The 72,089-nt window shown below is 36.3% G+C and overlaps 3 protein-coding genes across 3 annotated transcripts; 1 reads left to right on the forward strand and 2 right to left on the reverse strand.

Annotated features, from left to right (window-relative positions):
• Positions 1-9,003: 9,003 nt before the first annotated feature.
• Positions 9,004-13,527, reverse strand: LOC107807345 (uncharacterized). Its single transcript, XM_016631702.2, has 7 exons — positions 13,175-13,527; positions 12,325-12,501; positions 12,098-12,247; positions 11,404-11,505; positions 11,241-11,311; positions 11,076-11,143; positions 9,004-9,593 (listed from the first exon to the last, which is right to left on the reverse strand). Exons 1-7 carry the CDS (start codon positions 13,388-13,390, stop codon positions 9,352-9,354), a joined length of 1,026 nt encoding a protein of 341 aa, XP_016487188.1. The 5' UTR covers positions 13,391-13,527; the 3' UTR covers positions 9,004-9,351.
• Positions 13,528-18,906: 5,379 nt separating this feature from the next.
• Positions 18,907-30,470, reverse strand: LOC107787120 (BEL1-like homeodomain protein 9). Its single transcript, XM_075222755.1, has 5 exons — positions 29,544-30,470; positions 26,734-27,110; positions 26,380-26,440; positions 20,481-21,087; positions 18,907-19,160 (listed from the first exon to the last, which is right to left on the reverse strand). The coding sequence occupies exons 1-4, from the start codon at positions 30,117-30,119 to the stop codon at positions 20,596-20,598; spliced, it is 1,506 nt and encodes a 501-aa protein (XP_075078856.1). The 5' UTR covers positions 30,120-30,470; the 3' UTR covers positions 18,907-19,160; positions 20,481-20,595.
• Positions 30,471-41,191: 10,721 nt separating this feature from the next.
• LOC142165053 (uncharacterized) lies at positions 41,192-43,192 on the forward strand. The gene is made up of 5 exons (XM_075223694.1): positions 41,192-41,297; positions 41,640-41,676; positions 41,761-42,505; positions 42,643-42,861; positions 43,187-43,192. The coding sequence occupies exons 1-5, from the start codon at positions 41,192-41,194 to the stop codon at positions 43,190-43,192; spliced, it is 1,113 nt and encodes a 370-aa protein (XP_075079795.1).
• Positions 43,193-72,089: the final 28,897 nt, after the last annotated feature.

Raw genomic sequence — 72,089 nt, forward strand, 5'->3', positions numbered from 1 at the left:
AATAATTTAAAAGAAGAAAAGCAAAGGGATCGAACCCCTGACTAAAAGGTAGAAGGTGCACCTCCTTACTAGTACACTAAATTGTTCACTTGAGCTTGGGTTCACCCATGTTAATTTAAATATTTGAGCTGAAATTTAACACTACTATACATGATTTAGGGAGAGGAGGACGGTTTCACATGAACCCACCCCTCCCATGTGCATCCGCCCTTGTATGAAACTAGTGAATTTATGATAAATCCTTATAATATATATTGGGACGCATATATTGAGATTTCATTGTAGTGACATAAACAATGAAAATTTATATAGCCAACTCGTTGGCATTGCTTGTAGCATCTTGAATTCAAGAGGGAAGACATGTGGGGTCTCTTTGGAGGAATATTGTGAAAGAGAATGGGATGCATCCTATCTGATGAATTTTATCAGTTCTAACCCATTAGCATATTCGTCTATGGACGGTGTACAAGCCACATTATTACAGTCCTTAGCTTAGTAGGGATATGAACAATGACTAATTAGGGGCTCTTTTGCTGCATCATCTTTTAATTTCTTGCAGTAAGTTATGTTGAGAGTAAGGATATGAAGTGTAAGTGTCAAGCTATGCATGTCATGTCGTTCCATCTGATATTTGGTGGTCGTAAATTTGATGAGGAAAGTAAAAGGAAAACAGAAGAAGGCTTGAGACGGTGATTTTTATCATTATACAATTAGACCTCTCTATCACGGTCATTTTTAGTGGTGTGTTAAGATTTTTATCAAGGGATTCAAAAAAAATAAAAATGCGAAGAAGTCAAGGTTCCTCTTCCGCCCCCTAGCTCCCCCGCTGCTCATCCTCTATAACAATATTTACTATAATAGCCAAGTTTTCTTTATACAAATTTTTATATTATGTTATAATATATGTCCTCTATAATAGTATTATGTTGTAGCGGTCACAAAATATCGGAATAAACGAGATTGTTATAAAGAAGTTTTAACTGTGTGAAAAGAGCGAGGGTTGTATGAAAAGAGCGAGAAATATCGGAATAGTCCTCTATAGGAATGTTGAAATGATGAACGGTTTAAAGATCTGGAAACTAGACTCAGAGAACTTTTATTCTATATATACTGAGTATATTTTATAAAATATCATATATAATGGACGAGATTTTAATAGGAAAAGGATGGACAAGTATGTAAGAGTTATTTTTTTCATTTTCGGTGCGAGACTCTTGAAGGCTCTTTGTTATTTTCAATATTAAAAAACTATATAACCATGGTTTCGTCCATAAATACGATGCTGTACCAGGCATCTCATTAAAAATTTATCACCTCCTCGCATCTTCCACCCTGTGTTACTGTACCTTACCAAAAAATGAAAAGACATTAGCACAAATTAAAAGTTCCGTATGGTATACATCACATCAAAATCAACGTATACCTTATTCTTTTTATCAACATTTTCAACTTAATTTTTGTGTTTCTTAAGTTATAGGACATAGCTGTATCAATCATGTCAACAAAAATAGAACTTGGGAAAGTAAAAAGGATAATGAGATGCCCCTTTAGGAAAAATAAGATGTTTTACAAATATTGAATAACCAAAGAGTTAGGTGGATGATTGCATGTAGTTGATGGAATATATACCACAGCGGAATCAATAACAGAATCTTATTCACGTGTAATCTAAACAACTAGCACGTATGGAGATTTTAGGATTACCTCTTGAAGCGTAAACACAACAAATCTAGGTCGTTCTCCAGTTCATCAATTGAAAACACACTAGCAGATTTCCACAGTCTTCTACTGTGTTACCCAAACAATAACCGAAAAAGAGAGAATTTTGGGTGGGCAAAATTCTAGTAGAAACCGCAGTCAGAATCATGTAAAAAACGTCCAGCCCTTATATCCATATATATAGCTGCGTTTTTTAGGTCAAAACCGTTTTCAAAACCTGTTAGGTTTCCTTCTCCCACTAAGGGACGGTTTCCACGTTTTCTTTCCCACTAAGTAACAGTTTCCACTATTTTCTATTATTTAGGCACAGTAGGGACCACAGAATTTAATTAACAAGGCTTCCTATTATGATATTAATTTCGAAATTCTGAAACTAATTTCCATCATAATAAATTACGAATTATTCCACTAAAAATTCGTAATTGCACTCCTTAGTTCAATTTCGAAATTCTTCCATAAAACCTTATTTAACTCCCCATGTTAAGATTCAGATACTAATCAATCAAATTAAATTACTGACTATTTAATTTATTGATTACTTCCTTTAGACTTACACTTAACTTATTTCATGTGTCGGATACAAAATTCACCGGCCGGGTTTACACATGAAAACTTATAAGCTTTCATAAAGGAGTATCATCAATCTCAAAATTGAGACATGGATTCCATCAACTAATTATTACTTCGCCAATGTATATCATTGTTATCCAATTTACCAGGCTTATTGACTCGCGAAAGAATCTCGCCTTTTAATAAATTAAAACAACAAGTGACATACACAGCTAATAATAATTATATCAGGATTAAGAGTATAAGTACATTAAATGGACTAGAGAAATTATTTTATAAAGTCAGTATAAAATACTCATCTCTACTTGATCCGTTCAATACATACAAAATGTACTAGCACAAGAAGTTGGAATTAAACCATTCCCATAATCAAGATAAATTATATTTAATCTTGTGCTACAATCATTCCGATGATTTGTCCAATTCCATCATTAGATTGTGAACATTAACTTTTATGTCTTACAAGAACCGATGATTTAATCTTCCGTGTATAAGCTAAACTCTATACACTAAATCATCTACTATGTAAGCAATGGACACACAAACCAACACATGATCTATTTAAAATGAAACTTTATTGAATTTGAACAAGTAAATAAATAATTATTCATGAAAAATACTATAACAATACGCATGGCTTATAGTATATTCTAACAGTAGTAAGATCGCACTGAAATGCCACTATAAAGGAAATGAAAAAGATAAAAAGCTAGGGATGCTAGTATGTCACCATCAGTAGTCAGCATCTGAATATTGCTTAATTAATGATGATTAATTGTTTCTTTCTAAAATGAATAAAAACAGCAAAGTTACGTTCATTTCGTTGTTTGGAGCACTGAGTTACATATGGTAACACTGCTGCTTTCTAGGCAGCCAGAATAGAAAGGCTCGACATCCAGCAACTAAACCAAGAATTCAATTTCACCATATCCATATATGCTTAGCCTACTCTTTTCAGTGTTTTCTCTTTCTTTTTTTTTATACCTTTCATAATTTTATAGAGGAATTCCATATATTTCCCCATCTAGGATTTACATATACCACTGTCAAGAGGAAAGTTCTTATTATTTAGGTCAATTTACATATATTTCCCCATCTAGTAGTTTTCGTTAGGGCTGTATTTTGTCCCGGGCCCGGGCCTTAGTGGGCCTAACGGGCCGGGCCTCGCGGTCCCGGGCTTCGTGGTCCCGGGCTCTGGCGGTCCCGGGCCTGGCGGTCCCGGTCTTCGTGGGCCTAATGGGTGGAACCGGCCCGTGACGGGCCTAAGCCCACATGGTCCTGTGCTTAACGGGCCGGGCTCGTGGGCTTCGCGGGCCTAGCGGGTTTTTTTTTTTTTTTTAAAGACAATTTCTTGTAGTATCATGGCTATATTAATATGTAGTATATATGTATATCTAATTATTAAAGTGCTTGACGAAAAAGAAAATAACAAAACAATAGTAAAACACTAAATTGTCATGCATAAATATCACTTCTTGATATTATATTGTATCTTATGTATATATATTCTCTTATATATTTTCTTTTAGTATATATATTGTATCTTATGTATATATTGTAGCTTATAAATATATTTTCTTGTAGTATATATATTGTATATTATGTATATATTGTAGCATAATATATTTTCTTGTAGTATATTATATTGTATCTTATGTATATATATTCTCTTATATATTTTCTTGTAGTATATATATTGTATATTATGTATATATTGTAGCATAATATATTTTCTTGTAGTATATATATTGTATCTTATGTATATATATTCTCTTATATATTTTCTTGTAGTATATATATTGTATATTATGTATATATTGTAGCTTATAAATATATTTTCTTGTAGTATATATATTGTATATTATGTATATATTGTAGCATAATATATTTGCTTGTAGTATATTATATTGTATCTTATGTATATATATTCTCTTATATATTTGCTTGTAGTATATTATATTGTATCTTATGTATATATATTCTCTTATATATTTTCTTGTAGTATATATATTGTATCTTATGTATATATTGTAGCTTATAAATATATTTTCTTGTAGTATATATATTGTATATTATGTATATATTGTAGCATAATATATTTTCTTGTAGTATATTATATTGTATCTTATGTATATATATTCTCTTATATATTTTCTTGTAGTATATATATTGTATATTATGTATATATTGTAGCATAATATATTTTCTTGTAGTATATTATATTGTATCTTATGTATATATATTCTCTTATATATTTTCTTGTAGTATATATATTGTATCTTATGTATATATTGTATCTTATAAATATATTTTCTTGTAGTATATATATTGTATATTATGTATATATTGTAGCATATAAATAATTCTAAGTATAGACAAAGAAATATTGCGAAAAGAAGCTCATGGGTAGAAGCAATAAATTTTATTACCAAAAAATGACATATCTTTCTTAGTCATCCTTCCCCCAATGGAATGAGCACAACAAGGTACTAATACCACCATTAGAAGGAAAAAACTAAGGAAGATGTGCCAAAATACAAGTTACATATTATTCTATGTATTATCTCTAACAAATCTCATAAATCCTTCAAGGTTCGGAGGAGGTTGCGTTGGTGGTGGTGGAAAAGAAGCTTGTTCATCACCACTTCCGGGCGAAGCCGAATCCTCCGTAAGTTCCGCTATCATTTCTTCATAAGCTTCATCTATCGCCGGTTGTGCTTCTGCAATTCCAAAGTTTCTTCTTTCCGAGCGGATCCAATCTCTAAACAATACTGATTTTTCCAAGCTATCCCTCATAGACGCTCTATGATCACCTATTTGCAGTCTTGCTTGACTGAAAGCGCTCTCTGATGCAACAGTTGAAGCTTGAATTGATAAAATATCCCGAGCCATCCTTGCAAGAACAGGAAAATGTTTTTCCCTTGCCTTCCACCATTCCAAAAGATCAAAAGAGCCGTCTGGATTCTCCTTTTCAAGTCCCTGAGACAAATAAACTTGAAGCTCATTTAGATGTGAAGTTTCATCATAATTTTCACCTTGAGACCCCTGAACTCCGTCCAAGATTTAAGAGCTTTTAAGCCCGCAACTCTTTTAGAGGATTGTGAGCTAGACGAAGTAGGGGTTGGAATAGTTGGCCTAGCATGCTCTAAGGCAAGTTGATAAGCATTATAAACTGTTTGAGCGTTAATCTTAATTGAAGCTTTTGCATCTGCAAGTGTCGCAATTTCCTCATTTGAAAGATCTAAAGCCTTATAAATATTTGAATACCAAAAATGAGGACCTCCCAATTTCATTGTAGGATTTAGCATTGCAGCAAGACCATAAATAGGAGGGATAGGAAAAAAATATTTTTTAAACTTTTGTTTCATTTCATTTATAGCAAGTTCATAAATATCCCCACCCTCACTAAATTCAACAAACAAATCAGATAGTGCTGCAATATAAACTAAACAGTTTGAAATAGTAGGATAATATTGCCCAGAAAATGCATTTGTTGCAATTTGAAAATGTTCTAAAAAATCTAAAAGAATTTTAACATTAGTCCAATCTTGAGTGGTAAGCATTTCATCATCATCTTCACCACCTACCCGAGAATTAAACGTTGCATTAATTGGGTTTCTATATTCATATGCTACTACTAAACTTTCGTACATACAATTCCATCTAGTCGGGCAAGGTTTAGGAACCTTTCTTTCTCTAAGGCCATATTCATCACATTTTTTAAAATACTCTCTAAGTCTACTTCTACGGTTTGAATAAAAAAGCCAATTAAGAGCCATTCTAACCTTTTCAATTTCTATGTTTAATATTCGCATACCATCACCGACAATTAAATGATAAATATGACAAATACATCTAACATGGAAAATATTAGTAAATGCAGGATTTAGTGTTGTTGTAAGCATGCCTATAGCACTGGTGTTACTAGAAGCATTATCCATTGAAATTGCCATTATTTTATCGCTAAAGCAAAAATATCTACAAATATCTGCAACAGTGTTAGCTATAAATTTACCTGTGTGACGCGAATTAATTATTCTATATGCAATTATGCGTTTTTGCATTATCCATTCTTCATCTATCCAATGACTTGTAACAGTTAGGTAATCACAATCATTACCACTTCTACCAATATCAGTAGTAATAGAAATCCGATTAGGTATATGAGTAAATAAATAACGCAAATATTGTTCATATTCATGTTTGAATTTATAAATATCACTCTTAACTGTTGCGCGAGGCCAACCTTTATAAGTAGGATTAAACACTCTTCTAATATAATGAACCCAATTAGGATTAGAAGCAAAAGTATAAGGTAAGCACATAACAGTAATCATCTTTGCTAATTCTTCACGATCTCTATTTGGATCGTAATATAAAATACCTCCAGTGACAGTGTTAATTCCTGGTTGAACTAGATTTGAACCTGTACTAGGGTTAATCGCAGAATCTACACTTGTCCCCTCTAGATGCGCTTTCATTTGAAAAAATCTAGCCTTATCTCTAGGGTGTGTTTTTATGTGCCTAGTCAAACTACCTGTGCCGCTACGGTCTCCTACATATTTATGCGACATTAATTTCCCACAAGTTTTACACTTAGCCTTATTTTTTTCTCTTACTTGAGTAAAAAAATTCCAAACTAATGATGTTTCTAAGCGTTTAGCAGGTTCTCTATTAAAAGTAGGAGTTTCTACAGGTGGGTCGACCGGTGCATCACTTGGGTTATTAAGAGGACTAGTAGGTGTATCATCTAAATCCGGTGCTTGAGTTTCATCATCATCCTCATTTTCCTCATTATTTTCTAAGATGGTTTCATTAGGATAAAGAGCATTCATAATTTCATCATCTAATCTATCACCTGGTGCAACATTATGATAAAATTCACTATCGGTAAATTGAAAACAAGGGTGATCACTATCAAGAATTACGGAAGGAGGAGGACGTCTAGGTTGGCGACTACTTTCAACTTGCTTATCTTTTCTAGGTCGGGGAGCCGGGGGAAGGGTAGTTGGTTGGCCACTACTTTCACCGGTTTTATCTTTTCCTTTACCAAACATTTTTTTCAAAGTAAATGCCATATTAATTATAATTATGCAAACTAAACCACACAAAAATATATTATAAAAACGTAAGAGTTGAAACGAGTTTACCGGATTGCCGAACAACTTCTTGAAAATTGAAAATCGTTGAACACTTGAAAACTTCAATTCAACAACTTCACAATTTTTCACGAAATTTCAACAATAAATTAAGTAATTGTAGTAGAGAGATTGAGAGAGATTGAGAGATATTGAGAGATATTGATGAATTGGTGAATAAAAATGAAAGAATGAGGGGGTATTTATAGTTGAGAAATGGGGAAAAGTGTAATTATATAAAGTTTGGGGTTAAAATAAAGTTTGGGGGCCAAATGGCCATTTTTTTAACTTAAAAAACGGTCATATTTTCAGCCCAAACGGCTAGATTTTAAATATGGCCGTTTGATTTTTTTTTTTTTTTTTTTTTTTTTAAAATAGCCGTTGGGCCCGCCAGGCCCGCCAGGACCGGCCCAGGCCCGCCTGCCGGTCCCGGGCCAAACGGTCCCGGGCTCGTGGGCTCAACCATGGAGACCAGCCCGTGACGGGCTCAGAGGCCCACCAAGACCGGCCCACCCAGGACCGGCCCACCAGGCCCACCAGGCCCGTTAGGACCGCGGGCCCGGTCCGGTCCGGTTCAGGCCCGGCCCACCGAGCAGCATTAGTTTTCGTTTGGGATTATAGCGTGCCATCTCTTCTAATTGGCTGTTGATGCAACTTGCCCAATGTCACATATGATAGACTCGATTGAATACGAAGATTCTTTATTCTCTGAGAATATCTTATGGTTTATTCCACCTAAACTCCAACACCCTAAACGTTGCTTAAATGCACTTGGGTCAATTCAATATTGGCAGATGAAGCAATGGTTGATTTCTATTACAAATTTGGAATAACCTTAGTATGTTCTATACACAATGGACTAAAATAATAAATACTCGCACATCTGTTCTAAATGAAAGTCATTGTTTCATAATTTTGGAGGGCTATTTGTGCAACACATATTCAGAGAACATATGGCTGTTACTTTATCTAAATATGGTTGTAGTAAGAGCCATTTAGTAGGGTGCATAAGAATAGTACTGAATATTAGTAATACTAAGATTAGTTATGCTGATATTATTTTTTATCGGTCGTTGGATTTGATGTATTAATGTTTTGAAAGGGCAATTCTATCTTTATGCATGCTTATCCATGTATTAAAAATCATGGTATTGCTAGTATCATGGTTATGTATAAGAATAGTACTGAATATGATGTATAACTAATACGAAAAACACTACCAAATAAATCTTTTTTGTAACGGCTGTGTGTGTGTCTCTTCTTCAGCCAAAAAAAGAAAGATGCATCTATATTCTCACAGCAACAGGTGTAAATGCTTCTAAAAACACAGATATAATTGGAAAGTTTTTAAAATGTAAATTGAGAACAGGTATATCACAAAAGAAATTGTTGGTGATATTTTTTCGACAATTTAATAAACAAATGGCGACGTGCAACAAGCAACCAAGTGAATAAAAGAACCAACTTTGAGTCCTCTCATATTACAATTGCCAAGCAATACCGTGACATACACCACTGTCCTTAACGCTACCTTAAAGGGATTCAGAGGTTTGCCAAAAGGAAGCACTAGATAAAATGGAGAGGAAAAAAATGAAAATAAAAAAAGGTTCCCACAAACAAAACTGTATGGGTGATACAATCATCTAAGATGACAAAGAAAAGGTAAAATCCTACGAATTAACCATCCTAAATATCTAGAGATACAATGTATGTGGGACACTTGGTGATTTTCAATGGCTATACAACAAAAGGCAAGTCTAACAGCAGCAACCACAAAATTTGCTACCGTGTGAATGTTTTCTCTTTTAATTAATATTAATACTAATTACCTTATCAATTCTTCCTAACTAGTAACTCAAACAAAACTGAACCTTGTGTGGCTTTTTTTTATCAGAAAACTGGAAGAGTGCAGAACTGAAAAACGTCAAGAATCAAACGGTCCTTGAGATAGAAGCTTCTTCAGTGTCTCGTACGTCATGAACACAATTCCCACACTGGGAACTACTTTGTAGTACTCGGGCATTATCCCTCTGTACAAACCACGTAAGCCTTCAGTTTTGATTATGTGCTTAAATATCCCCATTATGCCAGTGTTGTACACACGTGCACGTCCTCCTGCTCCTTCCAACTGCTTTCTTCGCCTCACAAGATCCAAAGGGAAAGTTGCTGCACATTAACAAGTTACGAAAGAGCGATTAAGAACTGCAATTTCATTCAAGTATCCTAAGTAGTTTCACTTATAACCAAGTCGTTCCCCACATTCCTCCAACAATTCATATTAAGCATTAGCCTCGCACCGGAATACCTGGAGTGTAAGTTCAGCGCTGAGCAGAGGGAAGTGGGCGTGGATGTGAGGCTTGAATCACAGGTCATCCAAAGTAGAGACTGCTTCAAGTACCTTGAGTCGGTTATCCAGGGGGGAGGGGAGATCGACGAGGATGTTACGCACCGTATCGGGGTAGGATGGATGAAGTGGAGGTTAGCATCTGGAATATTGTGTGACAAAAGAGTGTCACTGACACTCAAAGGTAAGTTCTATAAAGCGGTGGTTAGGCCGGCCATGATGTATGGGGCTGAGCGTTGGCCGGTTAAGAAATCACATCCAGAAGATGAAGGTAGTAGAAATGAGGATGTTGAGGTGGATGTGCGGGCATAGTAGGATGGATAAGATTAGGAATGATGATATTCGAGAGAAGGTGTGCGTGGCTCCCATTGATGACAAGATGCGGGAAGCAAGGCTCAGGTGGTTCGGGCACGTTCAGAGGAGAAGCCCAGATGCTCCGGTAAGGAGGTGTGAGCGGCTGGTTGTGGAGGGCTCGAGAAGAGGTAGAGGGCGGCCTAAGAAGTATTGGGGGGAGGTGATTAGGCAGGATATGGCGATGCTTCAGATTTCCGAGGACATGACACTTGATAGGAATATGTGGAGATCGAGTATTAAGGTTGTAGGCTAGGAGGTAGCTGAGTATTGTCTTATGTCATAACTTTGGGGGACTAGTTTGGTAAGGATACTATTTTGATTTTGCTTGGTATCATTCCTCCTGATTTCATGTTGTTCTTATTTTTCATGCATCTTCATTGAGTAATTTAGAGAACCTTTCTTTTTCAACTTATATTGTCTATTTTAGCTTTGCATCTTTCTTCTGAATTTTATGGTGTTTCTATTTTTTCTATGATTGCTGTTGTGATACTAATATTGTCTCCTTTTTGTCCTTTTGTCTTTTTGTTTTTTTGAGCCGAAGGTCTTTCGGAAACAGCCTCTCTACTCCTTCGGGGTAGGGGTAAGGTCTGCGTACACACTACCCTCCCCAGACCCCACTAGTGGGATTACACTGAGTTGTTGTTGTTGTTGTTGTAGCCTCGCACCGGAAACAGCCTATCTGCCTTCTTAAAGGTAGGGGTAAGGTCTGCGTAGACACTACTCTCCCCAGACCCACTTGTGGGATTACACAGGGTTTTTTGTTGTTGTTGTTGTTGTTGGCCTCGAACCCGCTAAATCCAAGCAGAGGCAAGATGGACAGCTATACTAGAGGTCTTCACTAAATGGTCACAAATATCCACATGGTTTTCAGCCGAAAAATGGAACGTAGCTAGAATCCCCAAAAAATGATTGCACTAAATAAGCTAAAGTTATTGATACAAAGTACTCACCAGTGGAAGATGCAATTCCTGAAAGACTTCCACAAGCAAGGCTGACTGCAACAGTAGGATCATCGGGCCTGAGAGGAAACAGAAAATCAATGACAAGATACGTTTAGTCAAGAATGACAGAATGACTACCAATAGGGTAGGCTATCAAAACATTGTGGTACTTACCTTTGAGTCTGCCAGTGAGATCTCAAAGCCTCATAGACGGAAAAGCTTATTGCTATGCTAGGTCCAACACCCTGCAACAAGCAAACACCTAATTAGCATCGTAAATATTTTGAAGCCAGGGTTCGATCAATATAGATGAAAGGTAGAAGAGAAAAGCAGAGACCAGTAATGTAGCACCAAGCCCTTTGTACAACCCAAAAACGCCTTCATCTCTGCAAATGGTACGAAGAGCGTGCCAGATGCCCTGATAGTATGCCGCATTCCTCTGCAAACCAGTTAAATGGAAGGCTGAATACATATTTCACCACAATCTAGGAAACTACCGTACCATATATATATATATATATATATATATATATATATATAATGCTTCTCTTTGAGACTATTGAATAAATAAAAAGCCACAATCTAGTCAATTAGAGTGGAAGCTACTCGTTTTTTATGTTGCCCACACACATAGAGACAAGCAATGGCGGAGCCACCTTATGCTAAAGGGTGTCAATTACACCCCTTTGCTGGAAAATTATACAGTTTAGCTAGGTCAAAAATTTATTTTATGTATATATACTATATGTTGAATTCCCTTACTTTCTTCGTGTTTATTTTATTTTAATATCTTGACACCTTTTAGTAAAAGCCCTGGCTACGCTACTAAAGACAAGTACAAAGCATGACATTTGAATCGATATTGTCCCTAAACCATCTAAATTGTAATCTAAAGACGACAACAACATGATGCTCCACTAATCAAACAATACAAGAAACCAAGATATGATTAGAGAGGATAAAACTAGTATACCCTGCTCTACTGTTCAATGGATCGACAAGACCTAGAAAGCACTGCTACATAGTTATACCTGTGCAGCTAATCTTGTCCTGACAAGATCCAACGGGTAGGTGGCAGCAGCTGCTGTTATTCCAGCCAATCCACCACCAACAAAGTGCACAAAAATATCGGCACCTGCATTTCCTCCTTTACCATCCAGGCCAGGAATTGTTTTCAATAGCTGCCAAACATAATAATTTCAGAAGAGATGGCAAATATTTCCTGCCGAACTTTATATAGGCACAGTTATATACTCACACTCTTGTAGCGTTCATAAGAGTAGAAATTGACTGAGGAATACGGTAGCCTGTGAGCAATAGTAACCAAGTTCCCCTTCCAAAAAGCCCTGAATCCTTCTTCGTTGACTATTCGCAATGCCTCACGACATATACTGGGCTTGCTTAATACTGCTATATCTGAATGCATACCTTGAACCTAAGAATTGAAAACATTCAAACAATGAATTGAAAGGGATATCAAAACACAAGAACTGTTGAAACATCGATGTAATTTGTTTTTCCAATAAATCAAAGCTCTAAAGTTTTACTATTACTTTATTTTAGTTAATCTTAAGCAGTTCAAGCCAACAATAAGTCCCGAAACGAACCAAAACAAGCAACTGCAAACAAGAATTTTAGATATTGCAGAGCACATATTTAAGAAAATATCAGAAAACAGAAGCATTCAACTAAATAAAATTAGTTAAATGCACACGTAGATTTTCTCATCCCTCACAAAACTATATTTCAACTCACACATTAACCAAATTATACTACCAATATCAAGCCATTCAATTCAAACCTATATAGGTCCAATTTCCATTTCCTAAGAAATGGAATAGTTTGACCTTTTCTACCCCATATATCACCAATTATTTATCCCTCTGTCCAAATCAGCCAATAAAGTCTTTCCTCCTTTGATTCATTCTGCTTACTCCATTTTACATGTACCCTAATTTTTTTTGCCTTTTAAAATCTTAAACTAAGGATGAAATGGACCCGAATTCAAAATATAGAAGACTCATATAGCCCTAGTTGACAACTTAGACGAAACAGAAAGGAAAATACATATCAAAGAAATCGGGTGTCTTTGGAAAAAGAAAAATTACCTGAAAAAGAATGGTGAGGCGGGCGAGGGGAGCAGTACAGGTTTTGCTGAAAGCACCAGCAATGCCACCAGCAAGAAGCTGAGGCACAGTACCAATCTGAGGTTGAGGCTGTGGCTGCTGTTGTTGTTGTGTGTGATAATGGTGATGTTGTTGTGACTTTTGGGGTTGTTGTAAAAACTTTCTTGCACCACCCTCAACTCCTACTCTGGCTTCCATTCTTGATCTAATAGCAAAAAGATTGATTCTTTATGTTAAAGTTTCAATTTTTTTCTTGAATCATCTGATATTTGGTTAAACCCTAGGGAAAACCCTAAGGAAGAAGACTGGTTTGAAAGTGCTAGTCTTTGTTTTATGAGAAACTTTGTTGTTTTTGTGGAGTAATACTTTTCCTATTTCTTTTATGGGAATATTCTTTTCTTGATCTCTCTATGCTCTCTTCTGTTTACTGCGTCTGCTTAGCTTGGGCTTTTCTTTCTGATGGACTTTAAAGACGGCTGCTTAAACTAGGCCCATTGGAAATTGGAACTTTGTAAATAAAATAGAGCATGGAGGGAGAGGGGGGGTGAATAATTGTAGAAATGACACCAGGTAGGTGAAAATAGCACGGACTAGCCAGTTTTCGGACTGGTAATTAAAAAATAATCAACGTTCGCAAAGTCATTGAAAAATAATCACTCTTTTGCTGCAACGTGAAAAGTTCCAGCATAATATATTGGAGATTGGTGCACCCATGTATGAACTTCCAACATATTATGCTGGAACTTCAACATACGAAAAGTTCCAGCATAATATACTAGAGATTGGAGCATCTATGTATGAACTTTCAGTATATTATGTCGGAATATTTTCCGAATTTTGAACAGTGTTTTCGTTCAGATTTATCTTTACATAAAAAGGGGCTAAATTTCGATTATTATTGAAATTGTGGCTATTTTTTAGTTACCGCTTTTAGATCTGGCTATTTTTAAATTTCACCCACCAAGTTGTGATATTTAAGAATTAGCCAATACTTCCTGAATTTCAATTTTTTAAATTTTCAGAATAAAAATATCCTGAATTGTTATAAAGTTAAGATTTTTAACTTAAAATTTTAGGGAAAAAATTAAGTATTGACTAAGTTCTAAATGACATCCCTAAAAATGGCTATCTGTGCACTTGCCCCATTTGAATTTCAAGCCTTTCTGGGCCAGCCTAATGTGCCATTTTGCTCAAGTACTTCCCATTGTACAGTATAAACATCCAGAACAGAAGGGAGAAATTCAAAAATAGTCAAATTTACAAGTGGTCATTCAAAAATAGCCACACTTTCAAAAGTAATCGAAATTTAGCCACTTTTCATGTAAAAATAAATCTGAACGAACTGTTCAAAATCCAGAAAAATACTCCAGCATAATATACTAGAGTTCCAGTATAATATACCGGTCCAGCATAATATACTGAAGTTTGGAGCAACGGTGCTCCAGTCTCTAGTATATTATACTGGAGCCAGCAAAATATACCGGTCCAGCATAATATGCTGGAAGTTCATACACAGGTGCACCGAACTCCAGTATATTATACTGGATCGGTCTCTGTTACAGCAAAATAATGACTATTTTTTATTGAATTGGTAAATGTTGGCTATTTTTGAATGTTCCGTCCAAAAATTAGATAGACCGTGCTATTTTACCGAACACAAAGGTGGTAGAGTCCAAAGAAGACAAGAAGGGCCAACCTGAGAGCCCAAGGGAGCTGCTGAGCTTATTTATGGGCTTAGCACCGGTCCATGCCAAGTTAAAATTTGAGATCTTTACCCGAGTGGTCAGTCGGATCCACTATTATTTTTTTACCCCGTAGATATATTATAAATAAATTATATATATTATATATTTAATAATTATTTTTAGTTTAAGCGATTATACGGATAACTATTTTGATTTCTTCTTAAAAAATTATATGTTGATTATTGTTGTAAATTTAAATGGAGCATCATTCTTTTTAAAAAGAAATATATAATTATCTGGTATCTCATACTCATTAGTTTAAATAGTCTAGATACACGTCATATAAAGCTCATAAAAGTAAAAACCGCTCTCGCGTCCCTACTAAAGATTTTATTTTTTATTTTCTTGAGCTTGAACTCGAGACCTCGGTTAATATATGTTCCTTAGTGGTTTGTAATGACACCTCAAATGGTTAGTTTTACACTTTCTAATTCTCTTTATGATATTTGCTCTCTTTAACCGACTCAATGTTGGGATTTACTCCAAATGTTTCTCAAATCTTCACTTTAATTATCAAATCTAACAATATGATCTTTTAGCGCAGCTATTTACCCTAAAAAAATGCAAAATTAACCTAAATTGCAACTCACTCAATTACTTATATATATATATATATATCAGCATATAATCTATGTATACCAGTTATTAAAATTAAACAATTGAAATGGCCGGCAATTTCTGTAAAGATCCCCTAATAGCCATACTCAAAACGTTAAATTTAAATTTTTTACGTTTAATAAGAATAACAGAACAATATAGTGTAGTTATTTATGACTTAATGATCAATTTTGCGGATTATGGTTAATATTTAAGTAATTTATTGTATTTCGTTTCATTTTCATGAACTGTTGCTTTTATATTTAAACTATTAAACTACTATTTGATTCTTTTAGATTTTATTTAACCATGATAAATGAACAAGTTTATTAAAAAAAATAGAAATATTCTAGAGAGAGAATGAGCAACATCTCACTGCAACAACATTCAGGAAATCCACATCAAATTTCTCCCAAACCCCCTGAAAAAATTACACCAACAATCACTACTACTCACTCTTACAAAAATAAACTGATTCGAGCTGAAGTCTCTACTGCTTCGAGACTGATTCGAGCTGAAGTCTCTACTGCTGGCTCGCCTTATTGATAATGTCGTTGATAAGTGGTACCTGGATCTGCACACGGAAAACATGTGCAAGGAAGGGCATGAGTACACTACAATTGTATCCAATAAGTGTCAAGCCTAACCTCGGTCGAGTAGTGACGAGGCCAGGTCAGGGCCCTACTGGTATATTTATAATAAAATATAACAGAATGAACTATCGTAGTAAAAATAAATACTGAAATTTAACAAGAATGTAAGCATAGAAGAACAACATATCAGAATACAGAGATAACAACAGGGGATCTCCCAGGATACCGTCCCGTAGTCCCAAATGTAATGCGCAGGGGGATCTCCCGGAATACCATTCCGTAGTCCCAAAGTAAATATGCAGTGCTGAGGCATCTCCCGGAATACCGTTCCGTAGTCCTAAGTAAATATGCAAGGGGATCTATCGGAATACCGTTCTGTACTCCCAAAGTAAATATGCAACTCAAACAACAGAAATAACAATTACAGTAAGAAAACCTACAGTTTAGACTAAGTACAAGTCAATGAAAAATCAGGAAATTCACTAACCATGCACATGGTTCAGGTAAGCAATTAAGACACATAGACATGATGTTCTAGACTAAACAGGATAATTACATATGCTAGTGTAGCTCAATTAAAGGAAAACAAATATTTTACTTAATAAAAATGGAGTTTTGCAACAAATAGCCCGTGTAGGCACTCGTCACGTACACGACGCTCATACATCAAAAACAGTACCAAATCGTAAGGGGAGTTTCCCCACACAAGGTTAGACAAGCCACTTACCTCGAACCAAGCTCAAATCAATCCGTAACAATGCTCTTTCCACGAATATTCGGCTCCAGATGGCCCAAATCTAGCCAAATCAATTACATAACGTAAATATAGCTACAAGAAACTAATCTAGCTAATGAATTCAAGGCTAAAGCAAGAAATTATAAAAACGCCCAAAACTCCTCCATGGGCCCACATCTCGGAATCGGGTAAAAGTCACAAAATACGAACACTCATTCATTCACGAGTCTAACCATACCAAATTTACTCAAATCCGATAGCAAAATCTCGATCAAACCCCCAAAAATCGGCATAAGAACTTTCCTCAAATTTTTTAAATTTTCACCCCAAGTCCGAAATTAAATGACAAAATCAATGATAGATTAGTAAGATATAACCAAAATCGAGTTAGGAATCGTTACCCAATTGATATCTCTGAAAATCTCCCAAAACCTCGTCCAAATCTGAGCTCCTAAACTCAAGTACTGATAAAAACAGTCAAACCCTCGTTTTTGAAATGTTTAATAATGCCCATGTCAACTTTCTTCGCGAATGCGGTCAAAGCCTCACATTCGCGAAGTACAAGTTTCTTCAGTCCAAAAAAGTACTCATCGCGAACGTGATGCACTGGTCGCGAACGCGAAGCTCAACTAGCTTGACCCTACGTGAATGTGGGACACTCATCGTGAACGCGTAGGCTATTATACTTGGAGCCCATCTGACCGTTGACTCTACGCGAACGCGAGGTCCTTGTCGCGAATGCGTAGCCTTGGTGCTCCATACCTTCGCGAGCGCAGGAAAAACGTCGCTAACGTGAAGAACAACTCAGCTGGCCTCTCAGATGACCTACTCGAACGCGAGACTTCCCTCGCGAATGCGATGAAGGAATTGTCTGCAACAACACACTAGAAAATCTGCCAATTGCCAAAGTCCAAAAATGATCCATTAAGCACCCGAAACTCACCCGAGGCCCCGGAGACCTCAACCAAACATACCAACCAATCCTAAAACACCATACGAACTTAGTCGAGCCCACAAATCACATCAAACAACGCTAAAATCATGAATCACCCTCCAATTCAAACTTAAAGAACTTGAAATTTTAAATTTTCACAACCGATGTCGAAACCTATCAAACCACGTCCGATTGACCCCAAATTTTGCAAACAAGTCATAATAAACATTACGAACATGCTCCAACTTTCGGAATCAGATTCCGACCACGATATCAAAAATTTCACTATCGGTCCAAATCTCAAAAAATTCGACTTCCGCCATTTTAAGCCTAAATAAGCTACAGACCTCCAAAATACAATCCGGACATGCCCCTAAGCCCAAAATCACCCAGCGGAGCTAACAAAATCGACAGAACTCTATTCCGAAATCGTCTTCATATAGTTCGGACAACGATCCAATTTCTAAGACTTAAGCATCTGTTTATGGACTAAGTGTCCCAAAACACTCCAAGAACCAAAACGAAACCTCCTGACAAGTCACATAAGTAGAAAAAGATATGAGGAAAGCAGTTAATAGGGGATCAAGGCTATAACTCTCAAAATGATCGGCCGGATCGTTAATGAAAAAAGTATCGGGATAACTTATACCTGATAGGCTTGTTTGGTATAAGGTATAAGGGATAAGTAATCCCGATATTAAATTTGAGATGGGTTAACCCATGTTTGATTGTGATAAAATCGTAGTATAACTACTCCCGGGATTAGTTATCCCAGAATTGTAGTGTTTTTTATCTCTATGTAAGAGTGGGATAAGTAATCTTAGGATAACTAATTCCGGAAAAATTAATCATGGGATAACTTATTTCCCAACCAAACGAACCCTTAGAGGGTGGAATAGTATTCCCATAATAAATTCTCTAGCATAAAGCGGTATAATTGACATTCTCATAATTAATACAACTTACAAAATAATCAATAAAAAATAATACCAGTATAACTAAAACAATATTTTAATCAATGACAACATTAAAACTTTTTAATGATTGATCGCAACAAAACAAACACAAATCTTGAAATGGAGAGATCTAAATACGTGACAATTGAATCAGAACCCATAAATCATGAAGATCATACTGCTAGTTAAAACTGAGATTGATACACCGAATTCGAAAAGCATCAAAAAGCACTGCTTTACAACACAAAAATTTGATCACATTTTGATTATTTCATTGTAAATTACATCATCTAATATTTACCTTACCAAATGAATTTCATAAACCGATCAGAACAGAATATTTCCAAGTTTATCTTCAAAATTCTGGCCGTTGTAACGCTTTAAGCTACTATTTACTTTTTACTGCCCTGAATAAAGAAAAAGCAGAACAAGAAACAAAAATTATTATAGTGCAACTTGCACAGAAATAAATCATTGTATAAAGCATGTCAAGTCTCAGCCATAAAATAATATAATAGTGGCTATCTATGACAAAAAAGTTTAATCAGATAAATATCAAAAACAAAAGAACTGCTGCATCTACTTTCAGGATAATAGAATTTTGAATTATATAATGAGAAAAGGCCCACCACTAGGAAAAAGGTTTAAACTACTGCAACATATATCAAAGATTCCCTAATTTCTCTAGGATGAAGACTACATGTACAGAACTTAGTTAAAAAAACATGTAGAAACTAGCCTGAAATGATTGCTCCTTAGAAAGCATCCAAAAAAAAAAAAAAAAGACATGCATCTAAACGAACAAAGACCGGCCATGCATAAAGCAGCTTCCTTCATTTAACCAAGAAGAAATATAAAAAGAACAGTTTAAAACTATATCTGGAGGGAAAAAAATCGTAACTTGTATACACTAATAAAAAGACAAAGAAAATTTTGCGCACAAAATATTCCGTGTTCATGCAGGACCTAGGAAAAGACTTCACTTGATATAGGCAACTTACCGTGATGTATCAATATATAGCTAATTTTATAACTCGAATTTGTAATTTATAGGTTACACGAAAATAACTTTACTGTTGCTCCAAAACTCCCTTTTATAACTTGTACACACTAATTAAACAACGAAACGCATATAGTATAGTCCATGCATAAAGCAGCGTCCATCATGGAACCAATAACAACAATAACAAACGCATATAGTATAGTCCCGTAGGTGGGGTCTGAATCCAAGAAAGATAACAAAAACAATACAGTAGAATAACATTATATCTAAAGGAGGAAAAAACCAAGAAGAGAAATTTAACTAATATACTAACAATGTGAAGAGTTTTATATATTTTAACTTGTTGTATAAGTAACTTGTCTTGTACTATCAGGTTCCTAATCCATCTTGTTTTAGTGTAGAATTTTTATTATATTGACGACATATAGAAGTTAAACAAGCATAATTTCTTCTCCTTAATAACTTTCTGCTGAAAACAAAGAAAAGATTAAATCTAAGTGTCTTCTTCTTTTTTCCATTTATCATTTTTTTAAAATATAATTTCATTTCTTCCCCCGATTTCAAGTAAAACCATGAACAAGTCACGAATGACAATGCATGAACACGTTTAAATAACCTGAAACAGATGAAAAGACTGAACTATAAAGAAATATTTAATCACAATTATAAACAATAGGCATCAGAAATTGTGATCCTACTTAATGTGTCTAGGGTTGAAATATACCTCCAAAGGACCAACCCTAGATGGTCATGCGATTCTGAAGAGTATATCAAACTGAAGCCTCTGTGTTTAATTGATAAACTGAAGGCTTATGAAATGATGAAGTCCAAAATCTTCTTCAACCGGCAAAATCATGCAAAAACTGCCCACCAACAATATTTCTTCCAAACTGTCCGTTTTGTTCTTCAAATCCACCAACCATAAACCTGTCACTATTTGCATCAATACCAAAACGTCGAGCTGCATTAATCGGAAAGGGATCCGATAAACCAATCCCAGTATTCTGATGAAGGCCCAAGGTTAAGGACACGCCACCGGTTCCAGTTGATAAATTGCCATAAGATAAACTTATTGAATCCGCGTTTCCCATTGGAAAATCATTTCGGGTTCGTTTTGATGGAGTGTCTTGTAATCTTGGTACAGAAGTAGATGGAGTTTCACATGCTGCATGTGAATTACTCGTAGGAAAATGTTCAATGGAGTTGTTGTTGCTGTTTTGTCCCTCCCTTTGAGAAGATTTATTATGAGCTTCCTTGGTTTCAAGCATGTGTATCTCCTCCACCATAGGTTTCCAGAGTCTTACTCTTGCATTGATGAACCAATTAGAAACCTGATTCATGACAACTTGTATTGGGTATAGCGTAGCAATTAACGACCTGATAAAAACGGTAACTAACATGCTATAATCAATAAGTTAGACTGCACTGATGGTGTAAATATTTTTTAGGTGTATACAAGAATTCAAAGTGAATATGTTAGAACTGTTGAATGGCAGAAATCCCATATCGGTGAAATACCAATTTTGGTTGGTACTTCACCCTATAAAAGGAGGCCTAATATTTAGGATTTAAACACACATCTCATTTGCCTTTTTATTTTCTTAAGACATTTGTCTTCTCTCTTTAGTATTATTTCACTTGTATTTTTGGAGTGGAATAAAATATTGGTTGTGTCCGAGGAGTAGGCAAAATTGGCTGAACCTCGTAAATTCTGGTGTTTCTTTTATTATTGCTTTATTGTCTTATTTATTATTTGGTGGCTGTCATAATTTTTGGTATAGTAGTTGTGACTTATTCACACTATATACATTTGGCTTCCGCAACAATTGGTATCAGAGCCAATGTATTGTCTAAGTATGCTTTGTGGTTGCAGCTTAGTCTGATCTTCCACACCAGAAAGGAAATAATCTTGATTTTTGTCGTCAGCTATTAAATAATATTTGTGTCAAAGATGGGAGACAATAAACAAGAAGAATTTACATCAAGTGTCAACAATACGTCATCATTGACATCTTCGCTTATGACAAGAATTGTGTCACATGCGAAATTTGCGGTAGAAATTTTTGACGGATCAGGACATTTTGGGATGTGGCAAGGCGAGGTTCTAGATGTCCTTTTTCAACACGGGCTAGATCTTGCCATTGAAGAAAAAAGACCAGATGTTATTGGAGAATAAGATTTGAGAATTATCAACCGTGTTGCTTGCGGTACCATTCGATCTTACCTTGCTAGAGAGCAGAAATATCCATACACAAAGGAAACTTCTACAAGTAAATTATGGAAAACACTGGAGGATAAATTTTTGAAGAAAAATAGTCAAAATAAATTGTACATGAAGAGACTGTTTCGCTTCACCTATGTTCCTGGTACCACAATGAACGAACATATCACCAGTTTCAATAAGTTGGTCACAGATTTGCAAAATATGGATGCAACTTTTGATGATGGTGACTTGGCCTTGATGTTATTGGGGTCACTTCTTGATGAGTACGAGCACCTTGAAACTACTCTACTCCATGGGAGTGACGAAATTTCTCTCAGAGAAGTTTGTTCGGCTTTGTATAGCTATGAACAAAGAAAGGGAGAAAAACAAAAGGGCGGAGAAGGAGATACTCTACTCCATGGGAGTGACGAAATTTCTCTCAGAGAAGTTTGTTCGGCTTTGTATAGCTATGAACAAAGAAAGGGAGAAAAACAAAAGGGCGGAGAAGGAGAAGCACTGGTTGTGAGGGGTCGTCCTCAAAATCAAATGAGGACAAAGAAGGGAAGATCCAAGTCAAGATCTAAACCCAGCAAAGATGAATGTGCCTTTTGTCTAGAAAAGGGGCACTGGAAGAAAGACTGTCCGAAGTTGAATAAGGTCAAACATAACAATGGAAAGGCTATTATGGATTCAAATGTAGCTGATTGTGATGATTCAGATTTCTCATTAGTTACAACAGAGTCATCAACATCATCAGACATATGGTTGATGGACTCGGCTTGTAGCTATCATATATGTCCCAACAGGGACTGGTTCGTGGAATTTCAAGAAGGAGAATATGGAGTCATCCACACAGCGGATAACAGCCCTCTTACCTCATATGACATTGGTTCAATATGATCAAGAAACCATGATGGAATGATCAGAACATTAACAGATGTTCGATATGTACCGGATTTGAAGAAGAATCTCATCTCTGTGGGAGCCCTAGAATCAAAAGGGTTCAAAATCATTGCAGAAAATGGAGTGATGAGTATGCTCTGGTGCACTAGTGGTAATGAAGGCCAATCGGAAGAACAATAACATATACCATTACCGCGGTAGTATAATTATTGGGACAACGATAGTAACATCCAGTGACGAAAAAGAGGCAGAAGCAACCAGGCTATGGCACATGCGCTTGGGACATGCTGGAGGAAAATCCTTGAAAACTTTATCAGATCAAGGATTGTTAAAAGGAGTAAAGACTTGCAACTTGGAGTTTTGCGAGCATTGTCAAAGGGAAACAGACAAGGGTTAAATTTGGTACAGCGATCCATAATACGAAAGGCATTTTGGATTATGTACACTCTGATGTTTGGGGTCCTTCCAAAACACCTTCATTGGGTGGGAAGCATTATTTTGTAATCTTTGTAGATGATTTTTCCCGAAGAGTGTGGATGTATACAATGAAAAGCAAAGATGAAGTGTTGGGAATTTTTCTCAAATAGAAGACGATGGTGGAGAATCAAACAGGCAGGAGGATCAAGTGTATTCGCACAGACAATGGAGGTGAATACAAAAATGACCATTTCAATAAGGTCTGTGAAAATGATGGCATCGTCTGACACTTCACTGTTAGACATACACCACAACAGAATGGAGTGGCAGAACGTATGAACCGGACCTTGCTGGAGAAGGTACGGTGTATGTTGTCCAATGCTGGCTTGGGCAAAGAATTTTGGGCTGAGGCAATTACATATGCATGCCACCTCATTAATCGTCTACCATCTGCTGCTATTGATGGCAAGACACCATTTGAAAAATGGTATGGAAAGCATGCTGTAGATTATAACTCTTTGCACATGTTTGGCTCAACTGCATATTATCATGTGACATAGTCAAAATTGGATCCAAGGGCAAAGAAGGCTATTTTTATGGGAATTACTTCTGGAGTCAAAGGATATCGCTTATGGTGTCTTATGACAAAGAAAGTAATATTCAGTAGGGATGTTACCTTTGATGAATCAGCTATGGTAAATAAGGTAATAGAAGATACCAAACAAAATGAAGATGCTTCTAAGCAGGTGGAGTTTGAGGGAAAATTTATTTTTCCTACACAAGAAGCAGAGGAGGAAACAAATGAAGATTATCCTCTGGAAGGAGAGCCAGTAGAGGAGATTCCAACTCAGGAACCTCAACAACAACTTGAATCAATAGCAACTAGCGAAAAGGACAATAATGAAACTTGTTCGTCTCATGGAGACGGTTGCTTGTGTAACCTCAATTGTAGCTGATGATGTTCCTACCACTTATAAAGATGCAGTCCAAAGTTCAGTAGAAGATAAGTGGAGGATTGCCATGAATGATGACATACAGTCCCTTTATCAGAATCATACATGGAGATTGGCCAATCTCCCGAAGGGAAAGAAAGCAATTGGGTGCAAATGGGTACTTGCAAAGAAGGAAGGATTTCCTAACCAAGTAGATGTTCGCTACAAAGCAAGATTGATGGCCAAAGGATATGATCAAAAGCAGGGAATTGATTACAATGAAGTGTTTTCTCCAGTTGTAAAACATTCCTCCATTAGAATTATGTTGGCTTTGGTAGCACAGTTGGATTTGGAACTAGTTCAGATAGATGTAAAGACTGCGTTTTTACATAGAATCTTGGAGGAGGAAATCTACATGACTCAGCCAGAAGGATTCAAAGTTGTTGGAACATCTGGTATGGTGTGCAAACTTGAAAAATCGTTGTACGGATTGAAACAATCTTCTAGACAATGGTACAAGCGGTTTGACGAGTTTATGTTACGGCAAGGGTACAAGAGAAGCAAATACGATCATTGTGTATATTTACGCAAGCTTAAAGATGGTTCCTTTTATATCTTCTCCAATATGTTGATGATATGTTGATAGCTTCCAAGAATTTGGAAGAAATTGATAAGTTGAAAATTCAACTAAAGAAGGAGTTCGAGATGAAGGATTTGGGTGAGGCAAAGAAAATTCTTGGCATGGAGATAATAAGAGATAGACGTTCAAAGAAACTTTATTTATCTCAGAAAGAATATTTGAAAAGAGTACTACAACGTTTTGGCATAGATGAAAAGACTAAGTCAGTTAGTACTCCACTTGCTCCCCATTTTAAGCTAAGTAATACTATGTCGCCAAAGGATGAAGCTGAACGAGAGTATATGTCAAAGGTACCATACGCAAATGTTGTTAGTAGCTTGATGTATGCAATGGTCTGTACGAGACCTGACATTTCACAAGTTGTTGGAGTTATTAGCAAATATATGCATAATCCAGGAAAGGAACATTGGCAAGCTGTGAAGTGGATTCTACGGTATATTCATAATAGTGTAGATGTTGGGTTAGTTTTTGAGCAGGAAGGCAATCAGTCTGTAGTTGGATATTGTGACTCAGATTTTGCGGGTGATCTGGACAAACGAAGATCAACTACTGGTTATGTGTTTACTTTTGCAAAAGCACCAGTTAGTTGGAAGTCTACTTTGCAGTCAACAGTTGCAGAGTACATGGCTATTACAGAGGTTGTGAAGGAGGCAATTTGGCTTCAAGAGTTGCTAAAGGAGCTTGGTGTTGAACAAAAAAATATCACAATTTTTTGTGATAGTCAAAGTGCTATTCAATTAGCGAAGAACCAAGTTTATCATGCAAGGACGAAGCACATTGATGATCGGTATCATTTCGTACGAGAAATCATAAAAGAAGGTGGAGTCACGGTGAAGAAAATTCATACTACAGAGAATCCTGCTGATATGCTGACAAAAGTGGTAATTGCGGTCAAGTTTCAACATTGTTTGGATTTGATCAACATTGTTGAACACTGAAGATTGAAGACGAAGACACAACTAAAATTTTGTTATTGAGAGAAAATTGAAGATGTGAAATTTTGCCAAGGTGGAGATTTGTTGAATGGCAGAAATCCCACATCGGTGAAGTACCAATTTTGGTTGGTACTTCACCCTATAAAAGGAGGCCTAATGTTTAGAATTTAAACACACCTCTCATTTGCCTTTTTATTTTCTTAAGGCATTTGTATCTTCCATCTTTAGTATTATTTCACTTGTATTTTTGGAGTGGAATAAAATATTGGTTGTGTCCGAGGAGTAGGCAAAATTGGCTGAACCTTGTAAATTCTGGTGTTTCTTTTATTATTGTTTTATTGTCTTATATATTATTTGGTGGCTGTTATAATTTTTGATATAGTAGTTGTGACTTATTCACACTATATACATTTGGCTTTCGCAACAGGAACCAACACTAAATATATGAAATATGTCCATATATTTTAGCTTCTGCTCTCCCATTATGTTATAATTCACTCACAATCCTAGCTACGCCTTTTGCAAATCTTTATTATATTCCCTTTCCTATATTAATTCCTTCACGATCACAGAAACACTCGAGATATACAAACCTGATTCCTTGAGAGGCCAGTCTGTTTGGCTAACATTACTTTGTCAGTGTCCGTGGGGTAACTGCAGCAATAACAATCTCAATATAATGAGTCGAAAGTTATGAGAGACAGATATCGATATGATTGCATCCGTTAAGATGTATGAATAATCTACAGAGAATTTCTAAAACAAGTGTTTAACTTCTCTACATTAACAAGGAAAAAAAAAGGAAAGACTTTTTCACCATCAAATCATCTAAAAGATGTACTTATTAGTGTGAAAATTCGTTGCACTGTTAGTGTATTTATATATAAAGTTATATATATCCTCTGAATTGAAGATAGTAGCTATCAATGCATATTCATATAACTTACGGATGAAGAAAATGGTCAAACAACCAAGCCCTAAGAACGGTCACTGCACGCTCAGGAAGCCCTCTTTGTGGTCGCCAAACAGGTTGAGTCCTATCAGCAAATCCAGCATTATTGCGGATTTGATCTGGTTTTTGGCCATAGAGTCCTTTGCCAGCTCTAGGGATAGGGTCTCTTTCACAATTTCTTTGACCATGACGAGATTCGTTTGTAAATTGCAGTTGGTCAGTGATGGCATTTTTAAGACAGTTGAAGTGTTTAGACATCGTTTTTAAAGCTAAATTTGCAAAGGGCGCTGCATTCCCAAGTCCAGCAACAGCTTCAAAAGATGTCACAACCATCTGTAGTTGCTGATGATACTGCTTATACCTTTGGTACACCTGTCAATAGCATCGAAAGAGAATTATTGAGAAACATCACAAATATTTTGTTTCATTTACAATTAATTAATAAGCTTCCCATATCCAAAAGAGTTTTAACTTTTATACACCTAACCTACACGATGTAAGTATAGAGATAATTACTACAGGCGGCAAAAATTATTAGCAATAACTTACTATAAGGCAATTTACCTATTACAATAAGTTAAAATATACTACGTACAACAACAATTATGCCTCACTGCCAAACAAATTGGAGAGATTAAAGTAGACAAAGCGGTCATCTATCATAAGTGAAATTAGTAATCTAAAAAGTAAGACAAATTAACTTATATAAGGTTAAATAATACCAATAGTATAAAGTTTTCATTAGATTACTAATGGATATAAGTTAAATCTTTATTGTATTTTCTCCGATGTTACATGCATTCTCAAATTAATAACAAACTTAGCCACTGAGCAAATCATTCATACTCTTGCTTAATTTACTAGTATTTCCTTTTTCTTATACAGAAGATATCAAATATTTGCATCCAATTTTATGTAAAGTTGAATATTCTCTCAGACGGAACTTATTCAAAAGCATGATACAAGTTATGTCATAAAGAGAACACTCATTTCAATTAACATTAATTTAGTTATAAGATTATTTAGATACCTCTATCACTTACAATTAAATAAGGCCATGACATGCACAGGGGTGTATCAAGCCGAAGTGGGTGGGCACGTGAACCTATACTCCTCTCCCTATACTATGTATAATAATGTTTGTACTTCTTAAAATTTATGTGCACCCAAAATCAAAGAGTCCTATGATGCGATGATTATTGAGTGCACCTTTACAAATAGAGGATTCTAATCTCATGTCTATCTTGTTTTTTTCTTGTTTTTTTTTTTTTTTTAGAATTGAGCTCAGAACTTTGAATCTCACGTTTGTGGGCTAGTGTCCCCTTTTGTTTTTAGTTAAGTAGTTAGTTTTTTTTTTCCAATTTGATCTATTCATTCAAAATCCTTAAATCTAAAAAAAAATAAAAAAATCCTATTCACCTCTTGTCATCTCAAAATTTTACATAATTAAATCAATATCTATATAAAAACTAATAGTAGGGGAGGATGTAACATATCGCCAACGGTTCAATGATTCCCAACAATTTTAAAAGGAAGTATCATATATATGTTAAAAATTACTAAAATTGCGACGGACAAATTTAATTTTACCCGAAGTTCATGATAAATACATGTCATCCATAGGGAAGAAAGATTAATTAATCGGAGTAGATGAGTAAAAGAAAGAGGAGAGAAATGGGCACTTGAGAAACCATCGCCCCTTCTTTAATAAATTTAAGGTACCATTACTTCTCTTTAAAAAATGGGAGCCGTAGTGTAACTGGTAAAGTTACTGTCATGTGATTAAGAGGTCACAGGGTCAAGTCGTGGAAACAACCTCTTGCAAAAACGCTGGATAAGACTACGTAATATAGACCTTTGTAGTCCAGCTATTTTCCGGACCCCACGCATAGCAGGAGCTTAGTGCATCGGGTTGCCCTTAATTACTTCTCTTTTAAGAGAAATTCCTCCTGGAATAAACCCTTTTAGATGGATTCCTTTTAATTGATCTTGATATCTACACAATATATTCCCTCAAACACCTTTTCCGAAAAGATAACTTAGTGATCTATAAGAACCTGTACGCCTATATGACAGGCATCTACCTAGGTTGCTTATAATACAAATAGACAAAGCCATAAATAACATTAAAATATTATCAAATAATATCATTGCTAAGCATCTAAATAATACCCCAAATCTAATAGTGCATGCGTGTACGGACAATGAACGATAATTCATCATTTTAAAGAACCTCTCTCCATTTAATTGCAAATATATGCTACCGAAAGACAAGTATGAAGTTCTCATGGACAACAGCTGAACAGAATCACAAGATATAAAAGTGGAAGAATTTTAGTAGGCGGACAATGTTGGTTATATTTGAAAACAAACAAAAAATTATGTGAAGTGGAATTTGAGAAAGAGCATTTAGTAGTTGAAAGTTGTGTGGGAAAATGAATATCACTTGAAAATAATTATAAAGTTCTATAAGTAAAAAAAAAAGAATATTATTTCACTAGAAATGCTCCTCGTTAATCAATATTTCACCAACAAGTTTATAAATACTTCACCAATGTTCAGCATATCTGTATGGCTAAATGTTAACTTTCTAAAAAAGACTCGAGTATTTATTTGCAAGTGGTAAAGTCATGGCCAAACAAAGAAAACGTTCTACATTGCAAAAACAAGCTAGTAAGTCTCACCCCTACTACATCACAAATAAGCAAGAAAATGTGGACATTTAACTCCTAATTCAAATTAATAAAATCATGTCATAATTATGAGTGCCAAAAAAAGCCTCACGATTAAGTATAATAAAGGTACCTCATCAAGCATCAAAATTAACCTGGATTTCTTCTTCCCATGCTCATCTCCATTACTACAATCTTGTCGATCAACAACAATATTCTCATGTGGAAAATCCATTAAATTGGAATCATCAGCTGCTAATTTTTCTCTACCCACATCACATAATTCTTCCAACAACAATTGTGCAGGCTTCAAAAACCTTGATCTCTTTAGAATTAAAGAGTACCCCGTAAAAGGTCCAAGTGGAACACAACTACTCTTTGACAACAAGTCATGATTTGTAGTACTGTTGTGATGAAGAGATGACAAAGACAAAGATAAACCTTGACCATTTGTATTATTATTACTACTATTATGCACCATAATTTCACTACTAGTACGGAGAGATTGATCAAGAAATCTTAGGTTTTGAGGTGTATAAAGAAATGGGGTGCCATTAATTTCTTGAAAAGTTGGCAAATCTGATGGTATAATTGATGGATCGTAATAAGGAGCATAATTTTGGAGTTGGAGATTATCATCAACTAAAACTCGAAGTTTATCTCTTCTACTTTGTTGTGGGACATGATATGGTTCAAATCCTTCAGCCATCACTACAACAAGAAAGATAATAGGAGTCTATATTTTTCTTTTCTTTTTTACTGCTTTTTTCTGTAAAGACTGAGGAAAGAAGGAGATGAAAGGATGGAGAAGAATAGATGAAAAGAATAGAAAAGAAAGAAGTGAAAATCAGGAACAGTGAATGAAGAGATGGTGTGGGTGTGATTGGATGAAGTGAAAGGCTATTGTTATTATTAATAGTAGTACTAGTAGTAGTAGTAGTATTGTGGATTATGACAGTATACTGATATCTTTCAGTCTGAGTTGAGGCTGCAAAATATTGGCAGAGAGAGAAAGAAAAGACAATCACCTTAGTCGAGAGAATTCATTGTTACACTCAATCATATATAGATGGGTATAGTGGTTGTGAAATGCATTGTTTACAGTCTAGGCACAACTTCACAATTAGTTTCGGCACTCACCATTGGATATATTATACTTTTGAAATAAAAGTAAATATTTATTGGAATTTTAATAATACATATGTTTTGTGGGCGTTTGGACATAAGAATAGTAAAATTCCAACAAAAAAAAAGTGAAAGAAAATTTCAAGTGAAAATGGTATTTGAAAATTAGAGTTGTGTTTAGACATGCATATAATTTTGGGTTGTTTTTGAAGTTTTGTGAGTGATCTAAGTGAAAATTTTGTAAAACAGTTTTTTGGAGTTTTTCAAAATTTCGAAAATTTTTAAAATATATCTTCAAGTGAAAATTAAAAATTTAATAACTAAACGCTAATTTCGAAAATAAATTTTTTTTGGAAGTAACAAGAATGTTTATCCACCTTTGTTCGAGCACAGAGAGAGGAGCAGTGCCAAACAGGAGTGAATGCACATGGATGGAAGCGTCGTAGGTTCGAGGCTTGACCTATACATTCTAGTTTTTTAATATTTGTGAGCGAGCATTTTTATTAAAAATTTGGGGCAAAGGAGAATTGCACCAATACTTCTATTTGCAATAATATTCATCTAAAGCATTGGGCCACAACTTTTAACTTGTGGGAAATTGATATTATTAAAGTATTAGATATACTTATTTATTAAATATTATTTACGTAATTATGATACTACTTACAAAAATTTTTGCGTAGGCCTCTGATGGTAAATGAATAAACAAGGCTCTTTCTTAAATCTCTATGTTATTCTTTAGTTATAAAAAGTGTACTTACTTTCGTAAGACTGACCAATGAAAGGGGTTTGAGGGGCTTTCTTTCCTTAGCACAGTGATCACGCCCAACTCTAGTCCTAAAAAGGATAAGCGGTCGATGTAAATATAATTCGGTTTATAAGTCCGGAGTCGAATTTCATAGAGAATTAAGGCTTAGCTACAGTTGTTCACTATCATCAAGAATACAAGCTTGATCAATTCCTAACTTATAGCTATTAAAATTCTTGTGTTTAACTAACTAACTAACTAATTAATTAAAATAATAAATTAACACTAAAGATACTACATGTTGGAGAAAAGATTAATGAGGTCTAGAGTTATGATTTTCCCAATTGTTGGAATCCTTTCCGCTATGTCTTCTATAATTTCGCCTAAGTATTCTCTACCAATCATGAGCGCTCTGCGTGTTGTAATTCTCTCCCGAGTAATTACAACAATTTACTAGACATACTCTCCCGAGTTACGCTAGTTGGCTTTAATTACAGCTCACTTAGATCGCACCCAAGGTTTCGTTATCCCTAATCTCACCTTTAAACCCTCCGTATTGATCCCTCATATACGTTAGGAGTGATGATGTTCAACAACTGCCTGAATATACACTCTCTCCCGAGTAATGCACACTAAATATGAACAGTTAATTGAGGGTCCTTCAATCAACCACAAGAATAATATAGTTGAACAAATAGAGAAAATACTACGGCTCAATCATATAAAAACATAACAAGAATTTATCCTACAAAAGGTTCCATCAAAACCCTAGATAACAAATTAGCTATTCATAATAGTATGTAAAACTACAATACTAAAAGTCATAACTAACAATGAAAAATAGGAAAAGGAAGGAAAAACTCATAGAAGAATTCCCCGCCTTACTCTTATTGTGTCTCTGCCTCCTTAGGTCCAATCTATGTTAAAAATTGGTCTCCTCCCTTCAAAATACCGTTTTTCCATGTATATATACCAAGTAGGGTCGGGCCCAAACAATTATATTTTCCCCTATACGAAAAAGGACAAGTTTCCAGGACTGGACGTCCGCGGGCGCGGTACTTTCCCAGTGTACTGCCTCAGTCCGCGTCAGGTCTGCGGTTACGGTTTCTACCGCGTTTCTCACCCTGTTCTATTTGGAATTTGGAAAAACATAAAACATGAAAGTTGTATCCCTTTGAGTTAACTTTCCAACTATATATTATGGAGCCCAAAATGGAGTCCTGAGATAAAAGTAATGTGCATTTTACTAGACAGTGCGCAATATGCCTACTCGATTCTTCGTTTTGTTGCTCTATCATTCGTTGATCCCCGAATACGATCCTGGCTTAATTTCTTAGGCTTTTACTCAGACTTCAAAGCTACAGAATACTTGAATTCATTTTATAATATCTACATAGCTAAGAATCACTCCTACAAGGCATAAAACACACAATTAGTACAAGACACTAACAATTAAAGCTCAAACTCAATTAAAGTACAGTAAATTTGAATGTAATAAGCGACTAAAATGCGTAGTTATAGCCTATCATCACATAGGCATATGCTAGATCCTTGCAATTCCACCACGACTTGTGGAGTCATATTTTTTTTATTTTAACGGAGAGAAGAAACTGGCTGCCATGGATTATAGTATTAATTTGGCAAACCTAATAATTGAGATATCTAAGGAAAAGACTAGAGATTAAGAGGTGTTTGATAGAGTGCATTAGAGAAAATAATGTATGTATTATTTTTGTAGTAGGAATATCTTGTTTAGTGTACATTTTTTTAATTTATGTATAACTAATACAAGCATTAATTTTATATTTTATTTGGTATTATCCTATGTATAGTTAATGCATAGCAAATTATGGTATTAGTAATACCAAGGCTATTAGGGGTCGTTTGGTAGGAGATATTAGGAAAAAAATGCAAGCATTAGCTCTGTGCATTACTAATACCTTGTTTGATACATTTTTTCAACTTGTGTATAACTAATACTTGTACTTGTCTTACATCATACTTGGTATTATTCTATGTATAAGTAATGCATAGAAAATCGTGACACTAGTAATGCCAACTTACCAAGGCTATTAATGCATGCATTAGTATGGTTAAAGACAAAATTGTTCTTAAAGTCCCTTAAAGCTATAGAGTATGGAAGGCTTTGTAAACAACTATTTTTCTTAAAAATTATGCAATGCATTATAACTTTTAATACACCACATAAGTAGATAAGAAATAATATCTTCATAATTAATGCTTGCATTACTAACCCATACATTACTAATCCATATATTACTAATACACCATATTCAACATTATTCTTATACACCATACCAAACGACCCCTAAGTGTACCAGTATTCACTTTTAGAGTTGCCGCTTAGAATATAATAATAAACTAGTATTACTACCCGCACGATGAGCGGATAATATTATGATCTTGATATATTCTATAAATTAAAAAGAATAAATTATATGAATAACTATTAGCATAAACTTAAATATTATAACTCCAAATATAGTCGGTGATACAGACAAAGAAAAATACAATATGATTCAAAAATAAATACTTCTTCCTTTCAATTTACATAAAGTATTTTTCTTATTAATCTATTCCAAAAGACTAACACATTTCTATATTTGAAAATAATTTAACTTTAATTTTTTTATTTTATGCATTTTACCCGTATGAGAAGCTCTTACACTCATACAACTATCACGGCCTCACAAAGCTTTTAGGACCACATGTTTCAAAAGTTTTCTTTTTCGTTCTTAAACTTCGTGCCAAGTCAAACAATAACAACCCAATGAGATCCAACAAGTGGGGTCTAGGGAGGGTAATGTGTACACAAACCTTATCCCTACTCCGGAGGAGTAGAGAGACTATTTCCGATAGACCCTCGGCACAAGAAGAAGGAAAGAGACAGTGTACCAGTAACAGCTAAATTTAAACTATCTTATTAAAATTGAAACTGAATAATACTAAATAGAGTAATAACTAATAAAAATACATTTAGTAATATCTTAATTTAAATTATAAAAATATATTATATTATTATCTCAACATAATAATTTCTCACATCAACATCAACTTCTACCAACCTAAAATTTCACAATGATAAATTAATATATACACACATGATGATGATTTATTTACAACCAATATACTTCCTCCGTTCACTTTTACTTGACACATTTTGACTTTTTACGCCCCTTAAGAAATAATAAATGAAGTGCATAATTTATCATGATAGACATATTAATTGATGCATATTTTATTGGATTTGAGAAAATAATTTAAAATGAGTAATAAATACTGTGGGTATAACAAAAAAAAATTGTCTTCTCTTGATATGCGTAAAGTGACAAGTAAAAATAAATCTTTTTTTAGTATAAATGCCAAATAAAAGTGAACAGAGAGAGTATTTTAACTTTTGGGAGTTACCAATTAAAACAATTGGATCGTAATTTGCCCAACAATTTTAATGTCACCTCAATTTTAACCATACAATTAAAACACTTTGTTTTTAACAATTTAAATGATACTTTTGGGATATAATTAAGATTAGTATATTATGATTAAATAAATATTAAACTACTTTAAATATGCCATGCACATATACTAAAAGAAAATGAATTCTTACAGGTAATTCTTAATTAAATGAATTTTACCTTATGATTTTTGTAATTCACTTTATTTTGTGTAAATAATAATCCGAAATAGTGAAATTATATTATTGTATATGTTTACCCTATCTAAATCTATTCATTCTAATTGACACATATATACCGACCCCATTGGTTGCTCAATCAATTGGCTCATACACTTTGAGAGAACATAAATATCAACAATGGGCTAAAAAGTCATAGTCCACACCTGAGTCATTGGAGAAGAATCCATCCTCCCTTCTTATCTAATTTAGCATGGCAATTTCTAGCACTAATAGAAAAATAAAATATAAAAAATATATATATTGCTTCTAAACGATTGGGATATAAAATAAATTATAAAATATTGGATAATTAATTTTACTGTAAGGCAACATAATTGACATTTTAATTTTACTGTAAGGCAACATAATTGACATTTAGTTCAGCCAATGTCTGAGTTGGTTCATAGTTTAAAACATTATCCCCACAAAAATGTATATCATCAATTCCTCTATTCTTGTGTAAAATTAAGATTGATTAACTCCCTTCCAACATTATTGGAGTTGCTTTAAAATTGATCGAATTGAACTGCATTTATTTGACAATTCTCTTTTAAAGAGTCATTTTAAAAGTAATTGACTCCAAACTACATACATCACACATCTTGATCCTTAAAACTAAAATGCTAATTGAGCAAGAGATATAAATTTATTTTTAAATTAATTCAAAATATCAATTTACTCACATTATCTTTATACCCCCCTCCCCTCCCCATATATTTTTCCCTCTACTATGAGATTTTATATAATTATTTCATTTATATGGAAGTTTGGCTTTAAGTTTCCATTTAAATTAACTATATACGAATTTATATTATATTTAAATATTTTGAATTTGTTTCTTGGAATTATGTCAATTGTCTATATTTTTTTAGTTTTATCTATTATATCGGTTTTAAATATGTGTATCTTATTCATATAATATGATTATCTCATTATTATTTTAGAAACGTTCTCTTCTCAAAGATCAAATAAATCTTATCATTCTATATATATATTTTAATGAGATTATTATTTAGTTACATATTATTTCTTCTTTTTTGATTCCTTGTTCATATTATTGCATTACCCATAACTTAGAATTGTTCATATCATTGCCCACAACTCCCATTAGTAGATGAATTTAGTTCTTTTTTTCTTGTAATAAAAATTATATTCACTATTTTTTATTCTACTGCTCAAATTAATATTTAAATTTATCAATAATATTTTTGAGTATCATTTATCGATTATCTTTATTTTATATTTTAGCTGAATGGAGTAGTGATACTCGTAGTATGTGTTGATAATACCTCCATATTTATTTTTATAATGAGTTAAGATAATGGTGTTGTTTTTTCTTTCAGCTCAATATTTTCTTGTGGTTAAAAACTTATTAGTTAAGATAGGGTAGTTGGTTATATCGTTATAAGACTATTATTATTTCTTTCCATTCAGATTCAAAATAATCTTATTTACTACCTTTCCATTTAAATTATATATTATTATAAATATTACCCTAAATTGTCTTTCAGTTCAAATTTTTTGTGGTCAAAACCTTATTAGTTAAGATAGGGTAATTAGTTATATTTATGATAATATTTAGCTTAGCCACAAATGCACATTATTCCTTTAATATATATATATATATATATATATATATATATATATGAGAGAGAGAGAGAGAGAGAGAGAGAGAGAGAGAGAGAGAGAGAGAGTAATTTGAACATTGAGTTTACTGATTGATGAAGAAAGTGCGCTATCACCAAAGCAAATTTTCTTTTATTAATCACAATTCAAGTTGATGCTTCAATTCATATTTTCACTCTTTTGTTATCACTACTAATATAATATAAATCTTAATTTCATATTTGTTATACTTAAATTTATTGAATTAACGTCTTAGGGCATAGGGAGAAGTGAATGTTATTGATCAACTAAGGTAGTTACGAAAGTTAAGTTTTGATCCAACAACTCGATAATTATGATTATGGGTTCAAACCTAGATTTTTTAGTTTTATTTCTAGTAACAAACACTTTTTTATTTTTCTGTTGTTTTTGTTGTGAAAATTTTCAAAACACTCTTTCTTATTATTTAGAATAATTCGTCTCACTCATTGAGCTTCTCGTTTCAATTGGAACATTTATGTGTTGATTAACTTTCCTAATTAATTAAACAATCAATTCAAATTCAACTTTCTTTCCATTTAAATTCAAAAGAATCTTATTTACTATCTTTGTATTTAAATTAAAAAAATATCCTATCTTTCAACTTAAATTAAATACTATAACAAATATTGTTCTAAATTGTCAAGTGGCTTTATATTAGCTTGCCACTTGGCTAAATGAGAAGACAAAACTTTTTTGCTTTAATATGTATATATATATAGATAGTATTTATTGTGTATTTAAATATAGGCAAAATTTAAACAGATTGACGGAAGTTTGAACTTCTACAAGAAGTATGATGATATTCATCAATTTGTTCCGTTCAAACTTTACGGTAGTATCCTAAAGTTTAGTTTTGACAGTTCAAACTTCAGTTTACTGTCTGTAACTGCAATTTTGTGATAAATCATGAAAAGCAATGCAACAACATTTTTTTTCCCCATGGTAATTCAAGTTTTTAGATTAATAAGTCATATTGTTCAAGATAAGTGAATGTATGAAATTTATAAAATATTTATAAAGTTTTGCTTTTCGCGTACAAGTCAGTACTTTGTACATAGCAAGTCCAATAGCCTATTTGGCCAAGTTTCTTTTTGGTCAAAAGTGTTTTTTTTTTGGGCCAAAAGCACTTTTGGCCAAAAATTGAGGTGTTTGGCCAAGCTTTTGGAAGGAAAAAAAATGCTTTTGAGGAGAAACAGAAGCAGTTTTGGAGAAGCAGAAAAAAATAGCTTCTCTCTAAAAGCATTTTTTTGAGAAGTACTTTTGAGAAAAATACACTTAGAAACAGTTTTTTAAAGCTTGGCCAAACACTAATTGCTGCTCAGAAATGCTTTTCAAACTAATTAGCCAAACACAAACTGCTTCTCACCAAAAGTACTTTTGAAAAATGCACTTTTGAAAAAAAACATTTCTCAAAATAAGTTGATTTTTGCAGCTTGGCCAAACGAGCTAAAGAAGATGACAACAAAGTGGCTAAAATTTAAATATAATTGTAAACTGTGGCTACATTTTGAAGAAGAAGAAAATACCACGAAGTGGCTACAATTTAAATATAGAGTAAACAATGACACCATTAAAAGCGGCTATATATATATATATGGTCACTTATTGTGAACCAGTAATGTATTACTTATTTCTGAACAGATGTAGTACTCCAATTTCTACAAAAAGTTCTGTCTTTAGGGAAGGCCTGATAAATTTGCTCACTCCTACACAATACACTTTCAATGTTTACGATTTAATTAGATCCATGATAAGCTGAATTTGACCGGCTTAGCATATTTACTCAATCAAATTACATTAAACTACTACTCCTTTTAAATACTAATATCAAGGTTGAATTAATTTTTCTAGCTTTGTTACCTTTAAAAGTAGTTGGAAAAAGAAAAAACTAAAAAGTATTATTATATATATAAATGAATACCGTAAGTTTTATGCATTGATAATATAAAAAATATCTAGACAATCATGTCACTTAGATAAATGAATATTTCAGTTGGTTTCCTTGGTGGGCATATCTTTCACTAACTGGTTTAGACAAATGACTTTTTCAGTAGAAAGGTACTCTCTCTCTCTCTCTCATAAAAGGACTCGTAAAATTAAATATATAGGTACATACAATTATATATTTGCTGGGACTGTAGGTCAGTTGAATTGTGAGTGTGGCAAACAGTGATTTATATGTAGCACGTAAAGAGAAAGTGTCCTTTCACAATTGAGTATATATGCCTGTCCTTTATAACTTGGGGCTGGGCCTAGTACAATTTTGAACACAAGGTAAAAGTAGGAAATTTTGGAGCGATTTAACTCCGTACCCTATTTTTATGCCACCTTTTAACCTATATTTTATTTTTAAAAACTATTGATTTCGTAACCAACTGACAAAAAATCCGTAATAATATGACTATTATACCCCTTCCAAAACATATAAAAGTTGCATCAAGTATACCCAGATTCAAATTCCAGATCTCCTCCGTATCTCCTCCATCAGTCCGTCTCTCCTGAAATCGTCTCTCGCAACCAGATTCAAATTCCAAATTAAAATTCAAATTCCAAATTCAAATACATTGTAAGTATTCGAATTCATCTCGAGAATTTCAAATAGTTTTTGAATTATATGTTTTCTGATTGATTGATTGAAGTTGTTTGACGAACTTCACTGATATGCTGAATTTGCATTCTAAATCTGTTTGACGATGAATTCTAACATTCTAATCCGACAAATATGCTGAAACAAGCTGAAGTTATTTAGTTCATATCTAAAAAATTCAACAAAACGAGCTGGCAAATAACACAACGAAGAAAAAATTATATTAAAACATTATATGAGTGTTTTAATATTTAAAACACCTATGCACAAAAAAACTTCGGCATAGGTGCTGAAGTTTTTTTGTTAATATTTAAAAGCTGAAGTTTTCTTATTACACTAGGTAAAAAAAAAATAAAACATCAATTAAAATTTTATATTGCACAAAAAACTTCGGCATAGGTGCTGAAGTTTTTTAGTTAATATTTAAAAACTTCAGCAGGACGAGCTGAAGTTTTTCTCCTACACTGGGTAAAAAATAAAACATAAATTAAAATTTCTTATTGCACAAAAAACTTCGGCACAGGTGCTGAAGTTTTTTAGTTAATATGTAAAAATTTCGGCTAATAGAGTTGAAGTTTTTCTCCTGCACTATGTATTTTATTATCATTTTTTGAAAAACCTTCATACCAAAAAAGTAAAACTTCAATTAAAATTTCATAATGCACAAAAAACTTCGGCATAAATGCTGAAATTTTTTAGTTAATATTTAAAAACTTCAGCAAGAGGAGCTGAAGATTTCCTCCTACATTGGGTAAAAAATAAAAACATAAATTAAAATTTCATATTGCACAAAAATTTCGGCATAGATGCTTAAGTTTTTTAGTTAATATTTAAAAACTTCAGCAGGAGGAGCTGAAGTTTTTCTCCTGCACTATGTATTTTATTATCATTTTTTGGAAAAACTTCATACCAAAAAATGCTTATGTTTTTAGGAATATGTAAAATATTTTTCATATATTTTTTTGTATGCTGCAGTTTTTTTAGTTCATCTGCTAAAAATGCTTAATATTTTGTCGTGCAATATGTAATTTTCGGATAAGTTTTTTATTAATTGTTCTGTTATTTTCTAAGTTTAAAAAGAAATTTTAGTTCATGCTTGAAGTTTTCATCAAGCACTGTGTATTTTATTATTATATTTTAAAAAAACTTCATATCAAAAAATGCTTAATATTCGTAGGAATGTAATGAAAAGCGTTGCATGAATGTGATAGAAATGTAATTATTATACTAACACATACCCCTAATGCAATATAATTACTATTTTAATTGTGTAGGTTACTCCTGTATACTATGCAATTAATGCTGAAACATGCTCAAGTTTGTTGAATTCATTTGCTAAAATTTCAGCCCAATGTGCTTAAGTATTTAGTTCATTTCTAAAATCTTCAGCACTTAATGAGCTGAAGTTGTTGTCCCTGCATTCATGAATCTCTGTCATACAGCTTTTTCAAAGAAACTTCAGCTGATATGCTGAAGTTATTAAGTTTATTTCTAAAAATTTCTGCACTTAATAAGCTGAAGTTTTCTGTGCAGCATTCATTAATTATATCATACATCTTTTTCCAAAAAATTTCAGCAGAAAATGCCTAAGTGATTTAGTTCATTTGTAAAAACTTCAGCACAAACAACCTAAAAATTCTTCTTTTCACTTTCCTAATACTTGCCACTAAACATGAATCTGCAGGATGAGTTCGATTTGCATTGTTATAACTTTCAATGGGAGTTGGACTCCTGATTTCAAATACTTGGATCATGATACAAAATTTGTTCTACTTAATAAGCACATATCATTCAATACTTTCCTGAAGAAAATTAGTGAAGTTGCAAATATTGATTAGAATTGAAAAAATTACTGAAAGTTCTTGTGCTTCTCAGAAATCAAGATAAAGGGTGAGGACTCCACCAGGTAAAATACTTAGGCACGATGCATTGCCTGACGAAGTAAGAGTTGGATCAATTTTTGAGAACAAACAAAACATGACTAAATTTTTCTGCAGCTTGGAGATAAACCAGAAAGTTGAATTCACTGCTGTTAGATCATGTTCAAAGAGATACGAGCTGAAATGCATCGTGGACAAATGTGGTTGGAATGTACGTGCTACCAGAATAAAAAATTCCACACTATTCAGGGTGATAAAATATCATAACATCCATAAATGCTCGGTTGATGCAAGAAAATCAGATCAGAAGCATGCTACATCAAATTTTATAAGTGAACAAATTATAGAACATGTTCGAGACAAAAAGATAGAGGTTACACCAGCCTTTGTAGAAAATGAAATGAAAAAGAAATATGGAATTGACATTGGTTATCACAAGGCATGACGTGCTATTCAAAAAGTTGTTGCTTGCATAAGGAGAACACCTGAAGAGAACTACCAGATTTTTCCGTCATACCTACACATGATGGTGTGTAAAAACTCAGGAACGTACACAAGCATAAAAAGAGATGCGCAGAATAGGTAACCATCAACCTGAAGTTTTAAATATTTCTATTTAAAAAACTTCACACCTTATGATTTGTTTTTTTGTGTTTCATTGTACAGATTTGCTTACATGTTCTTTGCTCCTGCGGTATCAGTAGCTGGTTGGTCCTACTGTAGACCCGTTATTGCAGTAGATGCAACGTTTTTAAAGTCCAAATATCATGGTGTTCTATTTTTTGCTGTATCAAAGGATACAAACAATCAAATCTTTCCTCTATATTTTGGTGTAGCAGAATCAGAAAACAATGAGGCATACATTTGGTTCTTCGGGAAAATGAGAAAAGCAATTCAAGTCCGCCGTGAATTGGTTTTCTTGTCAGATAGAAACCAATTGATTGCAAATGAGAATAGAAAAGTTTTTCCAGAAGCTCACCATGATATCTGCCTCTATCACTTTGTGAAAAATTTAAAGCAAAGACATGCAAAAGTCACGGTAATAAATCTTTTTCAAAGTGCTGCAAGGTCATACAAACGTGAAGATTTTAATCAGTTAATGTCCCAACTCAAAAGTATTGACAAGAAAACATACAATTACATAATGGAAGAGCCTCCAGAGAGATGGGCTCGATCGTGGTTCTCACGACGAAGTTATGATATGCTAACAACAAACATGGCAGAATCAATGAATTCCGTTTTACTAAAAGGGAGAGAAATGCCTATTTTAAGAATGTTAGATTTCATCCAAGAAAAGTTAGGAGAGTGGTTTTACGAACGGAGAAAAAAGGCAAATGAAACTTTTCACAGAGTATCAATATGGGCAGAAGAAGAGATGACTAAGAAGATGGACTTGGCTTGTAAAATGTTTGTGAGTATATTTATTAACTTCAACTTTTTATATCTGTTGCAGTGATTTACTGCTTACATTTAAAAATTTTCATACTTTTTCTTTTTGAAGCAACAATACACTAATATAGTTTGTCTTAATTTTTTATTCCTTCTTAGGTGTTCAACCTTGATTCAATGTTGTTCAGAATAAATAGTGAAGGAATCAAATTCATTGTGGACTTAAAGAAGAGAACTTGTGACTGCTTGGAATTCCAACTTGATGAATTGCCATGTCCACATGCAATTGCTGCTATTAATAAGAGATATCTGCAGAAATCTGATTACTGCTCAAATTTGTATTCAAAGAAAACATGGTTGAAAACATATGAAGGATATGTAAATACCATGGGAGATCAAAAATTATGGGATATACCACAAAATGTACAATTTGAGATCACAAAACCTCCCGATTTAGAGATTTTACAAGGAAGAAGACAAAAGAAGAGGCATATACCTGTGACTGAATCAGTACCATTCAAGTCTACCAAATGCAGTCGATGTAAACAAGTTGGGTATAATAGAACAACTTGCTTGTCTTTTCTTGCACCTCATCCATATTCAAAGAAACACACTGAAAAATACTCCAACCTTCAATAATCCTTGGTCTGAATTTAGACTTTCATTATTGTATGACATATTTGAAATGTAATTTTTTTCATAGGAATAAAAAAGAAGAAGCTCTTGGAATATTTTATATACTGCTAAAGTATAAATCACTCATTTTTGTTGCGTAGGCTTACATGTTTGGTTGCATTTTAAAAAAGTACGCAATGACTTCTACGAGAAAAAACCTCAGGTTACAGTATGTGAAATACATATCCTTAACACAAACACACACACACACACTCACACACACATATACGCGTACAACACACAAAAGAAAGGCATGTACTAACAAAATCTTCAGCATCTCTAAGCTGAAGTTATAGGAAATGAACTTAATAACTTCAGCATATTCATTAGTGAATATGCTGAAGTAAACAAAAAAGCACATCATAAAAACATAAAAAAGAATTACAAAAACTAAACATAAAAATCAACTAAGAAGTATAAAGCAAATACCAACAAATAACAAGGATAATGCAATAGAAAGCTAAGAAGAAAGAGGATGAGAATTACATTGATACAAAAAGAGATGAGAACAACACACAAAGTACAAACAAAAACATCAGCTCTCTGGGCTGAAGTTATACAAAATGAACCTAAAACCTTCAGCTCTCTGGGCTGAAGTAAGCAAAAAAACACAGCATTAAAACATAAAAAAGGATTACAAACATTAACAATCATCACCACCATCATCATCATCATCATCATCATCACAGTACTCCTCAATTTCTCTAAATATCTCATCATCATCAGTATCAGATATAACTATAGGGTAGTCAGGCAAAAGACCACTGAATCCAAGGAGATCAATCTTCAACTTGTCAAAATCATCACGCATCTGACTTTGTTCGACGATTACTCTGTCCATAAGAGAAAGAAGAGTCTTCAGGTTGTTTTGCAGCTTGGAATAGTCGTTCCAGCTGGGAAACTGAAAACTATCAAACTGCTACACAACCTTGTCGAACGAGGTTGAATAACCTCCACAACTACATTCCAGGTTAAGCTTGTTCTGGAATGATTCATTGGCAAAGAACTGTGGCCTGATTCTCACCCAATAAACCTTTATTTGATCCCATAAAAGCATAAGATTAGCCATCAGTTTGTTATTGTACCGCTCACAATTCAAAGTTTCCAACTTCTGCAAGATTTCATCAAAATTAGGCTTCCTAATTCCGCTTCCACCAGACATTCTTTCTTTAACAAAAGTTGAAAGATTAAGGATGAATATAAATTTAAAGAAATATGATGGAAGTCTATGAATGACTATGAAATTTTTAAGTGAAGAGATTGTTAATATAGACAAAGAGTTCACCTAATCAATTTAATATCTATAAATGTAAAAGTAACTTTTTAGGTGTTTTTATTATTTTACGTTCAGAGAAATTGAATGAAACAAGATAAGTAGGTGGTAAAACAAGTATGTGGTAAATGCAAAAAGAAATGTAACTTCAGTCCTAATAAGCCCACAGTTTTTCTATAGTAAAAAAATAACTTCAGCCTGAAAAATAACTTTCGGATCATTTACTATATGGTCAAACATATTTAAATGAAAGATGAAGTTGTTGATACCCAATTTTTCCCTATGTATTTTTATATACAAAATACTTTCAAAATAGCATGTACATACATATATAAGCATGCCCAAGAGTTTAGGTATTTTTTCCTAATTTTTAAGATTTTAAAAATTAATTTATTGTCTATTTTTAGCAGTACAAAATTCAATAATTATTCCCAAGATTATCATTTTGGTGAAGAACTTATTTTATTCTCATATGTACACCAAAATATAATTAAGGTGATTTTTGTATATTTTTTACAAATCTATTTGGTATTTTTAAGCTAAATTGCATTTAATTGCAATTATAGCCTATTTCACGATTAGTAGCATTTTATAATTATAAAATTATTTTCAGTATTTTTAAATTAATATTTATATAGTATTTGTTGGCTCAGTATTTTTAATTTACTTTTAAAATTATTATTACTATTTTTATAAAATAAAAGGGAAAATAGGCTATTTAACACTTAGCCCATTTCTATTTCAATTACAACCCTTTCACCTTTCAATTTTGGCCCTCAATTTGACCCGATTCCGCCCCTAAATTAAACCAGCCCAATCCCCAAATTACCTGACCCCTGACATGATTAAAAAAACCCACCCGGCTCCCCTTTGATCCAGACCGTTGATCATTTTGATCAACGACCGTAATTCACCCTTTCCTTTTTTAATTCCCAAGCCCCCTTGACCTAATTCATTTCACCTTAGACGCCGCCTTTGAAACCCTTCGTCTCTCAAATCCTCTCGAGCCTCTCCGAAACCCTAATCGTCTCCCATTTTATCTCACCATGTTTCCACTGGAATCCATAGCGTCTCCAACCATGGATGGTCTGTACTCATCCTTTCTCACCATCAGATCTAAACTATTCAAGGTTTTGAAGTCCGACTTCAATGGCTCTCTTCAGATCCTTCTCAGATCTGTAGATCTATGGCTTCTCCGACCATTACCTCGGCATGTTCAAGCAATATGAGTCTTTTCGACTAAGGATCTGACTTTCCTCAAGACCTTTCTCATTTCTAGGGTTTTCTCTGCAATTCTAAGACGTCTGAGGTTCTGTACTCGCCTATTTTTTCTTAGATCTGCGATATGTCTGGGCTTTACTTGACATTTTAAAAGGGTTTTCCCCAAATTTCTTTTTCAAAATCGCTCAATTTCAATTTTAGGGTTTCTGAAAAAGTTTCTTCAAATATCTTTCCGATTTTTTCTGTTCTTTCTTCATGTGTGTTTACCTATGTTATACTCGTATGCTTTCTTTTCTACTATGCTTGAGTTTGCTCTCTTGTTTCCTTTCTATTATGCAAGATTCCTCTACTTTTATTGTTATTCATGTACTCACATGTTAATCTGTGTTGTTAATCCTTATTCTTTGCTATACGTGTTTATGGTTGAGTTCTTTGATTTTGTTCACTTTATTTAGCTCTGTTTGTGTTCTTGCTAAGCATATTTCACCTGCTTTTGTTTAAGCTCGTATCATCTCTTTCTTCTGAACTTGTTTAAACTCCGAGTTTTCTCAAACATGTTCTTATGACCTTGAATCAGTTCTTTCTGTCATGTATGTTTGTTTCTCATAAAGTCTTTGGAAGAGACTTCTGAGCCTCTTTCAATGACCTGCTCTCTCACCTCTATGTCTGACTCAATTCGAAATCCTAGGATTTGGGGGTTTCTTTGGCAAGTGATATTATGATTCCACTTTGGGACCCTAGGCTTTCAGACTCACTATGAGTCTGTAATAGAACTCGATTCCCTTTTGTTTATGACTCTAAGGCTTTCAATGTTAGACTCTTTTTCTGAGTAACCTGACGATTCCTTTCGTTTGATTGGTATGCTTTATATATGTGAAATTTCTCTTTCAAAAGGTTTTTACCAACTGATTGATTGATTCTGAAATCCTTTTAATAAGGCTGATGAATTGTCACTAATTTTTCTTCGATTGAACCTCCTTTACCTTTCTTGACTTGGTTCATTCGAATTGAACCTGTAATTTTGGTTTCATGGATGTTTGATTGATTCCCTTGCCATATTTGGCACAAACCGTGCACCGTTGATGGTTTTCCTTAAATAGCTTATATGTATTTACCCCTTTTGTGCTACTTTGAAAGGTTTTAATTAAAATTTATTTCCTTAACTGGCTTTTACCTATTGGAATCAGAATCCCTTAACCAAAGGGAGATTGATTTCAATGATATTTCCTTACCTTTCTTACTTGTTTCTCTGCACTATAAAAGGAACTAACCTTTTGCACTTTTAAGATGACTTCGAGTTCAATACATCGAACTTTTACATCAATACTTTCAACTTACTTACACACTTTATTGCTTTGAGTTCAATACTCTTACAACATTCTGCTTTTTCTGGGATCTTTTGGAATTTTGCTTGCAACTTGGCTTTTTCAAGACTACTTTTACTTGTTTGTTTTCCGTGAAACTAGTATGTTCTAATTTAGCTTTCCTGCCTCACCCCTATGTGTTTATTTACAGTTTTCTGCAATCCTGTTTACTTTGTTGTTCATGATTAATGTTAACTATGTATGTTCTTTCCTTGTATCTGTTTTCTATTATGAATCCCTACCCCTATTCCCTTCTATGTGTTTGAGTTAAGGTTCATGGCCTGGCAGTATCCAAATTACTGCCCAGGTTCAAACCTGATCCTCAATGGATCCTAACTCCCAATTTTGGCTGACAAGCTGGTCAGGGGTGTGCCAACACTTTTAAATTGCTGGGCATGACCCCTAGCCTGCCATGGCCTTCCCTAATTCCCCTCTATGCACATACACTTACTCTTAGATTTTAAGTTCTGTCCCCCTCTTATGAGCCATGCTTTGGGACCCTGAGTTCCCTCTGAACTTGGACATTTGAGGGCTGACTCTTCAACACTGCACTATAATCTAATTCTGCAATGTGTTTGGGGTGTAAGCACTACCCTGAGTCCCTTTGAGACTCTTGGGAACTTTGACACATCTCAAATAAGAGAAAGGGTTTTGGAAAACGGATCCTGGAAGTTGGTTTATCTCATATTGCTAGACCTTGAGTCTGAATTAGGCTGTTTGGTTGTAGCTGGAAGTTCTGATGTATTTTTTTTGATTCATTCGGGTCTGTAATAATTTGTAATAACTATGGGGTTCTAGTGAAAAAGGGGAGGGTCATTTATGTATGCATATAGGTAGACAACATGCTCATAGGGATTACTATTTACAGATTTTGCATTTATGCATATCATATAATACTCCTGCCTATAAGTCGTCTCATTATTACATTAGAAACCATGCCTATAAGTTTTTGCATATAGAAATCATGTATAAGTTTTTTCACTTAGAAATCCTGCCTATAAGTTATGCATTACACGTAGAAATCTTGCCTATAAGTTGTTTCATTACTGCATTAGAAACCATGCCTATAAGTTTCTGCATATAGAAATCATGACTATAGTTTTGTTTCTGCATTTCTGCATATTCATCTGTCGTTAGGCAAACAATCATAGGTTTAATAATAATCAACTTCATTCTAGATACCATGCCTATAGGGCTCCTGCACTTACATAATCGTTCTAAAATCAATAATGCTTAGAAATCATGCCTATAGGAGCAGCCGTCTAAATCTGATTCGTCTATTTTATCTATAAGTCTAAAATTAGTAGTAATGTTTGTTTAATATCTGCAGAATTTAATTGGTTCTAAAATCAGTAACCCTTCTTTAAAATCAGTATACTTCCACCTAGGCAAGTAGTAGGTAATTGTTTAACTGTGTCAGTTTCAATAAACTGCAACCAGACAAGGCCTAATTCAGACTCCTCATTGGAGAAATATGTGATGAAGCAGCATGTCCTAACGCTTTAAATTAATTTAGAATATAACCAGTATTTGAAGTCATGCTAAATAATTTGCTCCTTTAAGTGAGGAGGCCTGTTTGAGCCCTTAAACTGCTATTTGTTTCCCCCTACTTGCTTATGTGTTTTGTTTGTCGCATTAGAATTTTGTCCTTTTAAAACTCTGAAAAGCCCCAACCTCCCTCCCTTTAGGACTAATAGTCCCAAATGCCTCCGGGACTGATAGAATCGGGATGGGTAATAACATGCAATAAGTAACGACACTATTCCGCGTTTAATACCTTAACGGGGTGGGTAACGATAGATATGGACATGATGACCGGTGCGCTAATACCACGTGCGACCCCTCTTTTGAGGAGTGATTGCCGGGTATTGCATTGATGTGATCCATATTGTTTGTAAACCTAGGACCCCTTCCCCTTTACTTGTTATCCCTTTTTTAACTGTCCAGACTATTTGCTTAAGATTTCTGTTTTCTTTCTTCAAACTTTCAATTCACTTGCAACATTATGTGTAAATCCCCTTATATTTGAGACCTTTATTTGCTTACTTGTTAGTTAAAGTCACAATTGTAACATGGCCGGGAACCACACTAGTGGATCTTGGGGGGTGCCTAACACCTTCCCCTCAAGATAATTTCTAGCCCTTACCCGAACTCTGGTTTTCCAACTCGAACTCTTCTTTAGTGTCCTAATGCACTTTAATCATTAGGTGGCAACTCTTCAACCCAAAAAACCCAATTCCCAAGAGGGAACAAGTTGTCCTCCCAAATGTCATAAACTCGATTTCGCTTTTAGAAAAAGGGGGCGCGACAACATGGAAACTCTGCTGGGGACTTCTTTAGGCTTTTACCATCTCATGTTACTTGTGACTTCACTGCTTCTTTATTACCTTTGTTTAATGTCTTTACCTCTTTTCTGCTATGAAACTGACTTGGCTCTTTATTTCTTTTCTTTAGTGCTTTCTTTTACCGCTTTCCTTCAATGCCGTTGTAATTATGAGCAATTATTATAATCATTACTTTATGAACGTGCAAATACGTGACAACTTGTTTCATTCTTGTAATTGCATATTCAACATCATATTCCACTCATGCCAAACAAAATACTATAGCAACGCTTATAATGAGTGGCTGCGCCTTTCCAATATTATCACCCCTAAATTTGGCAAAGGCTTATTTGCGGTAAAACCAGTCGATCAGCGGTGCAGTCGACGGTTCCCTGCCTTTCACTCTTGAGTTGTCCGCTCAAGGGTACTGGTCTAATACCCCATAGAAACCTTACTCTGTTCAATTGTGCATGCATCACTATCAAACCTAGCCGAGTCAGTTATGCTGTCCGCATAATGACTCTTTAAGATAGCCTTTTCCAAAGTCCACTGGGTTTCCTTGGAACCCAAACGGGCATTACCTCGTCTGTGCATTTATTTGGAGAACTAAATGCTGCTTATGCCAATTATTGATATTTAAAAAGTCGAGTCTGGCGGGGGTAAGGGTCTAACACTTTATTTTGCAGAAAATGAGGCACGAAGTTCCCAGATTCGGCATGGTAACCAACATTCACCCAAGGTTGCTAAGTTGGTGGGAAGACCTTCACTCTAGTGATCAGACCCTCGTCCGCAAATATTTGGGAAATTTGCTTTCTATTTTGGAGATCCAACTCGACAACAAAATCATAGAGGCTGCAACTCTATTCTAGGACGGTGATAGATTGGTGTTCCGCTTCGGGGACCTTGAAATGACACCTCTGCTCGAGGAAATAGGAGGATTAGCTTGTATTCCATGGGAGACTCCGGGTTTACTTATGCCGGAAAATCGCGTAGGGGCTTTCTCAAAATGATGGGACTAAAGAAGAACACAGACTTGACCTGCTTAAAGGATTCCTACATTCCTTTCGACTATCTGTACGAGAGGTACGACCATAGCAAGTCCTACCGCACTTACCCAGATGAATTCGCCCTCACATCATTAGGGCATATCCACAGAAAAGTCTTCGTCTTTATGTTCTGCTTTTTGGGGATGATAGTATTTCCTATGAAGAAGGCTAAGATCCATACCAGATTGGCCATGGTCACCAAGACTTTGATGGAAGGAATTGGCGGGCAGCCTTTTAGCATAGTACCTATGATCGTTGCGGAGATATACCGAGCCCTGGAAAATTGTTAACGAGGGGCCAAACACTTTGAGGGTTGTAACTTACTACTCCAACTCTGGCTCATGGAGCACCTCCAAAAGGGTGAATATCGGCAAGAGATTTTGCGCAGAGACTGGGATGATCATATCGCCTTCCATCAGCCAAGGCGAATGAACTATATGCCTAACATGTTTGCCCAACCAGAAGATGCTAAAAGGGTGGGTAGAGTTTCTTGGAAATATGAAAGAGGACCAAGTGCAATGGATGTTTGAATGGTTCCCTACTGAAGAGTTCATTGTCCGATCTCGGGATCCACCGTTTCTTATACTCATTGGTCTGAGAGGAACTTATCCTTATGTCCCTCTCCGAGTCATGAGGCAGGGAGGAAGGAAGCAGGTTATACCAAGGGTCGACAAAATGAGTCACTTCAGGGCAGACTTTCAAGATGACGATAGTCCATACAAGTGTCAAGCTCAGCATATGTGGCACTGCAAAATCATCCTAGGAAAGGATTCCATAGAACCAGACAGGTACCATGCTGGTTATACTCCATACTATCCAAGTTGGTTGGAAGACGATCATAGTGGGTTAGGACAACCCGGGCTTGTTCGAGGTCACAGAATCATCGACGAAAAGGTTGAAGTACAGGTTAAGTACAACGAATTGCACAAGAGGATTCGGGAATGCGAAAGTGAGCATCGGGGAATTCAGGAAGCCCATCAAAAGCTGATTAAAGAATGGAAAGACATGGCTATCAGCGCCAACAAGCGGCTAGGATATTTGGAGCGGGGTTTAGTGGAACTAGAAAGGAAGTTCATCTAGAGGATCGAAAACTGCCAGAATGCTGAGGGAAACGAAGGAGGACACATGGCTAGAGCCTACTCGCTGCTGGGACTGCGTGAGCTGGTGAAGCTGTTCAATGGAGCTAAAGATGCCGAGTCTGGGGAAGGTTCTTCTGGGACCAAGTAGTTAGGATCTTTTCATGTTGCTTTAAATGTAATAAGGCCAATAACCATTAGTGACATTTTATTTTCTGCTATTTTTAGTGTTGTTTTGGGATTTGTCTTATTTTTATCAATAAAATGAGGCATTTAGCATTACAAGTTCTCCAAATCAACTTGTCGCTAGACCTACCTCGGGCACAATGAGGCTCCCAAATTAGGACATGAATTATATTCTCGCACTATGTGTTTAAATATCGCAACTTCTTTTTCTTACAACCCGCACTAACTTGCTACCTTTGTTTTTTTTATTCTCCTCCCCAAAGGTTAGTTCGTGCACTCTGGCATCATTATCATACTCCACAATATCTAAGGGCCCTCCGCCTCCTCCTCCTCCGAGTCCTATCAGAAACAAGAACAAGGGAAAAATGGAAGATTTGAGCAATATCAGAAAGGAGAACTCAGCTGAAAGGGTAGAGGTTCCTTAGGGTATTCAGGTTTCCAAGGAAAGTGCCTCCCAGCTCGAGCAAAAGTTGTTGAAATTTCAGGAAGAACTGGACCAAGTTCGGAACTTGGCAAGCTTGTCGTTTTTCCTCACCACCCCAGATGTCAACTTTCCCAACATTCAAAACCCCACACCTCTACAAAACATCCCGAAACCACAAAACCAACCCGCTCCCCATCACCATTGCAACACATGCCACACTTCAAACAACACCCCACTGCTCATCCCAGAACCACTAAACTCCACAAATGATCATCTCCACAACACCCCATCTATGTGGAAACCATACCACACTATACTCAACCTATTTCAAGCACACCTAAGTCTGATGACAAAGACTCTCTTATCAGATATCTGGCCGTAGAACTCAAGAAGCTGACTAGCAAATTTCAGGGTGTTGAAGGAAGCAAGGGAATCGAGGGATTGAATTATGAAGACCTTTGCATTCAGCCAGATGTCGATCTGCCCGAGGGGTACAAACCTCCCAAGTTCTAGATGTTTGATAGCACAGGGGATCCCAGAGTCCATTTGAGGACCTACTGCGACAACCTGGTCGGAGTAGGGAATGATGAAAAGATTCGCATGAAGCTCTTTATGAGAAGCCTAAAAGGGGATGCTCTATCTTGCTACTTGTCACGACCCCAACCCCGGTCATGATGGCGCCCAACACACTGCTAGGCAAGTCCGACCATTCAACAATATTATCCCAAATTCTTATTCAGATTATAGATAAATATCATAGAGAATTTACTAAGTCATTATATTCAAGTGTATAATTAATAATAAAATCTGCGGAAGTTCAATTAAAATACCACACCATAGCCCAATAGAATTCGGTGTCACGAATATGAGCCTCTAATACAGAATATCCACCTATTACAAGTCTTTCTAGGAAAAATGCAGAATAAAAGATAGAGATAGAGGGGAGAGATCAAGGCTGCGAATGCCATGCAGCTACCTCAATACTCCCGGATATTGTTGTTCAGCTAAACAAATCCTCACTCAGCCTGTGGTGTACCTGGATCTGCATGCAAGGTACAGGGAGTAATGTGAGTACTCTGATCCAGTGAGTAATAAACATAAATAAAGGCTGAGAATAAAAAATCATGAAAAAATACAAAGTAAACTATAACTGGTAGTTTAGAACAACAAATAGTGAAGCAACAAGTCAATTAAATCAGAGTACCAAATACTGAGACAGGTATAACCGATAAAAACAAATGCATGAGTGCAATGCAATGCATATGATGGTACACTCTAGTACCCACTATGGCGTGCAGCCCGAGCCATCCGTTTATTTATCATCGACGACGCTCACTGGGGGTGTGTACAGACTCCGTAGGGGCTCCTACAGCCCAAACGCAATATCAAGCCATCTCGTGGCATCAAATCTAGGCCCTCGACCTCATATCAATCTCAGTATAATCAACCGGGCTCTCGGCCTCAATATCAATGTACTCAACCAGGCTCTCGGCCTCAATATTAATGTAATACTGCTGCGGCGCGCAACCCGATCCATGTTCAGTCTAGAAACCATCATAAGCCCCTTGGGCATTTGTAAAATAGTAGTTCTCAGCCCGAAATATCATTTAGAAATATCATTTAAGTTTTTAAATCTTAGAAAGATGGTTGAGTTTGCAAAACAGTATTTAATACCTTGGACTGAGGTCAAATGATATGCAAAATATGCGAAAGCAGTGATATCAATCCCTGAAGGATTCAAATAATTGGCAAGAAGCCCAAATGTAACAATTAAATCTAAGTAAGGATGATTCTCAAGTTAGTTCAAGTAGAAAACACGGTACAAACATCTCTCGGGACGGACCAAGTCACAATCCCCAATGGTGCTCTACCCCACGCTCATTATCTGGCGTGCAAGTCACCTCAATATAGCGTTACGATGTGAAATTCCGGGGTTTCAAACCCTCAGGACATCATTTACATCAATTACTCACCTCAAGACGGTCAAAGTCTAGCTCGCTATGACCTTGCCTCTCAAATTACCCTCCTCATGCGACAAATCTGCCCAAAATCACAATGAATATGTCGCATTATGCTAAAGAGACAATACCCAATCGAAAGCAATCGAAAAATATCAAAATTCACGAATTTGACAAAACACGAGCCCCGGGCCCACGTCTCGAAAACTCAGAAAATTACCATCACCGGATTCCTTGTCTCGCCACGAGTCTATACATACCAAGAACTCCCAAATCCGAGTTCAAAAGACCCATCAAATCTTAATTGTTTGGTTTCAAAATTCAAGCCCTAGTTCTTGATTTGTAGGCTTATATTTCATGAATCTCTAGGTGGAATTCACAATAAAATCGAGTTCAAAGTCCAAGAAACTTACCTCAAGTCATTCCCCCTTGAATCCCTCTTTAATCTCGACCAAGAAGCTCTCAAAATGATAAACCATGGAGGAAAAATAACCCAAAATCGCGGATGAAGTGTTTTATAAACTCACTGCCTAGAATTTTTCGGAAGTACTGTTCACGCGTGCGGTTACTATTTACGCGCGTGGTCACTGTTCACCCGCGCGGTTACTATTCATGCGCGGGGGTTACTGTTCACGCTGCTAAAAAAAATACAGCAGCAGCCAAAGAAATTGCAGCACTTTTCTTTTCACTAAAATGGCTCTAACTCCATCATACGAACTCGGAATTCGATGATTCTTGTTCCTATGAGTAAAAAATAATAGTACAAACATAGACCTTCAATCAGAACTCAAGAACTTGCATCCGATTTCATGGATAGATTCATATTTAACACGAAGAATGCACCAGATGTGTTCTACATCAAGAACTTAAAGAAGAAACCTACGGAGACATTCCGCGAGTATGCTACTCGTTGGAGATCAGAAGATGCTAAGGTCAGGTCGGCTTTAGAAGAAGAACAAATGAATAGATTTTTCATCCAGGGTCAAGACCCACAATATTATGAGAGGTTGATGTTGATTGAAGGCCAGAAATTTTCCGACATCATTATGCTAGAGGAAAGGATCGAGGAAGGTATTAAAAGTGGTATGGTCACAAACTTTGAAGCATTACAGGCCACCAACAAGGCTCTACAGTCTGGTGGCACGTCCAAGAAAAGGGATGTGAGTGCCATGATGGTTGCACAGCGAACAAAGTCCCCAATCAAATACCAAACCTACCCATTACCTCCACTCACATATCAGCCTACCCCAAATTACCAAGCACCCTTGCCCTCTTACCAAGCTCCACCGCCTACTTACCAATCATCTCCACCTCCCACATATCATCCCACTTCGCCCAGATACTCTCAACCTGCACCTTTCTACCAAGCCTACAACACCCAACAAGCCCACTATCAATCACCTCCCCCTCGCCAAAATTTCCCTAGACCCGACCAAACTTCGACCGCAGACCCCCCAAACAGTATACCGCCATTGCTAAACCTATCGACCTACTGTATGAAAGGCTCAAAGCTGCTTGTTACGTCACCCCTATCCCTTCTATAAACCCCGAAAACCTCTCCCAATGGGTCAACCCAAACAAAACCTATGCATACCATTCCGGCATGAAGGGGCATAGCATTGATGAGTGCCTCTCTCTGAAGGATAAAATCCGAGCTTTAATTGACAACAAGATCATTGTGGCAAAGGAACCTACTCCGAATGTCCGTAACAACCCTCTACCAAACCACAAGGGTGGAGGTGTTCACATGATTGAGATAGAAGACGATTGGGACCCCAAAGGGTTGATTGGATTGATCGCTAAAAATGATGAGCCAAAGAAACCAACAGTCACCCTTAACCCGATTGTGGTCCAGATGCAACCTTCTGGAGACGCCAAAGTGAACATGTCCATACCACTTGAGTTTGAAGCACCTTCTTCTGCAAAGACGTTAGGGCCTATTGAGGTCAAGTTTGGGTCCCCAAAGGCACCTGTACCATTTGAGGTTGCTGTATTACCTCCCAAAGCAAGGGTGCCCATTCCGGTGGCCATGACAGCCGTAACACTGTTCCACCCAAAGGCCATACCATGGGATTACACCGCCGAGGCGAGAAGGAAAGGGAAAACCAAATCCGGAGAAGCAATTGCAACACAGGGTATGACAAGAACAGGCAGGGTTTATACTCCAGAACATCTAGTTGAGTCCAGTAAGCAGGCTGGACGACCAACTGTCACTGAAACTGGGCCTGATGATCTTTGGAGGAAGATACAAGCCAAAGAGTATTCGGTCATTGATCAGTTGACCAAAACGCTAGCCTATATCTCTATTTTGGCTCTGCTACAAAGCTATGACGCACATAAGAATGCCTTATTGAAGGTGCTGAGCGAGGCATATGTGCCCAACAACATAACTGGAGGAGAAATGGCAAACATGGTAGGGCAAGTATTGGAGAGTCACAAAATCACTTTCCACGAAGATGAGCTTCCACTTGAAGGGCTAAGCCACAACAAGGCATTGCACATCACTGTGCAGTGCGAAGATTATTTCATCACCAGAATCCTGATTGACGGAGGGTCCAACCTCAATATTTGTCCATTGGTGACTCTCAGAACATTGGGAAAGAGCCTGCATGAGATCAAGGATGGAGCCATCAATGTCAAAGCTTTTGATGGATCCCAAAGGTCCACTATTGGGGAAATCAGTTTGTGTCTACAAATGGGACCAACTTGGTTCGACGTTGATTTTCAAGTGATAGACGTCCCGGCGTCTTACAACTTGCTATTGGGACGACCCTGGATCTATGCCGTTGGGGCTGTAGCATCAACCTTACATCAAGCAGTGAAATTCGAGTGGAATCACCAAGAGGTAATTATTCACGGCGACGGTAGCAATCCCATATACAGTCGCCAAACCATCCCAGCAATCGGAGGAATAAGGAAGATAGGCGGAGAAATCTACCATCACATTGAGCGAGTCAACGCTGTGGACAAGGATAAATGGTGGGATAACAAAATTGAAAGTATACTGAATTGGTGTGGATACGAACCTGGCAAGGGACTTGGCAAGAATCTCCAAGGAATCGCTAAGCCTATCAGGTTGAAGAAACACGGTACCACTTTCGGTTTCGGATATGAATACACTTGGGAGGAGTTCAACCACTGGTCACCACCATGGCACAGTCCCTACTACCCACTAGAGCATCCGATACCTCGCTTAGAGCAGACCTTCCAGCTAGCCGATATCATATATGGGTCGGAAAAAGAGGAAGCACTGGCGGCGATGAGGAATTTGTTTTTGGAAGATAACAATATGGACTGTTGTGTCATTTTCGAGGAGGAGGGGAAGGAAGGCCCTTCTATACAAGTTGTGAGCCGAGGAGCACGCCTCAACAATTGGTCCATCATAACCATCAGGACCTAGAAAGCTTCGGGGTAGCAAGGCTGAACAAAACACCATGCATTATCTTAATTTTTTGCTAGTTGACTTTCTTTCCGCATTTTTAATATTGAAATAAGAGATCAAATGTTCAAAACAATTATGAAATTTGTCAAAGCATTTCAGTTTCTTATAAATCTTGCTCTTATTACTTTTTATCGTTTACTTTATTTACACAACATTACTATTACTTGTCTTGATGAACCAACGATTGTGACATGCAACGAGACAACACAACAAACGAATATAGACTAAGAAGAAGATGATATACCAGAAGAGGTTGTTAAAGAGGTTGAGGATTTTGAGAACAAACCTAAGTCTAACCTGGATGAAACTGAGATTGTCAACCTGGGAGATGCAGAATATGTCAAAGAAACACGCATCAGTGTTCATCTGTCACCATCAGAAAAGAAAGAGTACACGGAATTTCTAAGGGTATATGAGAACATATTTGCCTGGTCTTATGATGACATGACTGGTCTCAGTACATATATTGTAGCTCACAAACTACCAACCGATCCGACATGTCCACCAGTAAAACAGAAGCTCAGGAAGTTCAAACCTGACATGTGTTTGAAAATCAAGGAAGAAGTCACTAAGCAAGTCAAAGCCAAGGTTCTTAGGGTAGTAGAGTATCCAACATGGTTAGCCAATATTTTTCCATTGCCGAAGAAGGATGGGAAGGTTAGAGTCTGTGTCGACTACCGGGATCTCAACCGGGCCAGTCCGAAAGACAACTTTCCCTTGCCGAACATACACATTCTAATTGACAACTGCGCTAAGCATGAACTGCAGTCGTTCGTTGATTGTTTTGCTGGGTATCATCAGATATGGATGGATGAGGAAGACGCGGAGAAAACAACTTTCATTACGCCATGGGGGATGTATTGTTATAAGATGATGCCGTTTGGGTTAAAGAATGCTGGTGCCACCTACATGAGGGCCATGACTACTATTTTCCATGACATGATACACAAAGAGATCGAGGTGTATATAGATGACGTCATCATCAAATCCAAGAAAGCCACTGACCACATAGAATATCTAAGGAAGTTCTTCAATAGACTAAGAAGGTACAACTTGAAGCTGAATCCCGCCAAGTGTGCATTCGAGGTTCCTGCCGGAAAATTACTTGGGTTCATTGTGAGTCGTCGAGGAATAGAACTGGATCCCTCAAAGGTCAAAGCCATCCAAGAATTGCCACCACTGAAGAACAAGAAAGAGGTTATGAGTTTCTTGGGAAGACTTAACTACATCAGCCGGTTCATAGCTCAATCCACTGTCATTTGTGAGCCAATCTTTAAGATGTTGAAGAAGGACGCCGCTACCAAATGGACTGATGATTGTCAGAAAGCCTTTGACAGAATCAAGGAATACCTGTCAACGCCGTCAGTTTTGGTCCCGCCTAAACCGGGTAGACCTCTATTACTCTACCTTGCAGTATTGGATAGAGCTTTCGGTTGTGTTCTGGGGCAACATGATGAAATGGGAAGAAAGGAGCAGGCCATCTATTATCTCAGCAAGAAGTTCACCCCATACGAGACTCAATATTCTCTATTGGAATGCACCTGTTGTGCTCTGACTTGGGTATCTCAAAAGTTGAGGCACTATTTCTGTGCCTATACTATTTATCTCATATCAAGAATGGATCCTTTGAAGTACATCTTTTGGCAAGCTAGCCAAGTGTCAAATCCTGCTGAGTGAATTTGACATTGTTTATGTGACTCAGAAGGCAATCAAAGGACAAGCGCTGGTAGATCATCTTGCAGAAAATCCCGTGGATGGAGAATGCGAGCCTCTAAAGACGTATTTTCCTGATGAAGAGGTATCTTTTATAGGGGAAGATATTGCAGAATCCTATGATGGTTGGAGAATATTTTTTGACAGAGCAGCAAACTTCAAATGAGTTAGCATAGGAGCGGTCCTAGTATCAGAAACCGGCCAGCATTATCCGGTGTCTGCCAAGCTCAGGTTCCTGTGCACCAACAACATGGCCGAGTACGAAGCCTGCATCTTAGGGCTCAAGCTGGCCATTGACATGAACATTCAGGAATTGCTAGTGATCGGAGATTCAGACCTGCTTATACATCAGGTCCGAGAAGAATGGGCAACCAAGAACTCCAAGATACTCCCTTATCTGCATCATGTACAGGAGTTGAGGAAGAGGTTCACAAAGACAGAGTTCCAACATGTTCCCAGAATTCAAAATGAGTTTGCCGATGCATTTGCTACCCTATCGTCCATGATACAACACCCAGACAAGAACTTCATTGATCCTATTCCAGTAAAGATCTATGATCAGCCAGCTTACTGTACTCATGTAAAAGAAGAAGCAGATGGAAAACCTTGGTTTCATGATATCAAGGAATATTTGACGAAGGGAGAATATCCAGAACTCGCAAATCTTACTCAGAAGCGCACACTTCGGAGATTATCTAACAACTTCTTTCATAGCGGAGGAATCCTGTATAGGAGGACTCCTGATTTGGGATTACTAAGGTGTGTCGATGCAAAGGAATCATCCAGATTATTGGAGGAAATTCATGCGAGGAACTGCGGACCATATATGAACGGCTTTGTCTTAGACAAGAAAATACTCCAAGCTGGTTATTTTTGGATGACTATGGAAACGGACTGCATCCAGTATGTCCGAAAATGCCATCGCTGTCAGATACATGCATACATGATAAAGGTGCCTCCAAACGAGCTTACTGCAACAAGCTCGCCATGGCCGTTCGCCGCTTGGGTAATGGATATTATCGGACCTATCGAGCCTGCCGCATCAAACGGGCACAAGTTCATTCTAATGGCAATTGATTATTTTACCAAATGGGTTGAAGCAGCATCGTACAAAGCAATGACTAAGAAAGTGGTAGCAGATTTTGTCCGCGACCGTATTATTTGTCGGTTCGGAATTCCGGAGTCAATCATCACTGATAATAGTTCCAATCTCAACAGCGACCTGATGAAAGCCATGTGTGAAACCTTCAAGATCAAACACAAGAATTTTACAGCTTACAGACCTCAGATGAATGGAGTTATAAAAGCCGCCAATAAGAATATCAAGAAGATACTAAGGAAGATGATAGAGAAACATAAGCAGTGGCATGGGAAGTTATCATTTGCTTTATTGGGATACCGCACCACAGTTTGCACATCAACCGGGGAAACTCCCTATATGTTGGTTTATAGTACAAAAGCAGTCATTCCCGTCGAGGTAGAAATTCCCTCCTTGAGAATCATACAGGAAGCAGAACTTGACGATGCAGAATGGGTAAGGAGTCGCTACGAGCAGTTAGCTCTTATAGATGGGAAAAGAATGAATGCAGTTTTCCATGGTCAACTTTATCAGAACAGAATGTCCAGAGCCTTCAACAAAAGAGTCAAGCCGAGACAGTTTACACCGGGGCAGCTGGTGTTAAAGAAGATTTTCCCGCATCAAGATGAAGCCAAAGGGAAGTTCTCTCCCAACTGGCAGGGTCCATACATGGTTCACCGGGTTCTAACCAGAGGAGCCCTAATACTTGCAGAAATGGACGGTGAAGTTTGGCCGAAGCCGATCAATTTAGATGCAGTGAAGCGATACTATGTGTAACTCTTACGATTTCCTGTATAATGTATTTGAACTACGCCTGACCTGATTCCCGTTTAAGAGGGGATACGTAGGCAACCCTATGGGTTCGGTCACAATTCAATAAAATTTTCATTTCCCCCCGCTATTGGAAACTAGGACAGAATTTTGAGGAGGACCCTCAAAATTCCGAAGTTGATTTTAGCCATTTATCGCACGTAGCCGTCAGAAGCACCAGCCCAGTAAACTGTGGCAGAATTTTAAGGAGAACCCTCAAATTTCGTAGCGAGAGAGGTTGCAATGTCTTGAACCGCCTCGCATTCGTCAGTTCATCTAAAGAAAACTATTTTAAATTATGTATTTATGTTACATTGTTTCTAAATCATGCATGTCTGGTATCAAAATTACTTTGTTTTGCAATGCTACCCCAATGGTACACAACGCCAAGCAAGACAAGCGAAGCTCATGGGGAAACAAACTAACCTTCCCCCCTTTTACAAAACTCACGATTTTTCTTTGGATGCAGGCACTCAAGTCGTAAAATCATCAGATATATCTATACACTCATACTTCCCAGGAATACAGCTCTGAAAATCACCACCTATTTACAGTTGCTATCCGTACACGACATCCACAGCAGCCACAATATAGCAATCAGCTATCATCTATCATCTATCAACTAAGAGATTTCATTACTATTCGCCTTTTATTTTCTGCATTGCATAAGGCTACCTTTCTGCCTTTCGAGGTTAAGCTCTACCTCCATCTGCATTTCTCTGCATTGCATAAGGCTACCTTTCTGCCTTCCGAGGTTAAGCTCTGCCTCCATCTGCATTTTTTTGCATTGAATAAGGCTACCTTTCTGCCTTCCGAGGTTAAGCTCTGCCTCCATCTACATTTCTCTACATTGCATAAGGCTACCTTTCTGCCTTCCGAGACTAAGCTCTGTCTCCATCTGCATCTTCTGCATTGCATAAGGCTACCTTTCTGCCTTCCGAGACTAAGCTCTGTCTCCATATGCATCTTCTGCATTGCATAAGGCTACCTTTCTGCCTTCCGAGGTTAAGCTCTACCTCCATCTGCATCTTCTGCATTGCATAAGGCTACCTTTCTGCCTTCCGAGATTAAGCTCTATCTCCATCTGCATTTTCTGCATTGCATAAAGCTACCTTTCGACCTTCCGAGGTTAAGCTCTACCTCCATCTGCATCTCCTTCATTGCATAAGGCTATATTTCTGTCTTTCGAGGTTAAGCTCTACCTCCATCTGCATGGTTGAAATACCGCCACCTTATTTCTCTTGCATGGTTGAAATATCGCCACTCTATTTCTCTTGCATGACTGAAATACCACCATCTTATTTCTCTTGCATGGCTGAAATACCACAACCCTTTATTTTTGTCTTGCACCGGCTGAAAGATCGCCACTTTCTGCATTTTCATGGGCTGAAAGATCGCCAAATTGTCCAAGGGCGTCATTGTTCGGAGACACCATTTTCATAGCCCGAAAAGGCTATGCCATGGCCTGAGGACCCCATTTTATCTTTTGCATATCATTATTCAAAGGCATCATGGTTCGGAGGCATCATCCTCATAGCCCGAGAACATCATTTCATAGCCTGCGAATCTTTTATCATACGCTTCATGGCCTAGGACATCATGGTCCAAGGACGTCATCCTAACCGTCCAAAAACAACATTCACGGTCTAACGGGAACTTGCATCACGTTTAAATTTATGCACAATATGCTGGCATTGTTCATTCGCAAGTACACCGGCTAGCAACGACCGTCTCATCAGGAGCAATCCCGCTCCAATTCCCGCAGCCTATCAGACTCTGACCATCCTTTCTAAACCTGAACATCGCGTCCGCTTTTCGAAAATCTCCATCGGCATACTCCGCCGATGGATCCCGAACTATATATGGCATGAATCCTGTAATACCAGGGATATGTAAGCAACTCAAAAACCAGAGCTCGGTCAAAACTCTTCAAAATCGTTTCATTCGGCCAAAATTGGCCATCATATCTCTACCCAACAACTCTTTCATCCTTCTGGGTAAAGAGGGGCAGCTGTTGATAACCAATTTTTCCTTATGTATTTTTATATACAAAATACTTTCAAAATAGCATGTACATACATATATAAGCATGCCCAAGAGTTTTGGTATTTTTTCCTAATTTTTAAGATTTTAAAAATCAATTTATTGCCTATTTTTAGTAGTACAAAATCCAATAATTATTCCCAAGATTATATTTTTGTGAATAACTTATTGTATTCTCATATTTACACCAAAATATAATTAATATGTTTTTTGTATATTTTTTACAAATTTATTTGGTATTTTTAAGCTAAATTGCATGTAATTGCAATTATAGCCTATTTCACGATTAGTAGCATTTTATAATTATAAAATTATTTCCAATATTTTAAGTTTAATATTTATATAGTATTTATTGGCTCAGTATTTTTAATTTACTTTTAAAATTATTATTACTATTTTTATAAAATAAAAAGGTAAAATAGGTTATTTAACACTTAGCCCATTTCTATTTCAATTACAACCCTTTCACCTTTCAATTTTGGCCCTCAATTTGACCCAATTCCACCCCCAAATTAAACCAGCCCAATCCCCAAATTACCCGACCCCTAACCCGATTAAAAAAACCACCCGGCTCCCATTTGATCCAGGCCGTTGATCATTTTGATTAACGACCGTAATTCACCCTTTCCTTTTTTTAATTCCCAAACCCCCCTTGACCTAATTCATTTCACCTGAGACACTGCCTTTGAACCCCTTCGTCTCTCAAATCCTCTCGAGCCTCTCCGAAACCCTAATCGTCTCCCACCTTATCTCACCATGTTTCCACCGCAATCCATGGCGTCTCCGGCCATGGATGGTGTGTACTAATCCTTTCTCACCATCAGACCTAAACTATTCAAGGTTTTGAAGCCCGACTTCAATGGCTCTCTTCAGATCCTTCTCAGATCTATAGATCTATGGCTTATCCGGCTATTACCCGACATGTTCAAGCAATATGAGAACCCTTCTTTAAAATTAGTATACTTTCACCTAGGCAAGTAGTAGGTAATTGTTTAACTGTGTTAGTTTTAATAAATTGCAACCAGACAAGGCCTAATTCAGACTCCTCATTTGAGAAATATGTGATGAAGCAACATGTCCTAATGCTTTAAATTTAATTTATACTATAACCAGTATTTGAAGTCATGCTAAATAATTTGCTCCTTTAAGTGAGGAGGCCTGTTTGAGCCCTTAAACTACTATTTGTTTCCCCCTACTTGCTTATGTGTTTTGTTTATCGAATTAGAATTTTGTCCTTTTAAAACTTTGAAAAGCCCCAACCTCCCTCCCTTTAGGACTAGTAGTCCCAAATGCCTCCGGGATTGATAGGATCGGGGCGGGTAATAGCATGCAATAAGTAACGACACTATTTCGCGTTTAATACCTTAATGGGGTGGAAAGGGTAGATATGGACATGATGATCGGTGCACTAATACCACGTGCGACCCCTCTTCTGAGGAGTGATTACGGGGTATTTCATTGATGTGATCCATATTGTTTGTAAACCTAGGACCCCTTCCTCTTTACTTGTTATCCCTTTTTTAACCGTCTAGACTATTTTCTTAAGATTTCTGTTTTCTTTATCTTTCTTCAAACTTTCAATTCACTTGCAACATTATGTGTAAATCCCCTTCTATTTGTGACCTTTATTTGCTTACTTGTTAGTTAAAGTCACAATTATAACATGGTCGGGAACCACACTAGTGGATCTTGGGGAGTGCCTAACACCTTCCCCTCGAGATAATTTCAAACTCTTCTTTAGTGTCCTTATGTACTTTAATGATTAGGTGGCGTCTCTTCAACCTAAAAAACCCAATTCCCAAAAGGGAACGAGTTGTCCTCCCAAATGTTATGAACCCGATTTTACTTTTAGAAAAAGGAGGCGCGACAGAAGTAGGTGACAAAAGACAAAAAGTAGATAGTAAATACAAAAAAGATAAGTATCAACTTAAAAAAAAATACCAAAATATGTTGAAGTTTTTGTCATAAACTTTTTCAACAACTTCAGCCCATTGTGTTGAGGTTATTTAGTTCATTTATAAAACTTCAGCACATAATAAGCTGAAGTTTTTCATCGTGCATTCAATAGTTTTGTTGTAAATGCTTTTTCAAAAACTTCAGCTCAATGTGCTGAAGTTTGTTAGTTCATTTCTGAAAACTTTAGCATTTGATGAGCTGAAGTTTTTCTCCTGGACTCGATAGTTTTTGTCGTAAAGTTTTTTCAAATAACTTCAGCTCCATGTGTTGAAGTTATTTAGTTCATTTCTAAAACCTTCAGCACTTGATAAGCTGAAGTTTTTGTCCTGGACTCGATATTTTTTGTCGTAAAGCTTTTTCAAATAACTTACGCAGAAAAAGCGTAAGTTTTTGTCCTATATTTGACACTTTTGTTATGACTTTTAACCAAAAATTCAGCTTAAAAAGCAGAAGTTATTTACTTCATACTTGTCACACCTCCTTTTTTCATCTACACCATCGGGAAAGGGGATGTATAAAGGGAGTTTTTCCAATTAAAAAACAATCGAAAAGGGATTATATTTATTAAAAGATTTAGAGTCTCCACTTGGGAGATTTATGGTGTCCCAAGTCACTGGTTCCAATCCCGAATCAAGGAAAAGATTGACTCTATTTAACAGTCGGCGAACCAGAAATCCGGGTAAGGAATTCTATTAACCTGGGAGAAGGTGTTAGGCATTCCCGAGTTCTGTGGTTCTAGCACGGTCGCTTAACTGTTATAGTCGGCCTATTATTTGATTTTTAAAACACTTTTGAACCTATGTGCGTTTTAACCTTTAACCGCTTTTAATTGATTTTTAAAGAAGATTGAATGTCGTTTAAAACGTGCCTTTGGATCGCGCCACATGAAATGCACCCGCAGTCCGGAACACATTTTATTCAACATTTGGGATTTGATTTGGGTCACATGAAATGCACACCCGAGTTTAAAAAGGTAATATTATTATAATAACGCGCCTAAAGCAACTACGTGTTTTTAACTTTGTGAGGGCCATGGAAAATTCACTAAATGGCACACCTCGATTTCTAAGGAGCAAATGCATTAATTAAATGAGGGACACGCATTTAAAATTTATTTGGCACGGCACACCTCAACCCCAACTTAAAAGGATATACAAACTAGATGTTTGAAGGCCATAAGCTATTTTCGTTATCTAATATTGGCTCGCCTCCCGTAATTAAAAAAATGAAATAAGGCTTAAAGAAATTATAACTATTCCTAACTTGACGCTCAAATTCAGATTATTAATCACAATGACAGCGTTAGGCGAAACTAAATCCGTCCTCATTTTCTCAAAGCTTGGGCCTGGCTTGAGGCCCAATGCCTAGTTGAAAAGAAATTTCACACCAACGAAAAGCTAGGCATGCGCGGTCCTGGGGAGAACTACATTGATGCCGAATTCGCAACAGGGATTCGTTCATACAGCTTCTGACTTTTAAACAAATACCAAATTACATTCAAAGGTCAAGACATGATTTAAACGTTTCAATCATGTTATTAAAATATGTATATAAGCTTCACACCATTTAACAAGACTATACAGCCTAAAGCTTTCAAAAAGACGAATGCAAGTATTAAAACCAAACTCACAAGTTTTCAAGTCTGATTTTCAACTCAAGTCCTGCTTACAACCCTTTTAAAACATCTGAGAACTTACGTGTGAATATGGACAACACTAGACTAAGGTACCCCCTAAAATCAGTAAACCAAATCCTAGGTTGGTGCACAAATGAATTTGAAAAGCCAAACCCAATCCAGACTTAAGAGCCCAGATACTGCCCAGGCCCAAATCAGGGAGTCTGACTCTTATTCGAGTCCATATCAGCAGCAAACCTGCTGCACCTTAACATGATCCATCTCCCCATTCTCACTTCGCATGCGTGCTCAATTTAGATATAGCAACTTGACAATTAACAACATATTCTTGTAATTTGAACTCACAAACACATCATGCATCTAAAATCAACTGACACTTCTATCAATAACAAAACCTAGAGAACCGAACAAATGGAAATCAATAATTCTCGCAGTAGCCTGTTACAATTCCACCATAAGACTCAAAGTCCTCAAGCACAACTTCATGTTAAACAAGCTGAGATAAGAAATTGACACTACAAGCTGAGAAAAGAAACTAAAGAAGAAGAGCATCTGATAACATAATCTTCATCTCCTTTCAACAAAACACTTCATAAGTTATCCTTTACATGCTTAAATCAGGGATATGTACCTGAAGATGGAAGGAAACTAGGATTAAGGATTAGCAGCAATAGCAAAGATCAACAGCAGGAAGCAAACATTGAACCAGTTTTTAAACCAAAACGATACTCAGCCAGTCCACAAAACAGCTTCAATCGAATAGTAACTCAGCCAGTTTCAGTCCAAACGTAAAACAGCTAAATTCAATCCATCTCAACACCAGATGAATCAGAAACGGCTTCAACAAATTAAAGAAAAATCAGAGAAGGAGTCCAATGGAACAATAGTTTTCTGAAAATTTTAGCCGTGTTTTAATTTTCTGGATCTTTCTCCTAGGTCTCTTGGGTCTTCCTTTCAATGCAAGAAATGATACCTTTATAGGCAAGAAAGTAGGGCAACCTAATTAATCAACAGATTTGCACTTTGACCCCTTTTGAATTTTTCTTTTTGCTCAAATACCCTTAGCTTAAAACTCAAATTTTCAGATTAGCCCCCCCACCCCAGCTTCCTAGAAGCTTCCTTTTCAGTTACAAGAGATTCCCCCACCTAAATTTCCTATACTAACCCCTAAAACCCTGTTATTATCCTCTATATGCCAGGCAGGACCACAGTCCAATTGACCCGAATTAGTGAGTCTGAGCAGACCCAAATCAATCTCCTCTTAGGCTAAACAATCTTTGTGACCCAATTAATATGAAGAAAAACTCAGAAAACCAAATGTTCAAATTCATAAGCCTAATGACTCGGAGCCAAATTAAGCCCAAAACGAGCATGCAAAATTCAAACTACCCAGACTAGGAAACAACTGATAATCAAGCACACCCTAAATCTAGCATGCGAACACAGATGATAAAAATAAAATAAGAAAAGTAAAATAAAATAAAAAATGAAACCAAACAGACAATCAAAACAAAAAAAATGAGAAGGAGTAGAAGAAGATGGGGAAAAGGAACACAAAATAATAGGGTAAAGAAAGAATACCTAGGAATTTCGGATGAACAAGAAATATGGAAGAATGCCTTAAATTCTTCAATTTCCGGATTTTTCGGCCAAATATGATATTAATCATGTGTTCTTATAAAGAACACACGACAAAAATCAAATTAGGCTTGAGATTCCTTCAGAACCCGATTTGGAGTTTCTAAGGTTCATCTTTTGATCTAAGATTCGAGGAGATTCGGGGGGATTTGAAACAAACGGAGTGGGGATTTGAGATGAGGGGAGTGAGGTGGTTATAGGGTGTGATTTTGGGTGGGATTGGGGTAGGCGCCGCCACCAGAGGCCGGGGATTTAGGGGTGGCTCAGCTAGGGTTTTCTTCCAAAACCAGATTCGAGCCGTTCTGGGTTGATTCGAGGGCGGGGATTTGTAGATTCGGAAAGAGGATAAGGAGGGGAGTGTTTGGTGTAAGTTTGGTGGCGATTGGACACCGGCGCCGCCATCAATGGTGGTGGGGAATCCCGACGGCTTCTAGGGTTTCTCTGAGGGGATTTGAGAGAGACAAAAGTTGGGGGGGCGGTAACGTTTGGACATTAATATATCAAATGACCCCGGCTTCTCGTCCGTTAGATCAATCCACCTCGACGGTCCCGATCTGATGCCCATGAAACGACGTGGTTTCACATAGTTGGGGGAATGGACCGGGTAGAGGCGGGTTTGGGCCGGGTTTCTGCGTGATTGGGGTGGGTAGGCTAATGATGTAGGTTTGGGCTGGGGATTTGGATTGATTTTGGCCCAAATTTTCCTTTTCATTATTTCCTTTTTTTTTTCAATTTATTTTTCTCTTTTAACAAAAATCTTTTTCTTTTTCCTAAATTGAAATTAAAACTTAAATTGAATCCTAAACCAAATTATCCTACCACATTAAATTAATTAACCCTAATAATTGTTACTACCAATAATTAAAAATCAAATTAAAGGAAAAATCTACCAAAATTCGACATTAAAATTAAAAGTGCAAAATAAATTATTTTTGTGATTTTCCCCATTTTTTATAAAATAATTGATTTGTCTATTTATCTTAAAATGTAAAATTAAATCCTAAATGCAAATGCAACATATTTTTTGTATTTTCTCATCAATTAAAATGCACAAACAAAATGCAAACAATTAACAGAAAATGTCACAAAATCCGACAAAATTGCAAACACTAATAGAAATTATTTTGTTTTGACTTTGTTGGAGTAATACATATAGGGAAAAAATCACGTGCTCACAACTTCCCCTCTTTGCCCGGAAACATGAAGAGTTTTCGCGCAAAGATAAATGAGCGGATACGAGCGATTTTTACCCGCTTGAATACTCTGTGGGAAGTATTTTTGGAAAGATTTGACCGCACCCTGCTTCCGAGGTTGCCTACATATCCTTGGCTAAAAAGGAATCAGGTCAGTGTAGTTCGGGAAATTTTGGTAGCTGGGACTACCACGAAGCTGTGATTTCACTGTTGTTGTTGTTGCTGCTACTGCTTGCTGAACCTCCTTATTACACCATGTCAAAATAAAACAAGAAGCTAGACTAGACTATGATCTATGGATTACAAAAAGTCCTATCTATATCTTCAAACTTGATCTTGTGCTTCTTGTTGCCTTGTTGTTCTCCATTCTTTCGGAGACGTCCGTTTGTTGCCACCTTGAATTGTAAACTGAGATATTTTCCCTTTCTTCAGGTGGGCGCCTGACTGCTGCACTTGATATGTATTCCTTGCTCTCCAGGCGGACTCCTGACTTCAAAATGTGAATGTATTCCCATGCTATCCAGACGGGCTCCTGACTGCTGACTTGAAATGTATTCCCTGCTCTTCAGGCGGGCTCCTGACTTCAACATAAACAAAGCAAAGAATCTGAAAGCTAAACTTAAATGGTACTCCCTTGTTCTCCAGGCGGGTTCCTGACTGCTGCATTTGAAAGTATTCCCTGCTCTCCAGGCGGACTCCTGACTTCAACTTGAAATGTATTCCTTGCTCTCCAGGCGGGCTCCTGACTTCAGTATAGACAAAACAAAGAATTTGAAAGCTAAACTTAATTGATACTCCCTTGTTCTCCAGGCGGGCTCCTGACTGTTGCGATTGAAAGTATTCCCTGCTCTCCAGGCGGGCTCCTGACTTCAACTTGAAATGTATTCCCTGCTCTCCAGGCGGGCTCCTGACTTCAACAAAACAGACAAAAACAAAGAAAATTATCTGCCCCAGTTTGGTGGCTGGGGACAGATGTGATTGTAAAACTAAATCATATTACCAAGTATTACTAAGGATTTGAAAGCTAGGTCCCATTATTCAGGGGGGTCCTGACAACTCTTAACTAAACGACAATTTAAAATCTAAGTTATATCTTCTACAGGTGTGACTTCTGCTAAATCTTGCTATCTAAGAGGATCTTTAAACTACTTCCCATTATCCAGGAGGGTCCTGAAACTCAAAGGTCAAATTTTATCTTAAAGGTGACAGCTTTCATGTCTGAATTATACTACCTTACAATAGAGTTTATGCTAAATGTTGGTATCTAATCGAAATCTTAAGCTAAGTCCCATTATTCAGGAGAGTCCTGAAAACTCCTAATTGAATCCTATCTCGAACATGCAAATTTCTAAGCCAACTTATATTCCTTTGGGATGCATTTATGCTAGATTATGCTATTTCTGATCTTTAAACTAGGTTCCATTTTTCAGGAGGGTCCTGAAAATCAAAACAAACCTGTTTGGTGAGTGCCTTTCTCCACGGAGAGTTTCTCCGAATCCAACGAATTTTCTGTCCCTGTTTCAATCAAAGAAAATTTTGTCAGTTTAAAGTGGTGGTTAACTGATGGCATTCTTGCTGAAGATCTTTCTGCTGCAATGTTTGTTCTGACTGGATTCTCCGAACTAGCCCTGAACCGCTTTGACTTTCTGACTGACTTTCAAACCCCATGACTTTTGACGAGCCAAGTGTTCTATACCCCCGCTGTTGTCTTACCTCTGATCCCTTTATCTGAACTTTTGCATCTCCCATGACATTACCAAACCATTCCACCGATGAAGCTTCCGGTGATTCCTCGTATTTTCCTCTTTCGTCGTGTTATCCTTAGTATACTTTGACCACTTTGTGCTTTGCAATTTTGGAAGTTGGTAGTGAGCTTTAAAAGCCTTTTCACTCGATTTGAACAAGACTGACAATGAAACATCTTTAGATAAATACACAAAAGAAAATTAAATGCAATGACTTTGCGGGTTAAGGATAAGAAGAATCCAAAACCAGATGACTGCTACCAAAGGAGAAAGAAAAGAGACTTATCTGGGTGGAACAGCTGGTACCAATGATCATGACATGCATTTCGGATTAGTCGGCCCAATCTGTCCAACCAATCAACTTTCAGTTGCCGTACTTTGTTGCCCCAGAATTTCCATGACTTGATTACTTTACCCAAACCTCGGCCTTGTTCATCCTGCGGTGCCTTGAAAGGTTTTCACCAGCAGACCTCTTTCATTCGTTTATCTCTCGACTCACTTTCGCCTTATGGTGCCCGTGAGGGTTTTCACCGATAAGACTCTCTCATTTTTATTTTTCTCAACTCCCGTCGCCTTACGGTGCCTGTGAAGGTTTTCACCAATAAGACTCTCTTATTTTTATTTTTCCTGCTTGAACCAGAGTGTTGCCCCTAACATGAATTACCTTTGCCTGCTCGACTTGGCATTTCTCAAAGACTGATCAGAAGGTCTTTCTTTGGACCGTAATGTGGGCTTTTGGACAGGGTTAAAAAGAAAGGGTATAAAAGGCTCAAAACAGTTCAAATGGATTAGACTTACAACTTTC

This window comes from Nicotiana tabacum, chromosome 10, assembly GCF_000715075.1.
Source record: "Nicotiana tabacum cultivar K326 chromosome 10, ASM71507v2, whole genome shotgun sequence".
Classification (NCBI taxonomy): Eukaryota; Viridiplantae; Streptophyta; class Magnoliopsida; order Solanales; family Solanaceae; genus Nicotiana; species Nicotiana tabacum.

Excerpts from the sequence above, each read along its gene's own strand:
- LOC107807345 (XM_016631702.2), bottom strand. The coding sequence starts at position 13,390 with ATGGAAGCCAGAGTAGGAGTTGAGGGTGGTGCAAGAAAGTTTTTACAA. Across the intron at positions 12,502-13,174 it reads GCCTCACCATTCTTTTTCAG|GTTCAAGGTATGCATTCAGA; the intron begins GTAATTTTTCTT and ends TTCAATTCTTAG. Across the intron at positions 9,594-11,075 it reads AGGAATTGCATCTTCCACTG|CAACTTTCCCTTTGGATCTT; the intron begins GTGAGTACTTTG and ends GTTAATGTGCAG.
- LOC107787120 (XM_075222755.1), bottom strand. The coding sequence starts at position 30,119 with ATGGCTGAAGGATTTGAACCATATCATGTCCCACAACAAAGTAGAAGA. Across the intron at positions 27,111-29,543 it reads TAATTTTGATGCTTGATGAG|GTGTACCAAAGGTATAAGCA; the intron begins GTACCTTTATTA and ends TGCTATTGACAG. Across the intron at positions 21,088-26,379 it reads CTGGCCTCTCAAGGAATCAG|GTTTCTAATTGGTTCATCAA; the intron begins GTTTGTATATCT and ends GTCATGAATCAG.
- LOC142165053 (XM_075223694.1), top strand. The coding sequence starts at position 41,192 with ATGACTAAATTTTTCTGCAGCTTGGAGATAAACCAGAAAGTTGAATTC. Across the intron at positions 41,298-41,639 it reads ATGCATCGTGGACAAATGTG|GAACGTACACAAGCATAAAA; the intron begins GTTGGAATGTAC and ends GTAAAAACTCAG. Across the intron at positions 42,506-42,642 it reads ACTTGGCTTGTAAAATGTTT|GTGTTCAACCTTGATTCAAT; the intron begins GTGAGTATATTT and ends ATTCCTTCTTAG.